Source organism: Perna viridis, chromosome 11 (assembly GCF_037379345.1).
Source record: "Perna viridis isolate PV_CMFRI_1.1 ecotype Kerala chromosome 11, ASM3737934v1, whole genome shotgun sequence".
NCBI classification, from domain to species: Eukaryota; Metazoa; Mollusca; class Bivalvia; order Mytilida; family Mytilidae; genus Perna; species Perna viridis.
The window spans coordinates 2486829-2547776 of NC_142455.1; the positions used below are offsets into that span (position 1 = coordinate 2486829).

At 34.0% G+C, this 60948-nt stretch overlaps 3 protein-coding genes and 2 pseudogenes across 3 annotated transcripts; all 5 read left to right on the forward strand.

The window, feature by feature from the left end:
- The first annotated feature begins 20679 nt into the window (after window positions 1–20679).
- Window positions 20680–22306, forward strand: LOC148602310 (neuronal acetylcholine receptor subunit alpha-2-like; annotated as a pseudogene).
- A 15764-nt stretch (window positions 22307–38070) lies between these two features.
- LOC148602311 (neuronal acetylcholine receptor subunit alpha-5-like) lies at window positions 38071–39051 on the forward strand. The gene has a single exon (XM_088553273.1). It carries the CDS (start codon window positions 38071–38073, stop codon window positions 39049–39051), a length of 981 nt encoding a protein of 326 aa, XP_088409399.1.
- A 4198-nt stretch (window positions 39052–43249) lies between these two features.
- On the forward strand, window positions 43250–44675 carry LOC148602312 (neuronal acetylcholine receptor subunit alpha-6-like). Its single transcript, XM_088553098.1, has one exon. The coding sequence runs from the start codon at window positions 43268–43270 to the stop codon at window positions 44474–44476; it is 1209 nt and encodes a 402-aa protein (XP_088409224.1). The 5' UTR covers window positions 43250–43267; the 3' UTR covers window positions 44477–44675.
- A 7324-nt stretch (window positions 44676–51999) lies between these two features.
- Window positions 52000–53638, forward strand: LOC148602313 (acetylcholine receptor subunit beta-type lev-1-like; annotated as a pseudogene).
- A 5486-nt stretch (window positions 53639–59124) lies between these two features.
- LOC148602314 (neuronal acetylcholine receptor subunit alpha-4-like) lies at window positions 59125–60673 on the forward strand. The gene has a single exon (XM_088553435.1). The coding sequence runs from the start codon at window positions 59252–59254 to the stop codon at window positions 60497–60499; it is 1248 nt and encodes a 415-aa protein (XP_088409561.1). The 5' UTR covers window positions 59125–59251; the 3' UTR covers window positions 60500–60673.
- The last annotated feature ends 275 nt before the right edge of the window (window positions 60674–60948 follow it).

Sequence of the window (60948 nt, forward strand, 5' to 3'; positions counted from 1 at the left end):
ACCATAAAAAATCATAGTAGTGCTAGAGAAAAAAATGGCAACCTTGTTTCCATTGTTATCATTAATTCATAAGTTAACTTTTTTGTACAGTCATATCCACTAAAACTACACGTATAGCTCGCAACACGACAATTACGCGTAGTTAGGGCATTGTAGTGTTTGCATATTTGACACACCAAATTTGTAAATAACGTCTTAGTTTTATGGCTTTATTGCTTACTTCACTCCAGCTTAGATAAACTTTATCATTAGATTGAATTCGGTATAAATATTTATGGTCCGGATTTGTGTCTTTATATTACTTATTTGATCTAAGTATATAGTACTCGCTGGTAACTCCGCAAGCTTACATGTGCTTGTGGTTAAAGATAGAGGTCAATTAGATCATAGTGTTCAGAGTGGTTTCTGTCCCATAATAAAGTCTACAGGGGTCCTCTTGTTGTATTTTGTCTACGTTTACTTGCTTTACCTTATTATATTCAAACCTTTATTGTCATATAAACATAAAAACACCACAAATAATGATACTTAATGGGAAATAATCATACTTAACAGGAGTAAACGCATCGGTTTCTTTATTTCTGTTTTAACAATGGACTTTGACATTTTTGAACTGAATTTTTGTGCGTTTAATATTGTAATTTCATTTTTTTCCACAGTGGCCAGATTTAAAAAGGGGGAGAGTTGTGATCATGCCAGAGTCGCATTTTTTGCGCCAGTTCCAAGTCAGGAATTTCTTACTTCTGTATGTATTCACTTTCAGTTCACTTTTATGTTGCTGGAGTTTGTAGGTGCTAGTATTTAGCTGTACCTGTGTATAATGTTGTTTTGGGGCCAGCTGCAGCCTGGGCTGTGATGTGATGATTTCCTTCATTCATTCAGGACCTATTGGTGGCTTTGAGTTGAGATTTGTTTTCCTGATGGTGTTGTTGTCTCTTTGACATATCACCATATACATTCTCGTTATATATACATTCAATATATATATCTGTATGTAACTGAGATAGGAAATTGCAATCTTATTGAATTCATACTATATATACTTGGGGATAGAAGTCAGTTAAAATAACTTGTCAAGTATTGGTTCTGTTTCTTATAAAAAAGTCATTTTGTTCTATGTTTTGTCTATATATACGGATAATTATATTTGTTGTTCTAGAGAGATCAATAGGGACTATTGTTATATTTCAGTCTGTTTCCTAGTCTCACGGTTATTTTGGTAATTATTGCATTTGACTTTGTTTACATTTGGTTAAGGCTGAATACACTTTGCAAGAGTTATCGTTTTTGATTTGGAAATTTAAATGTTAGTGCATTTATTCCCGTCTTCCTAAGTAAACGGGAACTAAAATTGATGGCACGAAACCACAATTAATTTTCCCACTGTCTTCTTTATAGCCTTTCTGTAATTTAAAAAAAATTCCACTGGCGCAATTCAATTCAGATTTTCAGGGATGTTAATTTGAACCTTCCAACAACTTACATAAAAAATATAAAAAAAATTACCATTATTTTTTTCAAATTTTATGCATAAACACAGAGATACCCTAAAAAAATGACCCAAAATGGCTTCCGGATGTCACAAACTTGACCTTTTTTGACCTCACCAAATCACAACCTAAATGTCAAATTAATCATTTCAACACATCTACTAAAATAATTTCATTATTCCTCTTCCATTTGAGCAGAAAAAGTATGAGAAATTCTGAAAGGAAGTGTTTCTAAAAATTTTCAAAAAATCCCCTATTATTATAGGAACTATATTCGAATACAACGGAAAGCTAAGGGCAGATAATTGTGGTCTCGTACCTGATTGCTTCTTCGACCTGTCACGGAAAACGGAAGTCGGCAATAGTGTACAGCTATTGGATAAAAATCAACGATCCTTATTTTTCATTGGACAATACTTTTTGTCCAGTGATTTTTCATTGGATAACATTTCATCGAACTGGGGATGGTAACGTAAAAAGAGAGCACCAGGTGTTTGCTTTTCGGGATCTTCCGATACTTCGGAATTCCTTGTGACTTTTTGATTTAGACAGGCTCAACGTTTGATCATCCCGCGGAAAATAAGTTTTGATCTCTTTATGTTTTCAGTCGTTACATTATATATTATAACTATAAAATATATTTTTATTACAATTTTATAAATGATACTTGGTATGACTTTAATCAAACACCATAATTATATCCATAATAAACTGTCGAATGTGCAGCTATAATGCAAAGTTATAGAAAATATAGCACCTATACTAAAGTTTTGGTCCAGACATCATATATGTCCTTGAAATAAGACCTCAAAAATTTTGTATAATATGACCCATTAGGTCCAAATACACAAGTCATTAACGACATGGTTGGATACAACCAAAACAAGATGTGCCATAAATAAGCTTTAAGGTCAAGGTAAAAAAAAGAACTTCATATCAAAGGTCAGGTATTGCACATTAAAGATCAACTCAACATAAAATCTTCAAATTGAACTACCTTCTAGTAATATAGCTCAACAGTTAACTTTTATTAATATAATTTAAATGACCGTATACATGTAGCAAACAATACGGAAACACCCAGAAAAAAGTCAAATCTTTACTGGAATTTTCATTGATATACTTAAAACATAAAAATAAGAAGCTATGAAGAAAAAGGTTTTTTTTTTAAAACTTGTACTTGAGGATTGAAGTCAGTAATGACTTTTTGTTTAGTATGGGTTCTGTCCCTTGTACAAAAGGCTAGAAGTCGTCATTTAGTTTTATATATTTTGTCTATACATCCGGCTTACTTTCGGTTCAACGCGAATATTAGAGTTTGTCATGCACTTTTTTGTCGAGTCTACTCTGAGGAAATTGAGAGCCAAACGTGATGCACTGTTCTAAAGTTTTTAATTTGTCTTTCAATATTCCAGGACTGACGTCTGATTCTTATGGACATATAAACCCCCCCCCCGCCCCTCCTTTTACTCTTGAATTTATATGGATCCTTGGCGTTAAATTCAAGTTTTAGGCCTGTCTTGTGTTGCATGGAGGGCTCCGTGGACGTCGCCGACTTTTGTCATCCCAGTATATTTATTTTATCAGGGTTTTACAAATTTTCAGCTAATTTTGGGTGTCTTGCTTTAATAATATTATATGTGTACAAATAAAGTTATATGTTCATCATCTACACTACAAAGAATGTAACGCTTTTTTCGCAGTTCTTACTACCGGAGCATGAAGTAATAAACAGATTTTCGAAGTAACTTTCATTTAAATATACATGTAACACTATCATATTATTTTTCAAATAGAATATCATTCAAGACATGTTTTATTTGAAGCTAATGCGACCTAGCGTGATGAACAGTACGTCCAATAAATATGGAATTTTTCCCAACTGCCTGGCTGAAATCTCATACAGAAAGAAAGTAACACCCCGCGAGTTGAGTAAATCGGAAGTGAGGGGGTAAATGAGGGCAGAACGAGGTCCACGTGTTTACATAGCCTTGGTGCACCTTACAATAACAATATACGCCATACAACAACCGTTTTACAACATTGAATGGTCTCATTAAAAATTACAAATACTGAGTAGAGCTGTATGTTGATATGTTTATGAAAAATAAACTTCTCAAAGTTTAATAATGGTGAATAATTTCATTTTGCAAGCGAACTGTGATTACCTCGTGTTGTATAACGCCTTCCACGGACGTTGCAATGGCAATTGAAGAATTTCTGCTCTCCCTCGTTATTGTACTTCCTGAAAAAAAACATCGGTTTGCATTGATTTCATAAAATTAGATACAAGGAGAATCAAGCATAACCAGTCTTAGTAAGTTTTCATTCGCTTATTGCACTTTTGAAAAAAAATAATACACAAAGATCATGAAACTGACATTTTCCAAGAGTTATCATTCATGATTATGTTTGGAAAAATTGCATGGTTTTATCCAAAATTCAGATCTGTATTTAGAATGATCTATAGTTACAAAATATGATATTCTACGTAAACTGAGAAAAGGTAATTAAATTTTGTTTAATGTTTTTTTCTGAACCATGAATCACATCTATACCTTAGGCAGTGTCTGAATTTTATATGGATTGGTACTTAAAAGTGATGTTGAATACTTGAACACAGGCCCTATCTCCGCAACTCGTTCCGCTTTGAAAATATAAAACGTTAAGGTCCGTTAAGAATTTGAACATTTTAAGTGAAATATGCATTTCAATTAATTCATTACATAATTTAAAAACATGAGAACGTATATCAAATACAAATTTTATTTTCAAAATCATAAGTCTCTGTTTTCGTGTGCTATAAGACGCCCTGTACATATCCCGTTTTGCCCCATTTCTTCTGAGATGTCTGTAATAACTAAATATCGTCTGAAAACTACAAATATTACAAAAAGCGAGCTAATGAACCCATTAAATTATCATGGCTAATTAAAACTTAAATTTAAAAGCAACATGTTAGTTCCAAAGTTTTGACAGGGGTTAATGTTTACAGCAAACAAAAATAATGGATTTATAATAATTAATGGACGTGTCAGGTGTGTTAATAAAGTTACAGTCTGGTATTTGGTTCCACCGGGAAGCTATGAATGTAAAAACACGATCAAAAACTTTAAACCAAAACATATAAAAAAGTGCAACTGATTTTGAAAGCAGTATAAAATATATTTCTGTCATTCCTGTTTCTTCTAGATCAATTATAAATCTTTTCTTCTGATTTTGCTTAATTTTGTATTTTATATTTTGTTGATTTTTCACCCTCGCTCCTTCAGTTGAGTATAAAACAAGAATTTGAGATAACAATACAATATTACAAATAAAGTGCATCTGCACTGTATTATCAATTCCAATACACTGATGATCCGAGGACACTTTTATACTCGTCTAGATATCTATAACTTTAGGTAGATATCTATATTTATTCCTTTAAACTTATTGGTGATAAGTTAATTACACGATTCTTGCTTGTTTCATTTCACGCCTTTGTTATGCTCTAAGTTGATACAAATTTTCAATAGCTTTGATCATAATCCTGAGCTGATCTACTCTTACAGTGATTTGTTTATATCATTTGAAATATACACGTCTAATGCCCTGTCCGTCAAGCTGTAAGCGCGCGGCATATGTTCTGAATGCGTTGTTGATCTCAATTAGTTTTCAAAGGAATATATGAGATTTAAAGAAGCATGAAATGTATTTATCAGTGTAAAACTATTTAAAACGACTGCTTTTACAAGGCGCTTTTGTGTTGTATAAGTTTTTCAATTCATTTTCTAGATATGCATAAACATTTAAAGTAGGCGTGTCTTGTAGGCGGGGTCTCCATTGAAAAAATATTATTTAAAGGTCATTTATAGGTCAAAAATGGATTGACAAGTGAAAAACAAACAAACAAAAAACAAGAACAACGTATCAAAAAAAAAAATAGTTGACAGTTTTACATTTACTCGACGGAAACAATATTTTTCTATTATTATAACAATAAAAAAAAATATATTATAAACATCACATTTCGTATAATTTTCATTCATTTATGATTTAAATTACTGTTATACCCAAATTGATATTATATCTTGTTTTGTTTTAATGGTTACTTCAAATTAACAAGTTTTCATCGGCAAATTTCAGACCACATAGGGTCAAATTTGTTTAAAACTCCACGATTTTGGAATGATTTAAATAAATAGGAAAATAAATAAAATGAATGAACAAATTACATGGATAATTGACCCCAAATATACTCTTGATCATATTCATTTCTAGAAAATATTCTAACATAGTCAGTTTGTTAACGAGACGATTTAATAATTTTCAAGACCTGTATCAAAACTGTCATTCTTTCCAAAAATGAAGAAATTTGTGCTTTGAAATCTGAAGAATTTTTCATGCCTCTGATTGCCTTGTCCCAAGGGTGGACAAATTATAAAGGCCGGTTTTGATAAGAAAAATAAATAGGAGATCCAACACACTATTATAACAATTTGCTAACCCTAATTGTGTCCGGCTCATGTATAATTACACATGTAGATATACAAATGTAGCGATCGAATATACCAGATTTATTTCTTCTTTTGTATTTACACTTATCATATTGATGTTATGGTTAGCAAATGCTCACTTAACTACCCAAGGGAAATACCAAACGTCCAGTTTGATTTGACAAGTACCACCTATTTTGTATTTTAGGGCACTGAAATAAAAGGTACCCTGAAAAATTGTGACGCGTTTTTAAACATTGGCGCATATGTAAATACATGTCAACCTATGGAAAGCCAGTTATAGTTTGTAGAGTCACGAAAAATTACGTCACTGCATGAACATATAATTAGTTACAACGAGTCAAATCATCGTCAAGATTGTGTTTACCCTCCCCCTTTTATTAGTTTGTACACGCACTCGTAAATCTGTCAAAATCCATAGATTCTTGAGCAATCATTCAATGCGAGGAGAAAAATAAACAATGTTTCTACATATCATAACAGGTTTATCAATTGACAAGTCGATTTGAAATCTAGCATGTAAATTATTTGTTTATTAAATGTTGAAATGGATTATACCGACTAATCAGTTTATTTATACAATGTAAAATTCCGGATAAGTCGACGACCATTAAGTCATGTCATATGCTAGAACTGATTGGAATGTTATTGATACAAGTGAACTATCAATTTTTTTTTTAATTCAGAGAGTGAAGTGTAATGCGTGCATCATTTATTTCGATTTTGTAATTCTAATCGATAACGTGTTTTTCATTTTTGCGGTTTTTAGTTCCGCGTCAGCGATGTTAAAATTATTACAGAATGAGCGTTTTAAGTATTGCGAAAAAAGGTCTATCGCACATTCCAAAATATTAAAATCGTCGGAATAATAGCAGAATTTATACTATCACAATTTGTAACTATACAACCCCATTAATTTATAATTGAATGTTTAGATCGATTCACAACATTTTTGAAATGTGTTCAGAAAGTGGCAGAAACAGAACCGATTATTTGCTTTATTATCAAGCTTTGAAAGAAAAAGTAGCCTTCACGTATTATAGTTTTTATCATACATGAGTTTCGATTATATATAGCTTGGTTTCAGTTTCAGTAATAAGTATAAGTTAGTCTGAAATAGACACTTTGATTTTCTGTGGAGGAGGATAGGGATTTTATGAAAAACAATTTGCCCCTTGTTTTTGTAAAACAGTAAATTGGCAAGCGTCTAGAATAAAGAGCGTACAATGTATTCAGGCCCGCTTGAAAATCCACACGAAAATCCCTGCACCCAGAAATGAAATTGGTTCTCGCCTTTTACTTTTACGTCAGTTCATAAAAGAGATTCGATTAAAACGATGTGGGATAAATATTGGATTGACCCAGAGCAACAAAAGCATGCTGAACTACCCTTTAGAATTCTCTGTTTGCACCGTGAGCCAATATAAACCGAATTAAATGGTATTAACCTCAACCCGAATGTGAATGTTATTTCTGTACAATCACAATCATTAAAACGCTTTTGTAACCGATGGTCACACTTATTCATTAAAGCTTTTAACCTACTCGGCAACCGGCATTAACTTTCCTTTGTAAATCACAAAATTTGTTCATTGTGTACAAAAACAAACAAAAACATTGGTAGAAATTTCCGAAAACTGACAAATTTGGTTCGAAACAAGAACAGGTGTTGCTTTTATAATGAAGTCATTGTAACTTCGCAAAATACACAAAAAAGTCATACATTATAGTAAGATATAAACACTATGAAAGCACTCATCAGTCAACGACTTACATACAAATACAACAAGTCTATGTCTCCAATGCTAAGTCCTTTACTAGTCCCGGTATCCTACAGTAGCGCATCCAGAGTTTTAGATAAAGGGGGGGGAATTGACAGGATCAACGACGAGAATCACGAAGTGATCCGAATTTGCTAGGAGGGTTTGGGGGCATGCCCTCCATGTAAATTTTGAAATATTAAACCTCAAATCCTGCATTCTGAGGGTATCTTGAACAATTATTCAACAATTTTGAAAAATTGCAATTTTCTAAAGGGGGCCGGGCCCCGGATCCGCCACTGTCATAGAGACTACATGTATCACGAAATTCTCTGGCAGTTTTGAGTATCCGAAAGGTTTCAGATTGTAAACAAAAATCTCACTTGGGGTGTGGTATTTGGATGAGCGGGTTTGCTCCCGTGGCCTTCACACCAATTAAAGAGTAATACATGCACATTTATATGAACATTATATTCACCGTCATGTACATGCATACAACATGCGTTGAAGTAGAACGGGTGCATAGATACACAATTATTAGCTGTGAACTCTCAATGGTATTCAATTTAGTCGTTAAAAAAAGTTTTCGTTCGAAATTTCACGAAGAAAAGCAGCTGTGATTTCTTTTATCCTCCTTAAGGATGTAGACCTAGAGTAAGGGACATAACTCATGAAATCATAGATATGTTTGTACTAAGTATTATATTCGTCTCAAGTTTTCGTTTGAAGCAGAATAAAATGAATCCAAATTGATTAGATTTATACATAAGATTGATGTAAAATGCTGAATACAAACGTTCCAATGATTTTTAAGAGTTGTGTCTCTTACCCTAGGTCTACATCCTTAAATGTAAATGTTTATTTGTTTTACAAAATGATGATTCATCTAGCCTTCCTAATTTTTACTATGTCTGTTAAGAAGACTAGCACGAAAAAGTTTTAACGAATTGGTGTTTACATTGTATGTATAGGAATGAAAGAGTGTCCTATCTATATGTTCCAAAAATATATTTTTTTCTTTTTAAAGTAAACTTGCACCTTTTTTTTATTGTTGTTATTATTAAGGTCTACATCTTAAGGACAGCAGATTTAACTAAATACTCATTGGCGATGCACCAAAAACACAATTTCAGTCTCACAGGAAGATAACCTGAAATACCGAGTAAGGTAATTACTAACTAGTTTCGTATCTTTAACAAAAAAAATTAGTAATCTGTTTATAGCTTTGCTGAGTTATGAGAAAGAAAAATTAAAGTCGTATAAAACTGTTAAAGGCATGATTTTTACAAATATTAATATAATCAACTTCGTCCTCTGACAGGCTATACCTGCCTCATATCATTGAAAGACATTTCACACATTTGTTAGAACACTTCCGTTGAACTGTCAAAAGATTGCTAAACCAACTTAATGAAATTTTTAAAGCCTAATTCGAAGAAAGATTCATAGTCCGTCGTTTATTTTGTCAATTTTCTATGGAACATACGAACATCTGCGGAAAATTACTCCAGGGAGTAAAAATAAACATATCAACCGTTTTTACAAATTCATGAGCTATCCAACGTTTGGGCCAATCTTCCACAACTCCGAGAAAGGCACGCGCATCGCACGCGTAGAATAATTCTGACGGACATTTTGAAATATCTTCACTTACTTCAGAAACTCTTCCGACAATAATTTGATTGACTTGGATTGAGTCTTGCACGAATCACTGAGCATTGTTGAAATAAAGTTCACGAATGACATTTGATGGCAAAACTTGAGCATCTGTGAGATATCATACTGAAAATGATTAAAATACACGTGAACTTATCACTGAAAAATAAGTCTCCTGAAATCGTTGCTAATAGGGAAATGGCTATAGCCAGATTTAAGACAGAAAGCAGCAAAGGGCTGTAATAGTAATATTATATGCTCCAAAATGTCTAAATATAGTTTAATGAAAATTAAGAATCTCTCTCTCATTAAAAAAAAAAAAAAATCGCCAATCGAAGGTGCACAATTTGCAACCAAATTTAAAAAAAAGATATTATGTCAATACGGACTGACTGACTCCATGTACTTTCATCAATATTTTCTGGAACATTCAATATAGCATTTATTGTATTTTACTCTAAATATTTTTTACTTGTGACTCGCCCCGGTGACTAGCCCTTGTCAGATTTACTTGTCGGTAACATTAATTCTTTATCTCAATTAGTTGGTCCATTGGTTTCCTTACCATCAACACATAATTCTTCAGAAAGAAGACATTTAATATGTACCGTTTTTAGTAACGTAAATGATTTAATCAGCTCACTTTATTAAACAGTGAAAAATTACAATTCTCCTGTGAAGTATACATTCGTCTCAATGAATATTACATTCCATCATAGCTAGCTTACAAATTCATACTTCCGAGTTGAAAACATTTAAACAACAATAAAACCCGATTTCCCATGTGTATTTCTTGTCGCGTGGCAGAACAAAATTGTCAATTGTCCATTCTGGTGTGAAATATCATGTCATTTTGTCGGCCCCAACCCCATCAATAAGACCCTCAACAAACGACTCTTGTCATTAATATCTTTGTTTAACAAGTCTTCAATAAGATGGCCTATGGAAGAGAGTACAATGTTTAGGATTAGCCTCATTTCCAATTCAAATCAGATGGCAGTTTATTTGCACGCTAAATGGTGATGAATTCTGACATTTTATTTGTAGTGTTAGAAATACGTCCCTTGGGGCTTCAATCTGTTTGTTAAGTAAGATATACTAATGAAATGCTAATCAGACTGCAGGTTCTAGATATTATTTATGTTTGACTTGGAAAGGATTCCGTGAATCAGAAAATATTTGATCATGTGTCAGTCCACACTTGGTATAACGCTGAGCTAATTAGCGTTGAAAAGTCATGAATTTTCAAAATGCCAGCATATGGTGTGCAATGTTAACGATGCACCGCCGATTCATGGTATTATTCGACCAATGTTCTAGAGGGTTCGAGTAGGGAGCCACGTAAGGAGGAAGACTTCGTGTTTCCCCCATTTATTGGTACAGCTTTCATGTTTCCCCGACTTGCATGTATTGGTATAACTTTCGTTTTTTTTTACGACTAATGGGTACAGCTTTCATGTTTCGTCGACTTATTGGTATAACCTTCGTGTTTTTACGACTAATGGGTACAGCTTTCATGTTTCCCCGACTTATTGGTATAACTTTCGTGTTTTTAAGACTAATGGGTACAGATTTCGTGTTTCCCCGACTTATTGTTATAACTTTCGTTTCTCTGAGTTATTGGTATATTTTTTTTTGTGTTTCCACGTACATATTCAATTTAAAGTTCATTCATCTCTCAACCAAGTTTCATTACAAGTAGTACAAGTAACTGTCATCGTAGCTAGAATACATGTAGGACACTAGAACTAACAGAGTTTCCTGACCTATATTTTGAAGCTAAACGTTAAAACTCTCACAGTTTTGGAATAAGGTTTCTCTATGCACAGCTTTCTTTAAAAAAAGTTAGGTCTTTTGTTTTTAACTTTTTTCAAACATTGTTCCCAAATTTCCAATAAACATATTATGGTTGTTTAGCCCTTTATTTCAATCCTCTACATTTGTCACTCCAATAGTTCTATTGTTTAACTTAAAGTTGGATGTAAAATCCCTGAAAATTACTACACATAATTTACGACTGTTACTTCGTATGTATTATTGTGATTATTTTATATTCTTTATTGTGTGCGCCTGTTTTCCTTGTTTGGTCTTTGTCCCTGCATTACATTCTTTTGATTTCGGCTAGAATCTTGGTTCCCTTGATAACTCTTAAAATAGTATTATCTGATAAATACTGCACCAGGGGTGGATCCATAGATTCATAAAAAGGAGGTGAGGATCTAATCCAAAATTTATAGAAGAGGATTCCACCGTAACCATTGGCTCACCTTTTGCTTAGATTTTACACAGAAACTAACAACATTTTCCTGTCAAAAAGTGAGAGCATGTCCAACTACTGAAACCACTTCTGGATCCGCCACTGGATAGAAAGGTTAATTGATTGAAATATAATCAGTGATCCGTTCTATCTATTCTTTTGCTATTTTTGTGGATTCAACAATCTATCAATGGTAACGTAAATGCTCGTTAAGTTATTATAAACCGAAAGAAAAAAAATGGTATGATGACCAAAACAATTCTTTGACAGGAAGTACACGTGACAGGAAGTACACGTGTTTATTGAAATGACACTGTTTTTTACGTCCTGTCGATTCTTTTTTATTTCTAAGCGCGATGACATGACTTCTCGTCACTTAATTGTTTCAAATATATTTCACAGCAAAATCCTGACTGGGAATATTTGTGCACGCTCAGATTGTAAACTTTACATACATTTACATTTACACAAATTCCAAAATTTTACAATATCAAGGACTTTGTCTAGAAGGAGAAACGCAATGGAATCATCTACCTAGAAGACTTTTTCTGTACAATACCATCATCATTATTTCAATTGTATATGAGACAACTTTGTTACGGACATAGATAAATGAAATTTCAAAGGTCCTTGGTATAAAAATGAGGGTCTTCGACTTGACCCAATTCGATTTGTGCGATTAAAATATCTAAAACCAGGGGCAGTTTCAAAGCTTTTATAATGGACGGGTTCCTATCAAGATTTTTTAAAAAGGGGCGCCTATTATCTTGAACATTCGACGGACTCCGTTTGATGTTCCCGCTATTGTTATTCCAGTATTGTAGAGTTTTTTTTCTATGTGGTATTCTTAAAGTTTGCTTAAATCATCTAAATAATGTTTCATCTGTCTATCTATCTTTCGGATCGCAAATCGAACTTAATTGATCAAGTGCTCAAAGATTGTCGTCTGTCATCTCCATTTTTATTGCATTATCAATTTGCTATTGGATAAATGCGCATTTATTTCCTTGTCTGGAACAGCTACAAGGCAAAACAATTTATTTTACCAATCTGAACAGTGGTATGTGGTAAAATGTGGGTGGTATGGCATAGGCTGTGAGATATATCGCCTGTAAATTCCTTATGTACATGACTGTATATCTGCATCTTTGTTATTATATACTGCTTAATGTTATAGTTATAAAATGTCCTTTATATAATGAAAATAAAATATCGAATTTCTGCATGCGCAACACATGGAGTTGAATCATCACTAGGTTTCAAGTTCACTTGAACAATTCACAGATACAATACAGCCGAGAAAACCTTAAAAGTCTCTGTATACCGTTTCAACATGCTTTCTTATCTATTTGATCGAGTCAGACTTATCAATCGGTTAGTGATCAATAAGTGATCGCGATGATCGGTTTGATCGATTAATCAAGTCGGGATAAAAGTACGGTTACAGGTCAGTACTCAACATGTTTAGAAGCCATGTGTAGCTCTTGTAAGTTGTACCGATTTTGCCATTTTAACCAAATTCTCCGCCCTTCAAAACAAAGAAATCTTCCATCAGTTCAAGTTGAATTGGAAAAATAATCTAAATTCTTCTCTGCAATGAAAATACATGTAATAAGCGTTTCTTGTCATAAAATATTATATTTATTTATTTCGTGCTTGGTTTACAATGTATTCATGCAGCTGTATTCTCAGTATTAATGTATTTTACCAGTCATCAAAAATGGCGGCATGGTATCCCATGCGAGAAAAACTCATTCGGATCTCCCTATTTTTCTCGTTACACAAAATAGAAACATCGAATGCACTAGGCGGAAGAAAAAGTCTTACACAAGTTTTAGTACACTTGTGTTATATCGCGGTGGAAAAAGTGCACATCAAATCTGCACAAGTGAGCTTGTGTTTGGTAGAGAATTATATTTTCTTTATTTCTACATAAAGTGGTCATTGTAACTTACTGAATTAAATATTTGTTTTTTTATGAGAACTGCATGAAGACCCCTTTTTGTGAAATGTAGGGGAATTCCAATTATATTTTAGCTCATTCTTCTAGGAGCCGATGTCGAACTGCAAGGTAGTAAACCCAACATAATATTTTCAGGGCTTTCAGTGTACACATGCAGCTTTTAGGTGATGCACAGTCTTCTCCGGGCTAAACTTAAGGTAGAAGCTCAATTACTCATTGAACTTAGTGAAAAAACCATTGGAACCTATCGGAAGTGGCATTAGTGGTTTGTAGCCAGAATCTGTCCGGATTTTTTCTGATCCGATTCTTAAACTGTATTTAAACTGTTTAAAATTCTTACTGTTTCTTACCATCACTTTGCATCCGACGCCGCCGTCGTCGTTAACAATTCTTCAAACATCTTCAGAATCTCCTCTGAAACTACTGAATGGATTTGTATGAAACTTTATATGATTGTTTCTCAGAGTATCTTACATAAAATCACCATTTGGATTTTTGATCTGTTAAAAAGCACGACCGCCGTTACTAAAAATAGAACATAGGGGTTAGACAGCAGTTTTTAGCTTATATCTCCAAAACTGTTAGGTTTAACCCAATTCTGACTTGGGTAAAAGTGTTCAGCATAATGAGATCTTTCTGTAATGTAAATTTTGGTGAAAATCTGTTGACCCATGTTGGAGTTATAATTGCCCTTTTTGGGCGTTATTTTGCTGGTTTTGATGTTAATGCTTTCAAAAATCTTCCCAGAAACTACTATACAGAATTTAAAAATAGAACATAGAAGTCAAAATGCTATAGAAGAACAGTGAAAATGAAAGCTACTCATAAGATAAACATAATATTCTGAGTTGACTGGCAGTATTGAGATTATTTTTAGGCGGCCATGTTCAAAATGGCTAACATTATGCGACCATTTTCACCAGTTGCTCAGATTCCAATGATTTTTTTTGTTTCTTTGAGATACATTGTATTCTAAGTTGAATGGTGATGACGAAAGTTTGTTTTTTTTGATATATCTAACCATTTTTCTCCATCTGATTTATGGAACTACTTTAAAATGCGTATCGCTACAATTCCGGCAGTTTTATCAAACAGAAGTTCTCCTTGAACTGTATCCAAGGTTTTTTTTTAGAGTTGCGGGGATGGCCGAGTACTTCCAATTGAAGAAAAACTCGGTAAAGTGTATAACAAACTTTTCACTGGGAGAGAGAGACCTAAACTTATATACATTAATGCAATGGTTACCGTTTGCAACCTAAAAGCCTAAAAGCGGTCAAGATAAGCCTTACGTGAATATCTGCCTTTAATATAATCTTCTAATACACGCAGGGGCAGTTCAAGAGATTTTGAAAAGGGGTTCTAGAGCGATTTTGAGGGAGGTGGGGGCTGCTGTTGCGCTAGGCAATGATTTTCTCATCCTCTCCCGAAATTATTAGTTTTTTCTTACAAAAAGTGGGTCTTCAACTCCCAGAACCATTCCTTGTACTGAAATATAATACATTTGAAGAACAATTATCTAAAACTCTTAAAACTCTTAACATACTGTGAAAGTACTTCTATTCGTGGGTATCAATTTTCTTGAATTTGTCATTCAAATTAAAAGTAAATAATCCTTTTCGTTGTGAATCAAATTTCGTGGTTTACCTAACCCACGAAATCAACAAAAAAAGGTACCCACAAAGTACATTCACAGTAGATGAGCTACATGTAACTGAAAACGCCCCAAAAGCCCTGACAAAGTTTTACAATATGCCATGAACAAAATAAAATTATTAGCTAAATCGAATCATTGTATGAAAACAAAGAGCAAAATGATTAGTTAAGCCAGAGTACTTAAACGCCATGACTCAATTACACCATCCGCACGATTTAATAGCGATCACTTGAACACAGCCGTTTACATTTTCAACAACTTTAAAATTTTACAATAAGCTCGACTCAATGAATGCCAATTAAGACGAAATATGATTTCTATTGTATAAATACAACGCGACCAAATAACGCCGCTTTATAAATCGTTTGTATTGGCTTCAAGTACTTATAATATGAAAACTCTACGTGTTTCGCTAAACAGCTGTTATTTACAAAAGCTTAGTTTAGAATATATTGTATTACTCTGCCTCTCAAACCAGATACCAAAGTACTTAAAACACAATAGTGACGGCACAGTTGTGCACTCTTGCACTGTATACTTAGCGATAGATCATGTTTTGGTTGGAATTAAAGGTATGTCTTTTATATCAATAAATAAATATTAGTGTAATTAAAACAACATGCTGTAATCGACCGAAAAACATAATTAAGGTAGGAGTTACAAAAATGGACGCCCCTAGCGGATTACGGGAAAAACGTTGTCGTTGCCGTTACTATGCGACTTATTTTCCTTTGACTACAGACTAAAAAAATGTTCGAGAATATTTCGTTCGTAAATTGTATTATACTAAATAACATAACCTTAGCGGAAAAGAGAGACCAGAAGATGTTCACGAGAAAGAAAAAAATGAATGCACAAGAAAGTAATAACGACAATTTGGAATGGAGACAGGCCATGATAGAAGAGTAGTAGACATCTGACAGATATGCTGAAAGGGTGTAAAAACTAATATAATTATCCTCTGTTCTTGCATAATTGCAAATCTGGGCGAAGATATGGTCTTGGGAGCACTCTTTATGAAAAAAAGAGAAATTTGGAAATTTCCTCCAATTAGGCATGGGGCGATAGAAGAACATTTTCTTCAGTCCTCCAGCTTCAAGTCTTGATGCAGCCACGGGTTTTTCCCACTATTAAAAATGCAACATAACCAATACATTGCACGACAGTTCTATAAGGATATAACGAGAGTGTCCCCTAAAATTTGCAAAGCATGGGTTGTCATGGGTAGATTTAGATATCTACATTACACCCACTCCAGAAGAATATTTAAAAAAAAATAACCTAAAAAAAATTAACTGCGCGTGCCCCTAATCTAAAAACCTGGATCCGCTCCAGGACAGCAACCCCATCGAGATGAAAATGTCAGCCCAAGGCCACCCATTGGTCTTCAATGAACGACGAGGAAATCTTCATACTACAGGAAAGGCTGCAGCTAGCATTTGATCATCGGAACCCTTGTGATTCATTCTTTTGGTTCGTTCAATCCGTTCCGTTATTGGTTCGTACCAAGTTGTTTGTTTTGGACGACAGACCAGACGAACCAGAAGTAGATTGAATGAATCTTTTTATATACGGCCACAAGATTTTTTGTTTTGCATATCACCTTGTGTCAACGTACGCCCCTGAAAGAAGACATCAAAATGGGTTTGTGTTCATTTTTTCAGTCTTTAATTTATTGTTTACCACATCTTTCAAATGGGAAGATATATTCCTAGTTCAAAAGCTAAGTACTGCTACATATACATGTACATGTATAATTTTACACCAGGGCGTGCCAGGAAAGTATCAAGGAGTTCGGGTTGGGGTAGTGTAAATATAATTGATAACCGAGCAAACGAGTTAAGAACATTGTGGCTAGAATTGGTGAAAAACTAGATTTCAAGCAAACACAATTATATTATGGGATGCTTGCTGCCGGTTCCGAATCGGTATTCTTTTAGTATGATACGCGATTGCATGTTTATACTCTTTTCAGCCGAATGACTTAATCCATTTATACGAAAGCCAGCCAAACTATCAGAAAAAAGCCTGTATTAATACAATAATACCCTTTCCTACCTTTATGTAAATCAAGCAGAATTCGTATACATGTGTATTAATACAAACACATACACTGAAAGAAAAAGAAAAAAAAAAGAAAAAAACAAACACATAAAAAACAAAACAAGAGTAACAAAGCATTCACTCCAAAAATGATTCAGGTACAAAAAAATGAATCTATTAAATCGGAATGATCACAGTTTGCACGACCAAAGAAGGACAACTCTGACTGCTTTGTTGGTATTAAGGATGTTATTTGAATTCGTGACAGTTTGTAAGACGAATTTGTAAATGAATTCGATATGTGTCATTGTATGATAAGTTCATAAGTTTGTTTCGATATTTTTTTAGGATGTTTCCATCTGCACCATGAGAACCACTTTGTTCATCGTGTCACAGTTTTCCTTTCCCATTTTTTGTACCCCAGACGGGACATTTTATGACCAACTCGAAAACTGATTTATTCAACGGGTCATAGTTTTCCTTCCCTCGTTTGTCTACCCCGGACTTGACATTTTATGAGCAACTCGGCGGGTGTTTCTAGAAAAGCAGAGGACGTTTACTCTACCGGTGCACCTGGTCCATGCTCCCAGTTTTTAGTGGAGTCCGAGGTGCTCATTTACTTTTGTTACTTTGTATGTATGATTTTAATTACTTTATGTTCTTTGTTGTGTGTGTCTGTTTTCCATGTCTGGTCTTTGTCCCTGGATTAAATTCTTTTGATTACCGCTATAACCTTGGTTCCCTTGATTACTCTTTGTTCAAATCGTTTGCACCAGTGAATGAATGAAAGCCTTGACACACTATTTTGTAATTTTTGACACGGTCCCCCTATTTGTTATGGGCATAATAATGTTGAAAATATTTCAATTGTAAGGTGGAGTCTGAAAAATAGGTTCGAGGGAATTTGATATTTCAGTACATTTTGTACCTGTACATTTTCATAAGAGGTGGTATAACGCTAACAATCCTTTAATAGATTCGATTCTAAAAGCGAAGCCTTTAGTTTCATGTAATATATACACCATTTTGAATTGAATAAAATTACGTACTTGCAATCAGAAGCTGCGACTAGAAAGTAGTTACTGTAATTCATAACGGCATTTTACGAGCTCCGAAACAGCGTCTAACGTTCGAAATTCACTCTAGACGCAAGCTCCACACAGTGACAGACGTTCGTATCCTCTCATAATAACCGCTGCAGACAGGCCTTTCGAAATTCTCGAACGTAATTCAAATCATACGTCGTTTGACAATTGGATAACATCGCTTAAAATTATTCAGTTTTTTCCCGACTTCGCAAGATTCTTGCATTTTCTGAGAGGGCTTACTGCAGTGTCTAGAGTAAATTTTGAACGTCAGACGCTGTTCAGAGCTTGCTCTAGACGCTGCAGCCAGCCCTCTCAGAAATTTCTAAATGATTTTACGCGACGTATCCGATTATCAAATGTTGTTTGATTTGAATAATGTCCGAGATTTTAGAACGGCCTGTCTGCAGTGGTTAGTAATAGATAAAACGAACGACTGTCGCTGCACGGTGCTTGGGCATTTTATTGGTCAATCGCTGAACACCAATGTCGGGACAGAAACTTTTTAACGACACCGATCCAATTCACGAGAATTCAAGCAAATATAAATTGTGTACGTCAGTCCCTCATGAAAAAGGATAGAATGTGTACATTAAAAAAGTCAAACTTCCAAAACTGTTAAAAATGTCCAACCTGATAGGATAAATATGCCCTTTTTATATGGTGTGTAACTACATTAATCAGGTACATATGTAGCTTAGAAAACTATTCAGTCTATGTAGCAGTCATTATCAAAATCAGGCAGTAGGCGATTCACGCATGTCAAAAACTCACCGAATTCACTTTTTTTTTTGTTCAGGAACAGTTACTTATCACATAACCAGTCTTGACAACAACAGTGCAATAAATTTAAAAACGTATTCGGAACGCCTCCGAATGAAAGTTAGCATGCAAATACCGGGATATATTGCATGCTTTGTTTTCTATTGATTTGAATAGGAAAATATTTATTACTATATAATAATGTAAAAATATAGCATATGTAGACTGAAAAAACTATCGTTTGTTTGGTGGGATTTCCTACACCGTGAATCATTTTACCATTGGCACTGTCTGAACTTTATATATACTAGTACTTAATGGCTTGAAATGCATTTGTGTTAAAAATAGTTTTTAGTGCAATATTAATTTATAAATTTTACAACGAACTAAATAGAATTGTAGAACTTTAAAAAAAAATTTATACTGTTTGAAACAGACTTTTAAAAGAAGTTTGCACATAGAATTATCAAAAGAAATTTCTTTTTTAAAACCGAGTTGTGATAATACTTTGCCGAGAAAAGAACATTTGCGTAAATAAAGAAGGATTTCCGGACGACATTATTGTACCAACTAAATGTATGACACAGCGAAGCACTCAGCAGCTTCTTAGGAAGCTAATACTTGGAGATTTAGATGTTTATTCACTTTTATTTTGTACCTGATCATTTTATACTTTAAGAAAGACAACTCAATTTCAATCAGATTATTGATTGTCTGTTGATCAAAATGTGTCTTTTTATTTATTTATTTATTTTTTCATTTTTTTTTTGGGGGGGGGGGGGGGGTGTGTTTTTTTTCGTCGTATAACTTAATAGGACTCTAGCTAGCGAACCAAGTAACCTTGCATACCATAACACCTTAAATATTGCACTGTAAAAACCTGCTCATACTGTTTGTTACATGTAAATAAATTAACTTCATATAATGTATCAAACTTATAATAATAATATGATTTAATACATGTATGTTTATATTACGATGTTGTATAGACGTCGTATAAATTGTTCTGATATTTGAGCCAATACAATTGATCATACGTTTAATCCGGAAGTGGTATGGATTCTTCTAAAACACGAAACCATAGGTAATTGCCCGGATATAGGAATTTTTCATTGGTCTGTTTCAGACAGAAAAAATATATATATATGACAAAATGCGTCGAGTTTGTGTCCCTTCTGAAAACGAATTCAGCAGAGATTATCACATACACAGTCATACTAAGCACCATATAAAACGCTCTCTAGCAGCCGGGTATGGTATTGGGCAATGCCCGATAACTTTCTTTGCATTGATAAAATCTAAAGCAAATACTGAATTGTCTGTTTTTTCTGTCGCTTTATTATAATACTTCCTCGTGAAAAGTTTGTTTCCTTGGTTTCTTTCATCTTAATTGTTTTAAATCAGTCTGGGTTTGTGTGCACTGCATTTTTTTAATATCTTGAAAGATACATTTGTAGTTTAACGTCATAGAAATATGCAATTAATAAAAAAATAAAAGAAAAAAAGATCAATGGCTTTCAATGATGTTTGCATTATTCCTAGGTCGTGGAATGGTGCACGTTATCACAAAGTAAATCCATTAGCGTCTCGGGATTCGGAATTAGTCAATATCTTGATCATTATTTATATTACCACACAAATTGTGAACAATCGTTTCATTATCAGATGCGTAGTTCAATTTAACAGAAGACTGACGCGAAAGCAGAAGGAAAAAAGACGGGGTTATTTTTCTGCTTTTTTCCAATGTTTATGTTATAACTTTTTTAAACGATTTCACTATGGAATATGCAATCTGTTAAACATTGCTTTTGTAATTATACTTATTTATTTTTCCGATGGTGAAACATTCAATGATTCGGACTCATTATACACTTACTTAACTTCCGGTCGCAACAAAAACCTGAGGCCTCCTTCCGATACTAGCCAGCCAACGGAAGTTTTTGTTGATTTTGTCCTTGTTAATCTGGAAAAAATAGACTCCATCCAAGGTACAGTATCCCTTACTGGATACTTTCAAATATCATGGGAAGATCCGAGAATGACATGGCAAGTAATGGACTATAATATATCTTATTTACAAGTGCCACAGGAAATTATCTGGAAACCACCGCTAATCAATGGAAACTCAGCAAGTGAAATGAAGTTTCTAGGCATTGACGGACTTCTTGTCACGGTTATGTTTGACGGAAAAAAATCATGGCTTCCAGGTCAAAATTTGAAATTTTCTTGCAGCATTGATATTTCACATTTTCCGTTCGACGAACAAGTGTGTGATTTATTTATTCTTATATGAGCATATAGTGGACATGATATTGTCCTCAATTCTACTTCCTCTGTCGTGGAAACCTCTGTCTACAATAAAAATAGCGAATGGACCTGGAAAATACAAAGGTGTTAATCGACAATTCGATAATTCCATCTGTTGCGTTCCGTTTTTCCTTCAGGCGTCGACCTGTATTTTTGGTGATCACCTTACTTCTGCCATCTGCCGGCAATTTTACTCGCTTTGTTAAATATCGCTGTGTTCATTTTACCACAGGATTCAGGGGAGCGTATAGGACTTTGTATAACAATGTTGCTATCTGTTGTTGTTTATTTGACTATTGCGCAAGATCTACTTCCGGCGTCTGTGGAACCAAGACTATCTTCTATATGTATTGTTCTGATGGTTGATCTGATGATGAGTGGTTTAATCCTCCTATCGGTAATTATTAGTTGTTGGATATTCCATAAACCAGTAATAAAAATTCCTAAATGGCTACAGGCATTCACTATTAAATGTTCCCGTAAAACTAAGATTTCTGACGGGAATCCTACAGATGATGTGAATCCTATTAAGACAGAAGGGATTGTTGATTCCAAAGCGAAACCGGAAGGAGTGTTAGTATCGGGACCAGATGTGGCGCGCGTATGGGATCATCTAAATATGATTGGTTACCTCATAATGTTATTTGCTGGAACTGTTGGATATTTTCTTGATACGCGGAGTTGACAATGTTAAATCTTTGATGTGAGATGTCATTTACAGCAAACTTAAAAACTAGATTAAAGAATCAGTCGAGAATAAATTCTATAAATGCATAAAAAAATATCATTCAATTTATATAAAGTAAATATTTTTTGTCTGTTTTAGCAAATAAGAAGTGCTCTTTTAAATTTCAAAAAACGTTCCGATTTACAATTTTATATTGTTTACGCCCGAATACAAGAAGAAACTATCCAATAACCAACACATAAAAACAATTAAAATAAAACAAATCTAACCTTACGATACACAAAAGTCAATGATGACGACAGAAGATGGGACTTCTTAACGTAAGCGTTTTTTTGACTACTCTTTTAAGACTATTAAGGATGTTCAATTGAATAATGAGGCATATTTGAAGGATTGTGTAAAGACTCAAGAAACATTATCGTAAAAATGTAACGAAGAATGCATAAAATTGTAAAAATCAATTGATCTGCAGTTTGATACAGTGTGCACTCAAACTAAGCCTCAAGTTTCCATAATTATTTCAAATGACCACTGTGACAGTTGATAGCTACAATAAACTATCACTGTACATATTTTCGAATAACCATCAAAACTTAGAAGGTACTCGATGTTTTGACATGTATACATTCAAAGGGAAAATCATCGTTACAAACTTTGCCATCATGCCAATCAGTGCTCTCAAAGTTTGACTTCCTTACATCTAATTAGGACACATCATTGGTCAACCCATAGGCGGATCCAATGCGGCAAAAAAATACACCTGAGACTGAAACAAAAAATCAATCAAGGCAGTGGAGTAATGGCCCCTTACTTATAGACTTATGAAAATAACGTATTTTTGTGAGTATTTGCACGCATAAAAAGTGTTAACAAAGATTTTTGTGGCCCCCTCCCCTTTATGCGATTCTCTGGATCCGCATCTGCAACCTAAAGCAGGGGAATAAATACGTATATTTTCCCTACAGACAGCCATAGCATCTTAGTCACTCAATTCGAGCGATTGAAATATTTTCTGAATACATACCCCACCAAAGTGTATGGAATCAATATTGATATTATCGGAGACTTCCTCATTCGCCATGGAGTCTAGACTGGCGGAAACAGGTTTACGGTTTCATACTAGACAAAGAAAGGATAGGAAGTCTACAAGGACAAAAAAAGTTATTTGGAAATACGCATATGAACACAAAAATTCTGAAATGCTTCTATAATTTATGTATCGTAGTAATCGACTCAAGTTTCTGTTCCTTAACACATATTGCAATGTCTCCAGACGTCTGTTGATTCCAGATGACCACGATATAATTGAAGAACGGAAGTGAATGTGAAAGTCGCCTAATAGTATAACAGTTGCTATGGACCCAGAGATGTTGAAAAGGGGGCTACGCTGAAATTTGGCCAAAAATGTTCCACTAAATAATCAAATTTAAACTGGTAAAAAAAAGACTCCAACCCTCGGACCTCCCCTTGAATCCACCATGATTGTAGACTAGATACGTTGCTAATGTAAAGACAAATTAGATAAAAATATTTTTTGGGATATCTAAACGGGGTATGGTCTATCTCTGTCACCGTTCTGACGTGTTTTAGAGTGAGTGCCGAAAAGAGGTCACCAAGCCCTTGCCCTTTTATTTTCTCTGTCGGTTTATGAAACTGAGCAATATAAGATTAATAAAAAGAAAAAAGAAAATGAATTTCAATCTTAATTACTTTAGTGCTGAAGGTACAGTACAGCTCGCAACATAGTCTGATAAAAACTTGACATCAAATGCCAGGTATTTATTGCTTCATTTTCCTTCATTAACAGGACGCCATTCCACAGCACCACCTGTGGTTCCAATATACAACAGGAAGCGACTAATTACCTCACTAGCACAGGAAAATCCTTTCTTCAGCAAGTAGCTCCCATCTGTATTATGAGTCATTTTTAGAATATTTTCGGATCAATGTTACATTTGGGTTATACAAAATACGGAAGAAAAAAAATTGATTAATTAAATGCATTTAATTTTGTGTGTGTACATGTATAATTCTGTTTATATACATTCTAGAATTGAAAGTTTGCATATACGCAGAAATTAAAGTGTTTTTATAAGATTTATTCCATAATTATTTTGAGGTATAATGTTTTTTTAATAATTATATAAAATATGCTTTAAAAGAATGAATTTCCATTTGTACATGTTGCATATAATTTTAATCTAGTAAACATTGAAAGAATTGTAAATGTTTTTAACATATGTTGTTTATTTCCAAAATATGACCAAAATTTTAAGAATTAATAGGAAAAAAGTTTGCTCATTACATTTTACAAATTAACAGTGCAATGAGTGAAATATTTCATGAGTAATAATTATTACCCCCAAGTTAGGACTGTCGTGACTGAAAAAAGTATTGTTTAAAAAAAATCACCACATTAAAGAGTCCGTTCACTAATATTACTTTCAGGCTTGTTATTTTGTTGAAAATTCAATTAACTATCTGAAATTTCCTATATGCATATTCAAGAGCTTTAATAATTTCTCAATGCTATTATTCAGAAAATACAAGAGGCACCCAATAGCCTCAATCGCTCACCTGGTTAAATTATGACTGTCAAGGGCAATAAATTTAACAAGAAGTTGTCCAACAATTTTGACTCAAGAAGACTTTGGTAGGACTTGTCATAGGATCATTTCAGCAATTGAGAGTTTCTTTCTACATGTGTACCTATCATAGTTTTCAAGATATTGGCTGAAAACTGAATAAAAAAAATCATTTTCCACATTTCAAGGGTAATTATAGCTCTTACAAGGAGTCGTCTGACGACTTTGATCCCTTCAAAACTTCTGTAGGCTTTATAATAAAGATCATTTTGTAATTTGGCTAAACCTAACGGTTTTGGGAAATAATCTGCGAAAAACTACTGTCTGACCCCTATGTTCTATTTTTAGTAACGACGGCTATGTTTTTTTGACGGATCAAAAATCAACACATCATGCAGTTCGATGCAGGATACTCCAAGAAGCATTCTTACCAAGTTCCGTTCCAATTGGTCAAGTAGTGTCAGAAGAGAAGATTTTTGAAAGAAATGATATTTAAAATAGTAAAAAAGTATAAAGCACATTTGTCGAACTCTTTGATATATATGAAAAAGTTCGGCAAATGTGCTCTTTATTTTCTACATAAAAATGTCTCTCTAGATACATGTAGTTAGGTATGTTTGTTAGTTATCGAAGTACATTGCTCTTTTATTAACTATTGGAAGTTTGGTTTAAAACTTCTTTTGCAGAAACACATGATGGAAGATTAAGAAAGAGTAATCAAGGGAACCAAGGTTATAGCGGTAATCAAAAGAATGTAATCCAGGGACAAAAACCAGACATGGAAAACAGACGTACACAACAAAGAGCATAAAGTAACTAAAATCATACATACAAAGTAACAAAAGTAAATGAGCAACTCGGACTCCACTAAAAACTGGGAGCATGGACCATGTGCACCGGTAGGGTAAGCGTCCTCTGCTTTTCTAGAAACACCCGCCGAGTTGCTCATAGAAAGTCAAGTCCGGGGTAGACAAACGAGGAAAGGAAAATTATGACCCGTTGAATAAATCAGTTTTCATGGTGCTGATGGATACACCATAACGATCCACGAGTTCATGATGACGACCATAAAACTTCTGTAGTGATGACTTCAAACATGTAGCAACATAACCCTGTTCCAGAAGCCTATTTGTTAGAGTTCTAGCGCGATACAAAAAGTCTGCGTAGTTTCGGCAAGCTCTGGCATAACGTATGAGTTGTGATATGAACACTCCATACGCAGGAGCCGAAGGGATGTTGCCACAGATGAAAGGAAAGTTGACAATTCTGAATGAAAAGTCATCACGTTTGACTTCACAGTGTCTGTAGTATCCTTTATCTCAAGTTCTTTTGGGTAGATGCGATGCATCAAATCCCCGAAATTAGGATTGTTTAAAGATAATACGTCATCTATATAGCGGAAACTGAGATTGAAGGATCTAGCCAAACGATATTCTTTCTTTCTGATCAGATCAGCTATAAAGTCAGCCTCATAAGAGTGAAGAAATAGGTCAGCAAGTAAAGGAGCACAATTTGTTCCCATTGGAATGCCGACCGTTTGTACAAAAACACGTCCACCACACTGGACAAATATGTTGTCGATTAAAAATTCCAGCATTTTGTAAACATCTTCCTCTGTATATTTGGAGGATGATTTGGAATTATTTCTTACAAAGTATGAGGAATCTCTACCAAGAACTATATATTTGTATCTAGGTGTACCATCTTTTTTGGAAAAACAACGATGTATAATGTTTTAAGTCGGGATTTTAACTGAGTATGGGGAATAGAAGTATACAGTGTTGAAAAATCATAGGTTTTAATGCTATTATATTCAGATAATAGTCTTGAACTGATTGTCTCCAAAAGATCTTTCGAATTTTTCAGGATCCACATTGAATTAATACCACTACGGGAGTAACAAGTGTTGTGGTAGGACTGTAGACCCTCTTTGACAGTTGTGAGTATAGAAGTTATAACTTTTGAAAGAGGTTTGGTGGTACATTTTGCAGATCCAGCTATGACACGTTGTTTGTATGGATTCTTGTGAAGTTTAGGAATCCAGTACATAGACGGTAAATCACAATCATCGTCCTTGGTAGAGAGACCAAAAGAGGATAGCACAGATTTATGGTTTTCCACAATTTCTTCTTTGGAAAGAGTGGTAGCAGTGTAGGTCTTACCACTGCTATTATTTTCTACGTCTACCTCTGATAATAAACATTGGATATAAAACGTTTTGCAGACAAAAACAATGTTGTTTTGGGCTTTGTCTGCTGGTACGACAACATATTTGTGATGTATAGTAGACAATGTTTTGCTACATTAGAAGCACTAAACTGTAATTGCCATTTGCTGGCATATTTGAACATATGTAAAGCATTTTCTGAAATTTCGCTTGTGAAGTAGTATCATCAGCAAAACATTGGGCAGAAAAGGTTACATCCTCCACCCACATTCAGCAAAACATTGGGCACACAAGGTTACATCCTCCACCCACATTTCAGATTAGTTTCAAGCTGAATAAGCAAATCATTACTGAATACTAAATGAAGTAAACCAGATAATACTCCACCTTGTCGCACCCCTTCGTGAACATTAAAATATCTAGATTCACATTGATTAATTACAACAGCACTTATAGTATTGGAGTATCAATAATACAGCAGGCTTTGCCTCTTACCGACAGTTTAAACAATTTATACATAATTGCTTTGCGCCAGACGGTGTCAAATCCTTTCCGGCTATCTAAGAATGCACAATAAACACCACTGTGTGATTCAATATTATGAAATATTGGTTCATAAAATAAAAAGAAGCCACAGACTGTCAGGCATCAGAAGCCGCTATGAAATCCCTGCTGAAGAGGATTAATAAAAATATCGGATGTAAGAATATGGGATTGTAGGCGAGGCAAAAACAATCTCTCGAAGACTTTCAATAGGCATGATAGTTGACAAACTGGTCTGTAGCTATAAGGAGACGATTTAACTTTGTTACCACCTTTGTAGATTGGAAATATCCAGCCTTTCTTCCATTGTTTGGGGACGTAGGATTTGTTCACTATGCAATTAAACAGCAAAGTCAATGTTTTCACAACAATTTTGCCTCCGTGAATTGAATGTTTATTTTGTATCTTGTCCGGACCGTATCGGACTTTTTTTCATATTGAGCCCCTGATAATCTTTTCAATTTCTTCCTCCGTTATGACGCCACCAGGTAGAGTCTTTAAGTTTGATCATCATCGGAACATTGAGTTTGTATCTGACAGTATTTGTGTAGGATATGGAAGTTTTCATTGTCAAAGGACGTATCATTTGGGATTTTCTGAAAAATTCAGAGTCAATCTTTTAATTGTAATTAACTCATATATCCAGTGTTCGTATAATTGAGAATATACAGGATGTGGAAAAGGTCATAAAAGGTGGTCACTGATTACACAGAATGTACTTAAGGCAAATTAATAGACATGACAGATGCTATTGCATTGTACTTACTCATAGATTTATTTTACTTTGTAATGTATCCATATGTAATCATTTTACAATATTGCATTTTTATTTAAAAAAAAAGAAAAAGAAAAAAATGCTTGAAGTCTTAAGGGACATTATAACATTTGTTACTCTTCGACGGAGTATACAGTGTAACTTATTTTCAATTTTCAATAATTTTTCGAAAAAAATAATGTGTCAAAATCTTTTATTTCGATCTTTATACTGATGCATATGCCTATACATGTATGTACTTTTTAATTAGGTACATTTCATCTCGAGTACAAAATGGAAAACAAAACCTTGACATTTGTAACTTTTAAGCTAACTTTTAACATTTCCATTTTAAATTGAAAAGTAAAAGCATTTGTCTGCATTGGAGGAAAAGCAAAAAATACAACTCTTTGTGATTTTATATACATGTATTTTTTTAAAAACTAAATGAATATCAAGTATCCTCTCACGTGTTCTCATAAGCCATAAAAAGGTCTAACAAAGTCAATATACTCATTTCTTGTCAACCTTTTATGATAAACCATTGAAATAATTTCTTCACTTGTTTTTTTGTGATAAACACAACTCAATAACCATTCACTAATTACCATTCACTAATTACCTTCTTAATCAATATCGTCTTTATTAAAGCTTGATGAGGTAAATTATTCTTCCAGATTTTGATGATAAAACAGAAAATTTGATTGAAACCTTAGATATAGAATAAAGTGAAATACTTGATATTGTAAACATATTAAATCCAAATAAAGCATCTGGTCCAGATATTATAAGTCATAAAATGCTCAAAATATGTCCGGAAAAAATAGCATTTCCTCTTCAAATCATATTCAATAAATCTATCCATCAATGCATATTTCCATCTGAATCCAACGCTGCCAATGTAATTCCAATATTTAAATAGGGTGACAATTCATTGCCATCAAATTATCGACCGATATCGCTAATAAGTTGTGTTGGCAAAGTCATGGACGCGATTGTACAAGTATGTTTACAATCATCTTGTCTCAAACTCTTTGATATATAAGCACCAATTCCTACATTTGAGAACATATAAGTTCAGTTTTATTTGGATTACTTTGACCATTCATCCAACTCCTGGAGATCATCATCAATTACAGTTTTGATATGTTCATGGCTTTGGTCAAAATAATTAAACCAAGTCACATCTATAAATAATCTGCTTAACGAAGTTAATTTCTCAGAAATGTCACACACACACACACACACACACACACACACACACACACACACACACACACACACACACACATATTTGCATCGCAAATTTGACAGTTCTAACATCTAACATAAACTGAAATAATTCTTCAACTAAGAACACAACGTTTTGTGGAATGATACAGTTATAAAATGTACAATCATAGATTATGAAACAATAATGTCTTACAGTCTTTCTTGTAGGGCTTTACTGCAATATCTTCATGGCTCTACTTCTATTGGGAAAGTTCCACTCCTAAGTTTTGAGATGGTAGAGCGTTGTTTTAATGACATATTTTTGCCAAGATTTTGTTTCTGTGAAAAGTCATCTTTTAGCGTAATGTATGTCCTAAGTTTTGGCATTGCAGCCACGTCAGTGGGGCCGGTATGACTTACAGAGTTGGATGTTTTGCTCTCCGAGTTAAAATATTTTGTCGGTAGCGCTTACAGCAGGTTTTCTACAATGCATCATTTTGGTCTTTTCAGGATTCACTTTCAGTCGCCATAAGGTAAACCAATTGTTAAGTGTGTTCAGCATCTTTTGTAAGACATCTTCTGTTTCTGCAATTAGTCCAATATCATCAGAGTACACTAAAAGGCTCAACTGTTCATCAGAGTTAATTTTGATTCCAAGTTTCAGTCCTGATATCAAGAGCGAGATCGTTAATGTATTATATTGGAAATTACAGATGTAAACTTCTCCGGACTATGATATACAATTACGGAATCTTATCAACTTTTACTTTTATCGTAACTTTCTTCGTTAATTTCATTAATGCTGGAACGTACAACGACACGGAATCTTTATATAATTATTTGACTTCCGGTCGTAACAAAAACGTGAGACCACATACCGATACCACTAAACCGACCAAAGTTTACCTTGATTTCTTTCTAATAAATCTACAAGAAATCGACGCTGTTGAAGGAACGGTTTCTCTCACCGGATATTTTCAAGTCGCATGGAATGATCCTAACATGGCATGGAACAGAATGGCTTATAACAATATATATCACCTACAAGTACCGAAAGATACAATTTGGATACCACCACTTATCAATTCTAATTCCGCGAAAGAAATAAAAATCCTTGGAATAAATGGACTTCTCGCGACGGTTGTATTCGATGGAAATATATCGTGGTATCCAGGGCAAAATTTGTTATTTGCTTGTAACATCGACACAACGTATTTTCCTTTCGATAAACAAGTATGTGATATGGAAGTACTTGGATGGGGATACAACATAAATGACGTGGTATTTAAATCCACATTTTTACGGTACAAACCATCGAGTATAATGAAAACAGTGAGTGGGAACTGCAGAGTTCAAGCGTTTCAGTCGCAAATCTTGCAATATCGGTACCTACTACAACGCCGCCCAACCTTTTTAGTTGCAACCCTGGTTCTACCAGCTATTTTGCTTTCATTGATCAATATTGCCGTTTTTCTTTTGCCTCAAGATTCCGGAGAGCGAATTGGGTTCAGTATTACGTTACTGTTGGCTGTTGTTGTTTATTTGACTATTGCACAAGGACTACTTCCGGCAACCGCGAAACCGAGACTGTCCTCTATTTATACCATTCTTATAATCGATCTGATGATGAGTGGATTTATTCTCCTGTCAGTTATTATCAGTTGTCGTATATTCTACAAACCGGAAGTAAAACTTCCAAAATGGATTAAAAAGCTAGCATGATTTAAACAGAAATGTTGTCGCGAAAAAAAGGTTTCAGATGAGAATAGTTGTGATGGCGTCTAACCGTTTGCCGAAAAAGAGGTTATCAACTCAGACGATAAATCAGAAGAAGCATATCTAACAACTGGGCCAGACGTGGCAAGAATGTGGGACCATGTCAATTTGTTTGGTTATTGTCTTACATTTCTGGCAGGTCATTTAGCATATGTTCTAGATATTTACATTGGAACTATGGAATAATATGTTTTTATTTTTCTAAGCCGAAACTTATAACTTAAATTTGGCTACATTCATATTATTATACATTGCATTCATATCTTTGTGTATTAAGATGGTGTCCATGCAAAACCAGGCAGTGCGTGGCAGATGAAAATTTTATTTAAAAAATATCATTCATTTCATATCACAAATGCGTCTGCTCAAAGTCGAATGTTAGTTACTAGATTAACTTCAAACATTAATATAAAGCATTGAAATTCATCGATATTAAAAATTTTACTTCTTGCAAAATGTTATTGCTTTGTCTGGGAACTTTAACATCATGCCATGAGCCATCCATTGTTGAAATAAAAAAAAAATTAACATATGAATCCTTTTTATGATATAAACATTACATTGGAACTGTAACGGGAGAGCATGGTTTGATTCACATACTCCGCCACCGATGATCGAACCCGAAACCGCTCAGTGATAAGCCAGCGACAAACCGATTCGGTTGAAGAATAGATCCTTAAGCCAAGTCAATTAACTGGCTGTTGAAATCTAACTATATACTACAACGCAGGTAGGCCGTCCTGCCACATTTCCTACCCCTTAAGAGTCTTGGTACCCCGTACGACTCTAACACTAGCTCCTTAGCTAACCAAACACCGTGGGTCTTTTAGTTGGGCGCAACGGTTTATCGCTTCTTCTATAGATGGCCATTCAGGTGTTCAACACACCGTCTCTATGCTATAAGACTGTTACAGTCTGCACGTTCTTTGCCTCTAACTTATTTATGGTTATGGCGTTTTCTCATAGGAATGTAACATTCCGAAAGAATGCTTTGGTTTAGATTTATTCGAATCTTAATGCTTCTTTATACGCTAAATTATTACGAAATTATTCGTAATTCTGGTTTTCTGTCGAGCTACAAATATGGCGCGGTAAGCAAACGTTTATGGCATAAACCAGTCACTTCCAGTTGCATTGTCGTACCGATTAATTTTTAAGTTATTAAGCGTTATGCATTTATAAGCGATATGCACCATTGTTTTATATTAAAGGCTCTGTACTTGGTCAAATAAACTATGTGTTTTAATATAGTTTTCATTTATACATTTATACAGTGTTACAGTTACAGAGTCCAGTGCATGAACGTACCACACAACAGGGTGTCTTTATAAGTTATTTAGTCTGAATATGGGTAGTTGATATAGACAAGAAAAATCTAGAAAAAACGAATACATTAGTGAATGTCCGAACATTTTCAATCATTTATTAAAAGAATACCACACTACATGTATGGTTAGGTTGGTATTAACTTATCGTTCGTGGTTATATCACGTGACGCTGTATATTTGATAGTGGTAACAAGTCCCAATTATGACAGTAAGTGATTCAACATATTGTTAAGAGGTAGTCCATGTAACAATCAGGCAAATCCTATTATATGGGTGGCACAACATTTTACCCCTGTGCTTTCATTTTGTAATATAAGTTCTATGACATTTTTCTACAAAGAAAAATATAATCGCACAACAGCACAACAGACTTGGATGGTTTAATGCCTTATTTAAGAGAAGTAGCTCAGTAAACATTGTTTTTGAAAGAAATATGATTTTTTAAAAGTTGAAATTTTTCTCATAATTTTGTTGTTTATTTCCTGATTTAACCCCATTCTATACAAGGAAATCAACTAGTTTGTCTTCATGGTTTGTGACTTACTCCCCTTTTCTTAGTACATGTATGTAATGTACGATAAAATAGCGATGATATTTTTTCTGATACACCTACAAAATCGACCGACGCTTACTTTCATTTCCCCTTGAAAAATCGAAATTTCTTTTAATCATACAGTTAGATTCAAAATACCCATTGAATTAAATAAATAAAGTATAATTGACAATTCTTAGTACTATTCGTTTGTTTAGTACAAATTAATCTATTCCCAGGGTCATGCAGATCCAGATATGATCAAGAAAAGTGTGTGTGTGTGTATATGGGGGTGGGGGGGGGGGTGGGACCCCAAAACGGGATGGCAGGCTTTCACGATTTTCTCATTTTGCCCATAAAGTGGAGGACTCCTACTCCTGGAACACCCCTGGATCCGCCACTGATAGTCATATTGTCTAATGTTAAAGGAAATTGGTTTTAAATTTGACATAAATTGGACGTTAGAACAAGTTCGAGGAATTAGTCTCAAGAGTACATGGGCAGAATATATCCTCAGAGTAAAACTCCTCTTCAGACCTGCATGTAATAATCGCTAGCTGACTCTGCTCGTTTAGTTGCGCTGCTATCCAGGATGTTGAAATATAAACGAGGTATATTCAATAAGAATCTTCTATGTAGACATGTAACCGCTCTCAATTCCGCTAGCTAAATATATGTTCTGCAATGCATGATAGGAAAAAGCTCAGTGCATGAGCACTACTCATTACAAATCTGCAAAACTATTTCCGGTGACCCAAAAAATATTGTTTGTTGGATGGTTTTATACACCGTGAATCACTTCTACATTGTACCATAGGTAGTGTGTCAATTGTGTATGGATTTGTATTTATTTGCTTCGGTAAACTATTTGAGCAGATACGTTTTATATATTTATAGTTTTTTTAATCGTATAATTACGATAAGACGAAGAGTTAAAGGGATGGTAACTTTCTTTTTATTTAAAGCTTCGCTAATAGCATGCTTGATTTGAGCCAAAAGGGCAAATAATAGCCTGGATCCCTCTTCGAATCTATTGGTTCACCTGGACTGCAAATATGAACATTACACAGTTCTTATTCTCTACCAGTATAAGTGTTCTTGGACGTGTGTTTGTCTCCATTTTTCAATGCCAATCAGTTATTTTCAATTTCCTCTTTCTGGTCAATAAACGAACAATGTCCACAAATAAAGGCCACTTCAATATTGTTCCATAGTATTTGGTTTTAAGAGAATATATGTTTATAGCATTTAAAACCCTATGAAAATATTTTATATCCTGAGTGAAAATAAGTAGAAATGGTAACACCAAAAATCAATTCATTAATTTCAAAATATGAAATGCATGTTGTTGGAATCATTCGGATTTTATCAAACTGGTCAATATATAGGACGTTAAATGTTGGATTAGCCTTACCTTCGTTGGTTCTATACATGACAAAAATTAAAAAAAAAATCTCCTCCAAATATGATGATAAAATTAAAGAAAAAGTAATACTATAAACAAAATAAGTATTATATGATAAATCATTCGTTTTGACCTAACTTATGATTTCGGTCCACAAAACTAGTAAACCGAAATGCCAAATGCAGCACAATGGATATTGTACTGCTAAAATATCGAATTGAAATGGTAGACTGGAAAAAGTCTGTTTTAGATAAAAATATTTAATTTTTTTTTAAGTGACAAAGAAAGAATAAAAATATTCTGAATCAACAAGTCATTAGTTAATTACATGCATCAACTCTGATCAGTGCTGACTTACTTGATACCCCCGCTCTCACATTTGATACCATGCACCTTCGTTGTCCTCCATTTTTATTTGAGTCAAAATCTAAAACAGGATATGCTCCATGAAAGCATATAAAAGAATTTTGTGAAAGTTTAATTAAATTCCATTGAGTGGTTTCATGGAAGTTACAGATAAGAGACAGGTACTTAGGTGTCTCCATTCTTACAAAAGACAAAGTCCATGTTTTGTTATGATTGTGTAACCAGCAAATTGTTTTGGACAAAGTCTAAATTACATTTGTAGGTGAACAATGACAATATGTAATAAGGGTTCTGAGAAAGTTATATTAATTCCATTGAGTCGTGTTTGGGGAGGAACGAATAGACAATATTACATATTGGGAAATCCGGAATTGTTCCGAAATTGTACGGCCTTCTAAAACCACTATTTTTGACGCTAATTTTCTGTTGGTAGAAAGTTAGGGCATTTTTTGGAAAACGAAATCGACTTTCTACTTAAAATCAATCAACATTAATTTTCCGCATGAATTTCCCTCTTGCTCTTCATTGAGTGACCAGTAATAGGGTATGTTAGTGTTATTACGTGACGCCGTGGTTTCATGAGAATGGGTCCTCATCTACCATTCAAATGCGTGGAAATTCGTCATTAACATATCAATGGGTTCAATGTTAAGTGCAAAATATCTTTTTGTGTAAAAATGCTGATAAAAAAATGACAAATATCTTAGACTAGTTCTAGAGGATAAAAATGTTAAGACAAGCATAAAATAGAAATTTTGCAGTGCTTTACAGCGTTTCGATTTCCCGGAAGTAAACAACAAAATACAGATCGGTCTTCGGATTTCAATACATTCTACATCGGAAATTCAGGAAGGGAAACTATAACTAGAACGAGACCTACAGACCCTATTTTACCCCAAAAATCTTTACCGGAAGTAGGAAAATGTATAAATTAATGATTTTTCCGTAAATTTGGAATATTGTTTATAAAAAGTGAGTATCCCTATGCGTAATGGAAAGAAGGACGCCTATCACTAAGTACCCTCACTCAAAAAGGGACGCCCCGTGCAGGTCCGGGTGTTAAAAGAATAGGCCTGCAGCAGCGCTAAGCTTGTCGTAAAAGGCGACTAAATAGTGCTCAGAAACCTAGCCGGGGGCTAGGCCTAGCTCTGCCCACAGAGCTACTGGGATGTGTGCCCCAGGTGGTGGAATGGGGTACCCCTGGCGTGTTACATGCTGGGGTTGTCAAGGCTATAATACGGAAAATCTGACCGCAAACCATAGTGGTGCACCGTGTTGGGAAAGATGCCACATTCTCGCACGTTAAAGAACCCTGCTGTGGTATTCGATAGGAGTAGGAACCTTTGCGCTCCGCCACAGGAGGCTGAATTACCCTACCTTACCCATCCCCCCTTTTTCCAGTGGCAATCAAAATTTGTCGACCCTATTATCCTTGTGACCCATCCTTTTTTTTTCGTTTCATGTTCATTCTATCATCCATTTCATGTTCATTGTCTGAATATAGCTGAAATATTGCTGCTTGGACGTTAAACCCCAACAAACAAACGCACAAATCAAAAAGGGACATACTAAAAATGATGACCGATGTTGACCATGCAGAAACTATAACAATCCTTTGTTGGTCGTCCTAATTTTTGAACTCTTTGTCATTAAAAACTAGCTATACATAAATGAAAGTTTGAATAATGAATTACTCTTAATTATATTCGAAATTCGAAAAATTCTATCTTGCTTATTATCCCCTCTTTACAACCACTCAGAATATTGACGCGTCAGTTATAGATTGTTGAATGTTTGTAAATAGTAGATTCCGGAAGTTGAGTTTATCCAATATTTTCTTTACTCAACAACGTTTTTTCAATTGTTATTGAAATGCAATTGAGAACCATCAAATGTTATTGGGTTTCTATAATTTCAAGATTTTAACGAAGTAATTACTGCTAAATTTTAGGTATTGATGAAAGAGTTAACCGTTGAAATTTTATATGAAATAAAATAAAGCATTAGTGTGGTTTTAACCTCGTATTATTCCAGTTCTAGTTCGACGTGACGTGAACCTCCCACTTGCATTACGTTTCAATATTTTTTGTATATTTCAACACAAATAAGCAGCATAAAATTGTCACCAATCAAAATCGGTATAGCGAAAGGTTCGTCCGAACGTATTTTTCTCATCCTTGACGAATCATCCATAGTAAATACAATTATCAAAACTTTGAAAGCATTCGATGTATTGACTTCTTTGTATGTCCCTGCTTAGACATTAATACTTGAAAATTCTATGGGAACGTAAGTTACAAAATTTCCCATCATGCTAACCAATGCTCTTTAAGTTCGACTTCCTGTCATCTGATTATGATACATCATTGTTCAGACCCTATTAAAATCGTCAGTGTAGAGCAGACAAGTTCCTAAAGCCCTCTCCTTTTTTCTTTGTCAGTTTATGAACCTGAAAACATATACATAAGATTATGAAAAAAAAACAAACCAGTTTTTAATTCGTTTGGGTTTGAATTACATGTACATAAACCAGGCCACAATACTGAATAAAAAACTATACATATATAATTTTTAAAAGTCTTGGGTTAATTCTCTTTGTATTTATTTGTTAAGTTTAACATTTAAATTCAGCCAGTCATTGTTATGTTTTAATCAGCTTTACCTTTTTCGATCTGTCATTATATTTGAGAGGTATTATGAGTCATTGATGTACATGTAAGAGTGGATAAAGCTACACGAATTGATACTTTAATATTTTGTGTTACTCGTGTGTAACATGGATAGATTAATTAAATTGCATTTTACATTAGGGTTAAACGAATGTGAAACCACAGTATTTCATGGGTAAAATCCATATTTAGTATTCGAATACACGGTTTTCTTATGGATTCATTTCATTGACAAAAAGTTGATCGTTAACTTGGTATTGGTAAGAACTGTTGTAGCTTTTTCAGTGTTTTACATTCATTTAACAATGAGATACGGAATCATATCGCTTGTTTCTATCATTGCAACTTTTCTCGTCAATATCATCAATGCCGCAACGTACAATGACACAGATTCTTTATATAAATATTTGACATCCGGTCGTAACAGAAACGTAAGACCTCATACCGATACCACTAAACCGACCGAAGTTTACCTTGATTTCTTTTTAATAAATCTGCAAGAAATCGACGCTGTGGAAGGCACAGTTTCCCTCACCGGATATTTCCGAATTGAATGGAATGATCCCAACATGGCATGGAACGGAATGACTTATAACAACATATATCATCTACAAGTGCCAGCAGATGAAATTTGGACACCACCACTTATCAATTCTAATTCAGCGAAAGAAATGAAATTTCTTGGAATAAGTGGCCTTCTTACAACAGTTATATTCGATGGAAATATATCTTGGTATCCAGGTCAAAATTTGAAATTTGTCTGTAACATTGACTCGACATATTTTCCTTTCGATCAACAAGTATGCGATATGGGGGTACTTGGATGGGGATACAGCGGGAATGATGTAGTTTTTAAATCCGAATTTTCTTCCGTACAAACTGTCGTGTATAATGAAAATAGTGAGTGGGAACTGACGAGTTCAAGCGTATCAGTCGCAAATCTTGCAATATCAGCCCCTACCACAACGTTTACATTTGCATTTAAGCGCCGCCCAATATTTTTAGTTGCAACCCTGATTCTTCCAGCTGTTTTGCTTTCATTGATAAATATTGCCGTTTTCCTCTTGCCCCAAGATTCAGGCGAACGGATTGGATTCAGCATCACACTGCTGCTTGCGGTTGTTGTATATTTGACCATTGCTCAGGGTCTACTTCCGGCAACCGCGAAACCGAGGCTGTCTTCTGTCTATATTATTCTTATGATCGATTTGACGATGAGTGGGTTTATTCTACTATCAGCTATAATCAGCTGTCGAATATTCTACCAACCAGAAGTGAAACTTCCAAGGTGGATTAAAAAGCTAGCACGATTCAAACAGAAATGTTGTCGCGAAAAAAAGGTTTCAGAAGAGAATAGTTGTGATGGCGTCAAACCATTTGCCGAAAAAGAGGTTATCCCTTCTGACGATAAATCAGAAGAAGCATATCTGACGACTGGACCAGACGTGGCGAGAATGTGGGATAAAGTTAATTTGATTGGTTATCTACTTTTATTCCTTGCAGGGCATTCAGGTTATTGTCTTGATATTTACATTGGAACTATGGAATAATGTTGTGAATTTTATGAGCCGATATTAATGACCAAAAAGGGCCAACTACATTAATGCAGTTATGCGTTTCAGGATATTACTTTGTCAATATAATATAGCAGTTGTTTTAATTCATAAAGATATTAGCTATTTCATGTGCAAAGAGGAAAACTGGTTCACTCTCTCTTCGAACGAGGCGGTGCAATAAAAACGTATTCTTTTAGTACAAGTTATAAATTCAGAAGTTTCTTTGTGATGTCCCTTATGTTTTAAACGTATTGGTTGTATCAATTTATTCTCCAACAAATGATGACTTTATCCTTTTTTTACCAGAAGCAGTCAACAGATGTGTTACAAATGTAAGGTAATCTCTTATTATAATTTAATTTTTAGTTATTGAAAAGTAACGAGTAGATATCAGAAACTGTTGATAAAGTCACAGTCACATAACCAAATTTTGTCCATAGATAATAAACAAATTTCTTATCCTATCAATAACTCGTTTACTCATTTAAACAAAATTTCTTTTCCTATTACGCGTTTACTTATATAGACAAGATTCCTTAATCCAATCAAAAACGCGTTTACCCATTTTGGCAAAATTTCTTATCTATCAAAAACGCGTTTACTTATTTCTGACATAAAAAGGAAAAAAAAAAACCTATAATTCAAATGCCGAGCTACCTTTTTAGCATGCTTTCATTGTACTTCCAAAAAGAAAATGTTGTAATGATATTATCTAAAAAAACTAACTTACAGTTTTGAACCAAGTTTAACAGGAAAATGTAGCTCCTAGCTCGCAGAAGTACCACCTGAGCACGCTAAAAACTAGCAAAAAATGTAAAAAGTCTATAGAAGCTGACTTGGATGCTTAAAAGCCTTTTGACCAAGTTTTGCCAAGCAATCAACTTAGGGCAGTTTACATGAAACAAATATGCCACATAGGATAATTATATAGTTTTGATCATATGATTAGCATATGGATCGAGCATGATTTGTTCAACGTTTCATAGTTTTCCTTTCCTCGTTCGTCCAACTCGGACTTGACTTTTTAAGAATAACTCGGCGGGTGTTTATAGAAAAGCAGAGGACACTCACCCTACCGGTGCACCTGGTCCATGCTCCCAGTTTTTAGTGGAGTCCGAGTTGCTCATTTACTCTTGTTTTTTTTGTATGTATGATTTTAGTTACTTTATGTTCTTTAGTCTTGTTTGTCTGTTTTGCATGTCTTGTCTTTGTCCATGAATTGCATTCTTTTGATTTCCGCCTGAATCTTGGTTCCCTTGATTACTCCTTTACACTTCTGCAACACTCCGTACTAATTACAGCCTCGATATGCAAATTAGTACAGAACAATCGAAACAACTTCGCGGTTTGTAATGAATACTAGTAGTGGTCATGTCTTCTAAATTTTTCACATGCTGTATAGCAGAGCTTATAAGCTAGCAGAGTGATACGTAAATCAGAAAACAGTAATAGTTCTGCGGAGGAGCTTGTGACATTATATGGAACAACTCAGACCGGAGTAAAGTCATCCTAATCCTACTAGGATATAGAAGACCAACAACATAGTTTACGTTACACATCTATCACTGTCTCTCTTGCTTAAAATATTTGTCCTCTTACAGTGTAAACCCACCACGTATTACATGCAAAATACATAATTTGTATAATAAACACGATACACCCAACAGGAAAAATCAATTCGTAAATAAAGTAGTTTGTTATCTTAAAAAAAGGAAGAAAACCCAGGAACTGGTAATAAACTTTATCCCATATTTCCACACATCAAACAAGGGTGCCAAGTAAACCCTGCCATACAAAAATGTATATTCCTCCTATCTTGATCAACGGTACCAAAAATTGACAATAGATCTTCAAAAACAAATGAATAATGATCACGACAAGGAACAAAACCTGGCATTGACAGCTCTCGTGGCCATTCTAACCTACCGGTGCACCTAATAATGCTCTTAGTTTTAGTAGTGTCTGGGTTACGTATTAACTGTTGTTTTTTTGTACGTTTTATTTCTGGTTTGCTCTTTGTTGTGTGTGTTTAGCCTTTATCTTTGTAAAAATAAAGATATATTTATTACCGCTCGGATATCGGTTTCTCTTGATTACACTTTAGGCAATAATAATCAAAACGGTATTTGTTGGAATTATTTGAATTATGAACTTATGGACATAACCGACACACAATAATTCGGTTTGCTCAAAGAGAACCAATCAATCAGAGAACTTGTCTTGACGGTGTCTTCCCGATTGTCCAACATTTGAATATTACAGGTAAAAAAAAGGTAAAAAAATGTTAGACAATTGGGAATGTTTTGATCAGTAATATACATGTTGGTTAATTAGAAAACGTTTTGATAAAGATAGTTTTGAGGTTCTATAACGGGAATTCATTAAAAGAAAAAATTAAACAAGTAAAGCTTTAGGTTTGTAATGCATTCTGTTTGTCTTAGTTTTTATTCCTTTGGTTTGTTGTATCAGTATTTTTAGCTGATGTTTTATGACTTATGATTATCTTGATTATCGTTTTGGTTTGTTGTTTCTGTAATGCCCATGCGCGGGTCCAAAAATCTAAAGAATAGGCCTGCAGCAGCGTTAAGCTTGTCGTGAAAAGGCGAGTAGATAGTGCTCAGAACCCTGGCTAGGCGGTTGAATGGGGTAACCCTGCCGTGGCATTCTACATGCTGAGATCGTCAGGCCATAATAAGGAAACCCTGACCATAATCCATAGTGGTGCAACGTGTTGGGAAAGATGCCACATTCCTCGCAATACCTCTCTCTATTTCCAATGGCATTAAAAATTCTTTGACCCTATAATCCTTGCATCCCATCCCATTTTTCATTTCATCATCATTTCATGTCCATCGCCTGGATATCGCTGAAATATTGCTTCGCGGACGTTAATGATTGATTGATTGTTCTTTTCGGCGACCAGGGCCATATCACGGCAAAACACCAACAACCAATCAATCATGATTATGTATACAATAGCTGATGTTTGTAGTCAGATATTGTTATGGAAATATGGCAACATATTTGCACTTTCATTTTTACACATATGATATTCTTTTAATAGAAAATACGTATATAAAAATGTTCTAATTTCATTAAATAAATATGAAATTATACATGTATATTAAAGCAATGCACATACTATTACAGTTTTGAACAATAATTATAAATCACTTGTGAGGAGTGTTCTGACAAAATCCTATACTCAGTTTATCATATAGTTTAGGGTGCTGTGGCTAGGACAGTTGTTATTTTTGATGAATGAAACATGTTATTAAGCAATTAGGGCTACTACTCATTGCAAAAGTACACTTCATATATTATATTTAAATTATAATTTTATTAAATAATTTGCATTTCTTGAATTTATACTTAAATCAAAATCATAGTTAATTTATATAGTATTTGATTCCTAACGCATAATAAATACTGGATTCAATATTTTTCTTTTAAAAAGTATGATTTGTTTTGATAATACTGTTTGCTTCAGATTAAAATATCCATAAAAAGATAATAATAATATAAGAAGAAATAAATAGATATTTCAAATTAAAATTATCTTTCATCTATTAAAAAAATCATATTAAAGCTATATTAATATTTATTCATTTACTTATTTACAATAAAAATCCCTTGGTAGCCTCAAATTGTAATGATGTTTAATTAACAACAATTAAAGTAGAACAATCAGAACTCCATAATTTTAAAATGTTGGACAATCGCCATCGGGAATAAACCCTTGTGACAAATATAAAGACTTTTTTACTCTTGATTGAACTGTTGAAGAGTTAATTGCGATTAGTTGTTGAGGCGTTTTAGATAAAAAAACTCAAATTATAATGAATGATTAGACTTCTACATTGGTTTTCGTTAATCTGAATTGCTTAGAATCTATATATGTGTTCAGCTATTATAACGATCCTTTTATGTAAAAAAATACAATTAACATAACAAAAAAAACCTTGCTTTCAATAAATGTGTACATTGCCATTAATGTTTCGGGATTGGTAATTAAATTTACCGAACACTTCGTTCATTTCTTTCATGTACATTATTACCAAAGGCTAAACAATAACTGAATTGTCAGTCTTACAGGAGTTTAAAACGAATTCAAGGGCAAAAATTTGGAATATTTTTTTTCCAAGTATATTTATAATGTGAACAACGTTTTATTACAGGACCTTTCAAGTCTATCTGAGTTGATATCACTATGGAACATTTCAATATTTTTTTTCATTTTATTGTTTATTTAGCCGCATTCATTTATTCAACCAATGCCGATTCGGAATCATTATATACTTATTTAACTTCCGGTCGTAACAAACACCTGAGACCTCGTTCCGATACCAGCCAGCCAACGGAAGTTTTTGTTGATTTTTTCCTTTCTAATCTTGAAAAAATAGACCCCATCAAAGGAACAGTGTCTATTACTGGATACTTTCAAATTTCATGGGAAGACCCGAGAATGACTTGGAAAGCAATGAACTATAATAACATATCTTATTTACCAGTACCGCAGGAATTTATCTGGAAACCACCGCTAATCAATGGAAACACAGCAAATGAAATGAAATTTCTAGGTATTGACGGACTTTTGGTCACGGTTATGTATGACGGAAAGATATCGTGGCTTCCAGGTCAAAATTTGAAATTTTCTTGCATTATTGACACTTCAAAATTTCCGTTCGACAAACAAGTTTGTGATTTAATTATTCTTATATGGGGATACAGCGGTAATGATATCGTCCTTAATTCTACTTCCTCCACTGTGAAAACCTTAAGCTATAATAAAAATAGCGAGTGGGATCTGGAAAATACAAAGGTGTTAATCTTAAATTCTTTAATTCCATCCGTCAATTTCCGGTTTTCCTTCAGGCGCCGACCTGTCTTTTTGGTAATCACCTTACTTCTGCCGGCAATTTTACTCGCTTTGTTAAACACCGCTGTGTTCATTTTACCACAGGAATCAGGGGAGCGTATTAGCTTTTGTATAACTCTCTTGTTATCAAATGTCGTATATTTGACCATTGTACAAGAACTACTTCCGGCATCTGGGGAACCGAGTCTGTCTTCAATGTGTATCATTCTAACTGTTGTTTTGATATTAAGTGGGCTCATTCTTTTATCGGTCATTATCAGTTGTCGGATGTATCATGATCCTGAAATAAAAATCCCTAATTGGCTACAGACATTCATACTTAAATGTTCCCGCAAAAATAAAGTTTCTGGCGAGAAACTTGCAGATGACATGAATATTATTATGAAAAACAGGATTGATGATTCCAAAGCGAAACCGGAAGAACTATTAGTAGTCGGTCCAGATGTTGCTCGAGTATGGGATAAAATTAATATGATTGGTTACCTCATAATATTATTTGCTGGAATTATTGGATATTTTCTTGATATGCAGATACCATGACTTATGAAATATTTTATTTGTGAAATAACATATACAGCACATTTAAATACTAAATAAACGGACAAGAAAGATGTAAAAGAATCAGTGATTTTAGATAATACACCACCAACTCAACCAATAATTATTTCGAACGTACGTTAAAATAGTCCTACATTGAAATTACCTCATGTTCCTCAGAGAGCTGTGAAAAAACTTGACATTTTATATCAAATACTAAACCTGTTTCTGAAAAAAACTGTTTGCATATTTATAATGATTTTTTTCTTCTTGCACCATAAAGCTTAAACTCTATAATGATTTCTACATATACTCCAAACTTGTGAAAACACTAGGATTTCCCATGCTATTTATACACCATTCACTTCCAGGGACCACTGCTATACCCCAATTCTGCTAACTCAATATGAAATATGGAGGATTGTGAGCTGATACATGTAGGATCATTCCGATATATAGTGTTCTGTGGGTTTAAATTATTTAACGTGTAGTCCAGGGAAGCCATTGGAGTGCGAAATATGCATTCAAGCCTATTACAGCCTATTTGAAATGGAGTTAGTGGTTTTTAGAATTTTTTTATGAATATTTTTTTTCTGAATAGCAAGAAATTTTTTTTCTCAGTTATCAAATTTGGTTGGAAAAAATGTTGACAAGAAGATTATGTGTTTTTGAATAAATTCATTTTTTAATTAAAAATATAACGAAAAAAAAAAAAATTAAAAAAATCTAAACTAATTTGTAATTTGTAATTCATTTTAATTGTATTTTTAAATAGCATCTTCAATCACGGAATTAATATTTTTTGAAAAGTTTTGTTTAACCTCTTCAATATAGTCAAAAGTCATAGTAATATGATATTACATTGATACATTGGAATATATTAATTAAGTGTCAGTGGTTGTAAGAATCAGGCAGTGTGTGAAACATGGTATAAAAAAACCCACCACTTTGACTATAGTCTAGGTAAGTCTCGTTCTAGTTTCATTTTCTTTACCGGAATTTACGACGTAGAACGTATTGAAAACCGGAGACCGATTTGCATTTTATTGTTTACTTCTGGGTACTCGAAACGCTGTATAACAATGCAAAATCTTCTATTTTATGTTTTTTCTTAATATCTTTATCATGTAGAAAAAGATATTTGTAATTTTTTGTCTGTATTTTTTTTACACAAAAAGATGATTTGCTCTCAACACTAAACTCAACGCTCAAGTCTCCATGCTTTTGAATGGTAGACTATGACCCATTCTCGTGAAATCACGGGGTCACATGACGAGACTTACATACTCTATTTGCACAGTCAGAACCAAGGAAAGACAGACAAGATTTGCAATAACATGCTGGACCACTGAGTTACAGTTTCATTGGATTGCACTGAAAACGGACATTTCAAGGGCAGATAACTGTTAAAAACGTCATTTTTTCTAATAATCTATTAAAAAATGTCTGAGCAAATTCAGTGACGCAGAGATCAAATTAATTTGTTTTCAAATAGAGAAAGCATACTTTAATGAAATTATACTGTCGGAGCAGTAGGTTTTTGACATGCATGTTTTCAGATTTTTTCCCATTTTCAAATACATTGTATTCACATTTAAGCATTAAAATTGCTATAAAAAGAGAATTATAAACCCTAGAACTTACCAAAATTGATGTTGTCTAATTTGGTGAAGGGTGTGAACTAAAGACGTACTTTAACTGCCGTTAAATCCGTTAAATTTTGTTTTATTACATGGGATCTTTTTATGTTTTATTTTTTAGTTCCTTTTTCATTGGCTAAATAAGTTGCTATCAGTTTTTTTTTAAATTTCGTGTCATGCGAAGCAAAAACAAAAAGAAATTACAGTGAAACTTCTCCAAACCGGACCCTCAGAAAATCGGTCTTTTATCTTTTTATCGTGTAATGTTCGTTGGTAAATGCACGATATTTAACTTTCGTACGTCGAAACAATCAGCGAATCAAAGCTTATTTGAGAATAAGTTATTGTTGTCTATTAATTTTGGCATACATATTTTGACCAAATTAAAAATAGAATATTCTTCATTTTTACTGAATAATTCAGTATGCATACATCTATTTATCTGTACCACATGATGACCTCCGCCATAGTATTTCGTCCCAAAATTCGGCAGTCATCATGAATTTGTTGATTGTCATGATGTATCCATCTGCACCATGTTAACCGATGTGTTCAATGCGACTCAGTTTTCCTTTCCAATTTTGGTAAAACCAGAAGACGCTTACCCTACCGGTGAATCTAGTCCATGCTCCCAGTGTTTAATGAAGTCAGGATTGCTCATTTACGCTTGTTTTATTGTTATTTCGGTTGTTTCTTATAATGACATAGAATCACTTTGAACAAATGGGGGAAGATGATTTGTTTTCCTCCTGAAAAGTGAATAGGAAAAATAATCTGTCTATGCTTTTGAAATAAAACAAAAAGGAATTATATGTATACGCATCTGTATGAGTAACTGGTCAACTAAATACCATTTTACGTTTTTACCTATATAAGAAAGAAACATTGTAACAACTCGACTGTTACAACAAATGGTAGATATGATAAAACGAAATTAATATTTAATTTACATAGATTAAAAAAAATCTATCTTTTTGCATAAGTTATCAGCATTCTAATTATGAAATAAAGCTGAACAGTGAATGTACAGTTAGGAAAATATGTATCAACAATCAACAAAAAATTATTTACAGAATCTAGATCCGGAACGCTAAACTATTTCTTTTTTTTTTCAAGAGTAATCAAGGGAACCAAGGTTATTGAGCAATTGTTTTTCCGTGGTATCTCGTCCTTTTCAGCTGTTGTCCTACTTTTAATGAGGTAACAGCGCTAGAAAAATAAGTGAAAAAAGATTGATAAAAAATACAGTTTGAATATTTTCAACTGTTCACGAAATAAAGAAATTAACTTCCTAACAAAAAATTGGGTTCCGACCCCTGCATTAGTACTGAATCTGAAACTGGAACATTTCTGTTAATGGAATACAACTGATATTCAGGATATGGTCTCTTCTTCAGTCTGTCGTTGTCTCACAGTGTTTCAGAGATTTATCATAAAGACCCCACCCTTTTGATTTCTAAATCGGTTTATGAACTTAAAACAAAAATTTGACAGAAAATGAATTTAAATCATTTTTTTTTGAAATTCTGTTTGAGGAAGTTTTTAACATTATTGACTACACTTTCAGGTCTCACATGGATGGTTTCTTAAGTAACAGTCCATATAAAATCCAGACACTGCCCATGCTAAAGTGATTCATATATAGTGTAGAACAAACCCATGGATCAGACGATGAATTTTTGTTCTACATATGCTATATTTTTATGTGACAATAGCCCTTTCTGTATTTAGATGTGTACTTAAAAAAAAAAAACTACACTTGAACTTTCCAATAAAATTAACCAAATCAAGAACGATAACTCTTACAAAGTGCAAATTTCATATACAATCTCTATTAATTTTATCTCAAAAGCGCAACCCCCAAATGAAACACTAAGACTGGTTAAATGATCTATACCGGTTTCTAAGAAATTAAACTGATCGGCGGGTTTTTTTGCCATGCATGAATCACCTCCTGCCGAATTTTCATAAAGACTCATTCTTAATTATTCAGTGCCCAAGGTACACGCTTATTATTCATTATAATAAATAGGAGAAAAAGCGTCAATTCTCTATTTTGAGTAGTACTCCAGCTAGGAATCATGCAAAATGTGATTCATGGTTGGAAAGCATACATATTTTGTTTTTGATACACAGAATTTGCATGATTCTTAGTTTAATTCCCTCTATATATTAAAGTGCTATAGGTCATTTAAGTAAGATATAAAGCTGTAACTATTTTGATCTATCGATATATTTGAGTGATATTACAAACAAAAATTCCTAGAATAAAGAGTCGCGGTTGCTTATTGTCAAAGGAGTTGTTAATAACCCCGTATGTTTCATTAAACAGCTCAACATCTAGAACGTTGATCGTATACACGCAGGCACGAGACCGCAATTAATTTTCAAGTGCATTTCAATATACACATTTGAGCAGATTAAAACAATTCCACCGGCGCAAACTGAATAAACCTTCTCTGGCCTAAAGATATGTATAAATAGGATTTTATATATAAATTGTAGAAAATTTTACCATCATTTTCTGAAATTAATACATATAATTCGGAGATGGGGTAAACATGACAAATGAACTGAGTTAAAAGTCCTAAATTTTAACCTTCTTCCACTGAACCAAATCACAACTTTTAGTCAGAATTGATTAATGAAAAAAAATCCCCTGTAATTTTAACCTATTTTCTACCAATTAGAGGCAAAACTTCAGCAAATAAGTTTCCAGTAAAAATATGAAAAAATGTGGAAGGTACCTACTACCAAAGTTGGAACTATATTCGAAAACGAAAACCAAGGGGAATTAATTGTGTTCTCGTACCCGCATGCCTATATGGATTGTTTGTGTTCATTTTAGAGAAGAAAGGGCTAAATGTATACTAATTGTTAATGAACATGTTTTCACGAGTTTAAATGTCAGGACGTCATAATCATAAAAAATGCCCGAGGCATGGTTACCAACCGGTAATGTCCACTTCAGATTCTTCATTAAAAAAACCCCAAGATATTTATGTAGAGTGCATGATCGACTAATTGACTTTCCTTGCAAAGTGATATTGCTTTTAACATTGATAATATCCTCTTCTCCGTGGTATCACGTAACATCAATTTTCTTCAATTTATCATGAAAAGCCCCTCTACATGAATTTATCTGTTCTAGACGGAATTAAAATACTACTACTACTAGTACTACTACAAAAAATGATAATAATAATACTAATACTACTACTACTACTCGGGGCAGTAGTACTACTTATACTACTACTACTACTACCCGTGCAGGTCCGGGTGTTAGGCCTGCAGCAGCGCTAAGCTTGTCGTAAAAGGCGACTAAATAGTGCTCAGAAACCTAGCCGGGGGCTAGGCGCTCTGCCCACAGAGCAACTGGGATGTGTGCCCCAGGTGGTGGAATGGGATGCCCCTGGTATGTTACATGCTTGGGTTGTCAGGCTATAATACGGAAAACCTGACCGCAAACCATAGTGGTGCACCGTGTTTGGAAAGATGCCACGTCCCTCGCACGTTGAAGAACCCTACTATGGTATTCGATAGGAGTAGGAACCTTTGCGCTCCGGCACAGGGGCTAAATTGCCCGACTTTACCCACCCCCTCTTTTTTTTATAGTGGCAATTAAAATTTTGTAGACCCCATTGTCCTTGTGTCCCATCCCTTTTTCATTTTATCATCATTTTATGTTCATTTTATCATCCATTTCATGTTCATCGTCTGAATGTTGCTGAAATATTGCTGCTCGGACGTTAAACCCCAACAAACAAACAAACTACTACTACTACTACTAAAAATAATTAATTGCACCTCAAATACATCGAAAGTAGTTGTGTGTAACAAGTCCCGAGAAAAAAAAAATATCATAAAAAGTAATTAATGGACGATTCAATGATAACTGAAGTAAAATTGAATTAAGACGAATCAATCATATGCTGTTGGTAGGTAAAAGGCTGTGCTTATGCTGTAAAAAATTTAATTGAAATACAGTCAAACCTCGGTAGCTCGAACTCCAAGGGACCATTGAAATGTGTTCGAGTTACCGGGAGTTCGAGAAATTGAAGTTCGTATATTTCCGGATTTCTTTCGTTGGCGGTCCGAGTTCGATTTTATCGTTAGAAATTGCTTACTTCCCCCGAAGTTGTGTTAGTTCGTGGATATTTTTCATTCGCTTTCGGAAGATTATGTTGCTTTACGGACATTAACAATGCTGTATTTTCTTTTAAGAACGTCCAGAGTGCGGGTTCATTGGTCAATAATTTGTTTTCATCCGATTTTCTTTCATGGTTTCATCATATCGACTTCGGAACATTCTCGAACTTCAATCGGTTTTATCAAAACTACCTAATTAGTGATGAATTAAATATTACATGTAATTAACTCAAATGACACTGATTAATGATAGGGTTTCAGTTTTTCACACTTTTTATTACCCAAGCTGACAAAATGGCTGAAGAGTTCGAGTTAGTGAGGTTTGGTACCTTGAATGTTCGAGAAATCCCGGGTGTTCGAGCCATCCGAGTTCGAGCGAGTGAAGTTCGACTGTGGTTACATATAATTAAAAATATGTTTTCGTGCTTTTGATGTTGCAATGGTTCATTTTCTTGTAAATGAAAAAGAAAAAAAGTTTGAGAATATTCAGCTCAGATATTATTAACAATTCATTTCAACATAGTCCCCATGCCCATTCCCCGTGCAGAAAACTCACTATTCTCCCTTGAAAAACCTCTGAAAAAAATCCCCAACCCCATAGAATCCCCTATGCATTTTATTAATCAAATATTTATATTATCAAATTAAATTATATAATTTTAAAGACAGCTGCATTTAAAATTTTAAAAATAATAATAATAATAATAATAATAAAAAAAAGGTATATTTTGCATATAAATGAATACTTTAAAAACTTTCTCACACTAATAATCACTGTATTTAGACGGTATATGTCGCTCTCCCTTGCTGTAGTTGATATTTTAAAGATTATCTTTGTTATAAATGGCCTACATGAATTTATTGAAGAATAAGATAGAGAAATATTTATTTTGGAGAGTACTCCACCCAATGCCGGAATTTACCAGGTAAGAAGAACTATGCGCAAGAAAAAGAACGGGTACAATGAATCGTAACAAATGCACCTGCGTTTAAGGAGGTAGACCTAGGGTAAGGGACATAACTCATGAAATCAGTGATATGTTTGTATTATATTATATTCAATTTCACCAAAGCCAAAAAAATGAATCCAAGTTAATTAGATGCTTACATAAGATTGATGTAAAATGCTGAATACAAACGTTTGAATGATTTTTAAGAGTTGTGTCCCTTACCCTAGGTCTACCTCCTTAAGGCAATACTTTCAGAGATCACCAAAAAGCCTTGAAACACACCTTTAAGTAAGCTGTGAAAAGATTTCCATATTGGTCGGTCTCCTTTTTCTCTTTTTTCAACTCTTGAACAATTTACTCCAACTAACCGTAAATTAATGTTTGTATAAACTAATCTAATAGATGACAAATAGCTATAATCAATTATTCTTAATTATAGTAGACAGTTAGTGAATCGACATTTCGGATCATTTCTATCTTGCTTAATGGACTCTTTACATTATTCCCTCTTTACTGCTTTTTTTTAGTATTGACTCGTCAGTCGTTGATTGTATTTGTGTAAACAGAGGATTCTTTCTGAATTATTTTTAACCACATGATTATGAAAATTGTGTTTATCCAGTATTTTCTCTAAAAACGATTTTATCAGTTGTGATTTTGAATAGAAATTGAATACCGTGAAACATCATTGGGTTTCAATAAAGTCAAAATTTCAATTAAGTGGGTATTTCGAACGTTCGAATATTGATATATAATAGTGTTAATTAGTTCGACGTGGCCATATTTTGCCTTTTGCGATTATCATACAGGAAATATTATCCGTATAAACTATTCAAAATCTAACTAAGTGCAACAAAAGAATGAATCAAACAGCCGGAACCATTAAAATATGTAACAATTTAACTCCGTTATAATATACATGTAAGGCGGTGATACGAATTCGTCTAATGTTTTTTCTTAAAGATCTGACTTCAAATTGAACTAAATTGAATACATTTATATATGTAACCAAAATTATAACCATGGAATATTATTTGTACAGACTTCTAGTGACTTTCTTTGCTATAAATTTCCAACTTAACACTATTTTCGCTGGGACATATAATGATTCGGACTCATTATACACATTTTTAACATCCGGTCGCAACAAAATCCTGAGACCTCACACCGATACTACTAAACCGACTGCAGTTTTTATTGATTTTTTTCTAATAAACCTTCAAGAAATCAACACTGTAGAAAGAACAGTTTCTCTTACTGGATATTTCCAAGTCATATGGAACGATCCGAACATGTCATGGGACGGAATGACTTATAACAATATCTATAGTTTACAATTACCAGAAGAAACAATTTGGACACCACCACTCATCAATTCTAATTCAGCAAATGAAATGAAGTTTCTTGGCATTGAAGGCCTTTTAGCCTGGGTCGCCAATGAGGGCACCATTTCGTGGTATCCAGGACAAAAATTGAAATTTTCTTGTGAAATTGACACTTCATATTTTCCGTTCGACAAACAAAAATGTGATTTAATCATACTTACATGGGGGTACAGTGGAAATGAAATTGTCTTCAATTCTACTTATAATTCAGTACAAACTACGGTTTATAATGAAAATAGCGAGTGGGCACTGACCAGTTCCAGCGTTATTATAACAAATGGTGTAATGATGTCCTCATCTGTGAAATTTAGGCTAGAATTTACTCGTCGGCCAGTATTTTTATTTGTAACCTTACTTCTTCCAGCACTTCTACTTGCACTTCTAAATATTGCCGTTTTTTCTTTTACCTCAAGAATCAGGTGAGCGAATAGGATTTTGTATAACACTTTTGCTTGCTGTTGTTGTGTATCTAACTATTGCCCAGGGACTACTTCCAGCAACTGCCGAACCGAGGCTGTCGTCCATTTGTATCATTCTCATGATTGATCTAATGATGAGCGGAATGATTCTTATATCCGTGATTATCAGTTGTCGGATATACTACAAACCGGAAATATTTATTCCGAAATGGGTGAGGAAATTAGTGATGTTTGAAAGGAGGTGCTGTACCCGCAGCAACAGGATTGCAGATGACTCATCAAAAGTTATCTCGGCGCAACTTCCGGAAAAAGAAAATATCGACTCTAAAGATACACTGGGAGACGAAGAAGTGGCATGGCCAGAAGCTTCCCGAGTTTTTGACATAATTAATATGTTTGGTTACCTTATTATGTACCTTGCGGGAAATATGGCGTACTTTCTTGACATTTATATTGGAACAAGGTCATAAGTTCAGCAGTAGTAATTGCTTGAAGCATGGCGTACTTTCTCTACATCTATATTAGGACAATGTCATAAGATCAACAGAGATAAAAATGTAGACATAAAAACTAAATCGGCGAGAAACGTATTAACATTCTACCCTTCCCTTCGTTTATCTGACACTTTGCAAATTTAAAAATTATGTGGAAAGATATATTACTAATTAATATTGAATAATCCATCAGTAATATATAGGTATTCAACTATAGGCACCAGTCAAAAGAACAATAGAGGAAATCATGTATAACAAATGGCGAAAACAAGAATACAATCCTTTTCGGTGGAAGAGTAATCAAGAACCAAGATTCTAGTGGACATCAAATGAGTATAATAGAAGGACAACGTCCAGACATGGAAAACAGACACACACAACGAAGAATATAAAATAACCAAAATAATACGTACAAAGCAACAAAAATAAATGAGCAAGTCAGACCCACTAAAAATGAGGAGCATGGACCAGGTGCACCAGTAGGGTAGGCGTGTGTCCTGCTTTTCTTGATACAATCGCTGACTTGTTAAAAAGTCACGCCCGGAGTGGTCGAAAGAGGAAGAAAAAACTATGACGTTGATTAAATCGGTTCTCATGGTGCCTATGGATACACCGTAACGATCCACGAGTGACGACCATGAAACTTCTCCAGTGATGACTTCAATCTTTTAGCAAAATAACCCTGTTCTAGAAGCCTAATTGTAAAAAATCTAGCGAGATACAAAAAGTCTGCGTAGTTACAGCAAGCTCTGCCATAACGTATGAGTTGTGATATGAAAACTCCACACGCAGGTGTTGAAGGGCTGTTGCAACATATGAATGGAAAGTTGACAAAAGAATGACAAGTCATCGCTTTCATCGTAGTTTAGTCAATAGTTTCCATCTCTAAGTGTAGGTCAAGGTATGACGTTGACTTCACATTGTTTGTAGTATCCTTTATCGCGATGTATGAAATCCCCGAAACTAGAATTGTTTAACGATAATACGTCATCTATATAGAGGAAACGGAGATACAAGGATATTACTTAACGATGTTTCTCCCGTAAGATCAGATCAGCTATAACGTTCAGCTTCATAAGAGTGAAGGAATATGTCAGCGAGTGAAGGAGCGCAAAATGCCGACCGTTTGTTGAGAAACGCGTCCACCAAATTGGACAAATATGGTGTCGATAAAAAATTCCAGCTTTTTGAAAACATTTCTGGTATATTTGGAAGATGATTTGGAATCGTTTTTTACAAGGTATGAAGAATCCTAAATAGTGGTTTCACGGATTTTAAAGCGCGATAAATCTCTCGGTCCTATTCCGGTTTAGCGTTTCGTGTATATTGGAAAAGAATGTGTAAAGGTAAAATATGACGTGAATAGATGTAGTGAATATGTCAAAGAAACAACAACCCCACCGGGAAGGAAAAAAATGTCAGCCTAAGGCCACCCATGTGTCGTCAATGAATTATAAACGACGAGGAAACCCTCACCCAGTAGGTCCAAAAACATTGTTGTACACAGGTACAGCGAAATAGTTACCCCTATGGACTCCCAAATAGTATGTAAAACTATGCAAACATGTTTTGCGGAAATCTTTACATCCTTATACACTTTTATGAAAATGGAACATTGCAGGGAGTATTGAAGGGCTCTGTTAAATATTCTAACTTTACTAATTAAAATCAAATATGTAATGCATGATGTTTAGATGAACTGTACACAAGCTCTATACTCTGTGCATAATATGATTACTATCTAAAATTTGGCACATTGTATAGGCAGGTCACTTTATTGATTTCTTTTCACAAACAGTAATATTTTTCGTGGTGAATTAAATTTCTAAATATCAGCGCTTGACAATTCACGTATAAATAAAAACATCGATTCAAACGTCTTTGGACGAATATATTTTCCTTTTTACATATTGAAATCATGCCTTGATTTCGCTTGGTCTTTTAATCAATTTATCAGAAAGTGCCAAAATAAACTAAATTAATGTTTCAGAATGTTACCCAAATGACTAAGGAAAAATCTATTTAAATTGACAAGATAGCCAAAGGACAATACTCACCAATACACCATAGATGATTTATATTTCAAATGGGTGGACCGTATCAAGTGAAACCTACGGTATTTATTTATTTATTTTGTTATCTTTTGTAGATTCATAGGAAATGTCCAGCAAAAAGTCAAACCTGTTTTAGAAATTAATTTTACATATGATTAGTCTTCTTCATAAAGGGGAGTGGTATGTTTAAACAGTTTTTTTTTAAAGCACAGTGTGTGTAGTCCGACTGGAATTTGTGATAAAATTGAGCGCAAATTTTGTAAAAAAATGATAACGGACTTTAATATAAAAATCACTGGTTTATGAAGTTAATTTTATTTCGCATAAGTAATACAATCATGTGACAATCAATATTAAGTTCATACACAAATTAAAATGATTTAAATACCATTCTGTGTAAGAATCAGACAATCAGTGGCACGTCAATTTCCCCAATTTAGTCACTTTTGCCCAAAACATATTCAGTAAATCTAGAACACAACCATAAAGCTATTTAGGTTTATCCTGAAGCATCTGTGACGTTGATATTTTTTGACTGCTTATATAGAGAAAGAGGGCAGGATAATTTTCCCGTCATTATTCCATAGTGCATTTCAACTAAATTTGACAAATCAATATCTTAAAAAGGCAAACTTTACAAACACTTTGACGGTTATTTCTGGTGGTTATCAGGTATAAGTAAATTCGTCTACAATCTACAGGTATCTATAGTATAATTCCATGATGATAGGATAAAATCATATAAAAGAATGAAATGCAAATTATACACTTCTATTACTAGTCAGTGTGTTTTGCTGATCAAGTACTTTTGTTCGTATTGTGGTCGTTGTATAGGAAAACTGTTAGTTCGTAGATCTTAAATTCATTAATTTGTAAACTCCATCATGCAAATGAAAGAGAAATACCTTTTTCCTTCGGAACAAAAGTCGTGGATTGCCAAACCTACAAAAATCACTAAAAAAGATATCACATGCACATTACCACTACCACAATAGTACAATACGCACAATACCTACGTAAAAAAATCGATCAACAAAAAGGAAAACAAATATACCGAATACCATAATGGCGTGCAATTGCATTATCAAACTTGATAAAATTGGTGAAAGTTTTGTGATTACAGATCTTTAACTAATATCATAAAACATAACATTTACATAGCATTTCGCAAAAAATTAAAAAAAAATAAAATAAAATAAGAAACAAAACAAAGCAAACACAAGTTTAAAAAAAAAAAAAAAAAAAAAAAAAAAAAAACAAAAACAAGTGGACCGTTTATAAAGTAATTTTTCGTATTTAAAAACAAATAATAATTTCATGTGTTAAGGTTATATATTTTTTATCCAATTTTTCCATATCATAAATAAAGCATATGCAACCAATACCCGAGCGCAAATCGAAATTATACATGAATATTTCAAGGATAAAGACTTGAAAGGGAAAATCGATACACACATCAAAGGACATAATTAATGAAAATAACTCGTACAAAAAAACCCCAAAAAAACCAAAGAAACAAAAGTAAATGGGCAACCCGGACTCAAGTAAACTCTTGAACAGGAACCAGGTTTATCGTTAGACTGCGAATTTTCATATCCGGGATAAACGAAAGAAGAAAGGAAAACTGTAAAATTGTGAACAGATCGGTTCTCATGGTGCAGATATATACACCACAACGATCCACATTAGGGTTCATAATGACGACTATAAAGCTTATGTAGTGATGACTTCGAACTTTTTTTGTTCCAGAAGCCTAATTATAAGAAGTCTTGAGCGGTAGGAGAAAGTCTGCGTAGTTAATGATTTTTCATTCTATATGTATTTTTGATAAGAGTTATTACTATGAGCGGATACATGATTAAGGTCTATTTACTTTCTATACTATGAACCAATCACAAACATTCTTTCACACTTCATGGTCCATATAACTAACCCTTTTGTATTACTCTCTATAAGAATCAGACATGAGTGAATTTTCGTTGGAAACACACAAAATCTTTTTCACAAAATCTGATTTAAAATGTTAGCAGAAATCAACATCTTTAAGCGTCACTTAATCGATTTATTAATTATATGAAATTCATTGTAGTTTCATCATAAAATAGAGATAAATTTCAACTGAACGCGATCTCGGAGATAAATCATACATTATATGTGACAAATCAGTTCACTCCTCATAAATACGTCTAGACCGGACTTGACTTTTTATGAGCAACTCAGCAGGTGTTTCTAGAAAAGCAGAGGACGCTTACCCTTCCGGTGACCTGGTCCATGCTCCCAGTTTTTATTAGAGTCCGAGTTCCTAATTTACTGTTAAACATATGTAGTGATATTTTGAATCTTGAAGCAACATAACACTGTTCCAGAAGCCTAATCGTAAGAAGTCTAGCGCGATACATAAAAGTCATCACGATTGTCGTAAAATGTGGTCAATAGTTACCCTTACCATCGATCTCTAAGTGTAGGTCAGTATATGAGTGTCTTTAGTATCCTTTATCTCAAGTTCTTTTGGGCAGATGCAATGTATCAAATCTCTGAAACTAGGATTGTTTAAAGATATATATACGTCATCTATATAGCGGAAACTGAGATCAAAGGATCTAGCTAAACAATATTCTTTCTTTCGGATCAGATCAGCTATAAAGTCAGTCTCATAAGAGTCAAGGAATAGGTCTGCAAGTAGAGGAGCATAAGTTGTTCCCACTGGCAACATCTTCCTGTGTATATTTGAAAGATGATTTGGTATTCTTTTTTCAAAGTATAAGGAATCTCTATCAAGACCTATATATTTGTAACTGGTTGTACCATGTTTTTTTGAGAAACAACGATGCATGTTTTTTAGTCGGGGTTTTAACTGAAAATGGGGAACAGTACATAGACGGTAAATCACAATCATTGTCTTTGGTAGAGAGACCAAATGCTACTTGCTTATAACATTCCAGTCTGGCAATTACTATATCTGAAAAACTGCAACAATAAACAGAGTTTATTTTCTGAAAGGTTTATTAAAGGTTATACATTAATGCGATGCATCAAAAAGAGTATTCAGTATAATATAACTCATATTGCTTGCAGAAGAGAGTGATACACTGATTAACACAACCAGGAAATATACCTTCTCCAGTGTTAGGTAGATTAGCACACTCAGAGATGATATCATCCTTGTGTATTACTCCAATTAACTTACTCAGTAAATTTATCATCCTCGTGAGTTACTCAGGCATATCACCCCTTTCTGCAGGCGTTATGTTTATAATATTTCCATAATTAATTTGTATTTTTATACAGTACTTTTTTTTCTTTAGAACAATCTTTTTCGTTGTGATTTAAATTTACACTTCATTGGGTTTCCATATTGTCAGTTTTCCAATCTAGTGGGTATTGCGAAATTTAAGATCTTGATACAAGTGTTCACCTTTAAAATTTTATATGAATTGATCATGATATAATACACCAGTGGTTTGAATTTCGAGTTTTTGTTCCACTCATATCGGACGTGACAAGTTTGTATATAACCTTTTCAATTCTAACAAAGGGATCAATACATATCAATTGCGTTCATTTAAATATACTGTGCAACACAGAGGTGCAAACTTATCAAACGCTCTTGCGTGACTTTTTTGTAATCTTCATAATTAAAGTCATAATTTAGAACTTGGTTGTAAGCACAATATTCACAATATAACAATGGAATACTTTTACCGACTACTGGTTTTGTTCGTTTCTATAAATGCCCATGTTAACACTATAGCTGCTGGGACATACAATGATTCAAACTCACTATACACATTTTTAACATCCGGTCGCAACAAAAACCTGAGACCTCACACCAATACTGCATTACCGACTGAGGTATCTATTGATTTTTTTCTTCTCAATCTTCAAGAAATCAATGCCGTAGAAGGAACAGTTTCTCTCACCGGATATTTTGAAGTCGCATGGAATGATCCCAACATGGCATGGGACGGAATGGCTTATAATAATATATATTACATACAATTACCAGAAGAAACTATTTGGAAACCGCCACTTATCAATTCCAATTCCGCGAATGAAATGAAGTTTCTTGGGATTAATGGACTTCTCGCAAATATTGTCTATGATGGCAACGTATCGTGGTATCCAGGACAAAATTTGAAATTTTCCTGTAACATTGACACTACATATTTTCCATTCGATAAACAAGAGTGCGAACTGAGCATACTTACATGGGGTTACAGTGGGTATGATATCCTCCTCAATTCTTCTTATACTACAGTACAAACTACGGTTTATAATGAAAACAGTGAATGGGCGCTAACGAATTCCAGTGTTATTATTACAAATAGTTTAACGACGTCCTCAAGTGTTTCGTTTAGGATAGCATTTTCTCGTCGGCCATTATTTTTATTGGCAACCTTACTTCTTCCCGCAATTCTACTCGCACTGCTAAATATTGCAGTTTTCCTTTTACCCCAGGAATCAGGCGAGCGAATAGGATTTTGTATAACACTTTTGCTTGCTGTTGTTGTGTATCTAACTATTGCCCAGGGACTACTTCCAGCAACTGCCGAACCGAGGCTGTCGTCCATTTGTATCATTCTCATGATTGATCTAATGATGAGCGGAATGATTCTTATATCCGTGATTATCAGTTGTCGAATATACTACAAACCAGAACTAGTTATTCCTAAATGGGTACGGAAACTAGTGATTTTTGAAAGGAGGTGCTGCAGGCGAAGCAACAAGGTTACAGACGACTCATCAAAAGATGTCTTAGAACCACTTCCGGAAAAAAAAAATATCGACTCTACAGATACACTGGAAGATGAAGAAGTGGCATGGCCTGACGCTGCTCGAGTTTTTGACATAATCAATATGTTTGGTTACCTTATTATGTTTATTGCTGGAAATGTGGCTTACTTTGTCGACATTTATGTTGGAACAAGGTCATGAGGTCAACAGAGATAAAAGGAATTCGTATAAAAATGATTGGGTATGAAATGTATAACAGATTAATTTTTTTTCTGTGTTAAAATGATCCTTGTGCTACAGATTTCATGTGAAAAGAAATACAGTAATACATGTATCTATGTTATAATTAAGAAATAAAGATATGTAAAGTTTGCATCCGGTTACCAGACAAATGAATACAATATCTTGAAGAATGGTTAATTTTAGCAAAAATCGAATCCTTTTTCACAATACAACTAAGGGTTCTATTAGATATCGGAAAATTAATACCGAATCGTGAACAAAGGTTCAAATACTTAAAAATATAAAATACTTTACATTATCAAACCCTTCAAACATGCAACAAATATAATCTACATACACAGTGTAGTATACCAAGTACGTAGACTTCAAATAAAAACTAAAGATGTGACAGGAAAACGAGCATAACA

Coding starts and splice junctions, on each gene's coding strand:
- LOC148602311 (XM_088553273.1), top strand. CDS start 38,071: ATGGCATGGAACGGAATGACTTATAACAACATATATCATCTACAAGTG.
- LOC148602312 (XM_088553098.1), top strand. CDS start 43,268: ATGGAACATTTCAATATTTTTTTTCATTTTATTGTTTATTTAGCCGCA.
- LOC148602314 (XM_088553435.1), top strand. CDS start 59,252: ATGGAATACTTTTACCGACTACTGGTTTTGTTCGTTTCTATAAATGCC.